We start from the raw sequence: 69,967 nt of genomic DNA on the forward strand, positions 1-69,967 counted from the left end.
TCCAGGAGGTTTCTGGAATCGACAGCTCTCCATGCCACAATACCCTCCATGGCTATTTAGGGAACACCCAGTGTGTGCCAGGCTCGGCTGGCCTGGGAGAGTGCACAGTGGACACTGGTCACCAGGAGGCACAGGGGGCCAGTCCACACCCTTCCGCAGTCGGGCCTGGGGAATGGGTTGGGTACTGACCTGGAGGAGGGAGGGACAGCAGGAAGGGCTGGCTGGGCCTCAGCTCTCTTGCTTACCTTCCACTCTCTCGATGGCCCTGGCTAGACACATGCTGGCTCGCCCAGGCCCTACTCATGTTTCGGCACAACGACCCTGCTCTGCCTCCGTCCCCAAGACCCTGGGCTGTGCAACCAGGGCCAGACCTGCTTCTTCAGCCGCACCAGGGCCTGGCTGTGACTCTGCCTGTCAGTGGCCAAGCCCTGAGCCTGGAGCCATCCAGAGCCGCATGGAACCCACAGCCTGCAGGGTGGGGCTAGACATGGCTCCTCCTGCCCGCCCGTGGGTCGTACACCACCTCATTAGAGCCAAAGCAGCATCGATTTTGTGAATGATGAGCATGTGTACGTGTTTTTGGAGCCCTGGTGTGATTTGGCGTGTGCAGCTGATGATTCAGGGGGGTCATGTGCAAACGACACGCCTTATAAATGTGAACCCACCAGAACGCCCCGTTACGGAGATTTACACCGATCCTTAAACATCGTAGATTAATTTTTGGAAAACATCTATAAAATAAGAGATTTATACCTAAAACAATACCCTATGCTGTGACAGGAAGGGATTAGAGTCAATTTATTCCTGTATTAGTCAAAAACTCAATTTCATATATTGTGTGGAAAAATTAAAACCTTTTCTACATTTTATGACAAATTATGCATACTCCATATATGGAGATAAATAATTGATAGCATTACAAATACTTAATCTAGAAAATATTTATTAGGAACAGACAACTCATTTTTCATGTGTTTTGTTGAGAACAATATTGCACACTTTAAAAAATTAATGATGACTCTTTGCAAAAATAAATGTCTACATCCTAATTCTTTTGTTTAACATTGTGTCCAAGCCAGACAGACGCAGCCGGGCAGTGGGCAGGTGGGCATGGAGCCGGGATGTCCACTCCCTGGCCCCTGGCTGTGGATGGGTCAGAGGGCTCATGTGCTGTGGCAGTTGGCCAGGGAAGGTGCATTTGGAGAGTGTCAACATACTGTTTGTCTTCTGCTGTGCAAACTCTCCTCGACTTGTAATTTAAAACTAAAAGTGTTTCCGACTTAATTTCTGAGAAAGCACCAAGTAATGGGATTTGTGGATGGACTTGAAGAGCCAAGAAATCAACACTGACTGCCTCTCGACCTGGAGAATTACGGAGCCCATGAATTCTCTGGGCCTCAGCTCTGGTCCCAGGCTCTGTGCACAAAGAGAGGTGGGCCTGGTGGGTAGTGCGGAGCTTGGCCTTGTACTTCGTGGCTGGCTCAGCCTGCCCTCCTGGGACAAGTGGCCCTGCCGGGTTCTCTGTGCCTCCTGGCATCTCTCTGAGGGGAGCTCCCAGCCTCTGCCTAGAATACCTGGGCAGCGTGGTCAGACCTGGGGCCCCCTGCACTATCACCCCATTCCAGGCTGGGAAGCTTGAGGACCCAGGCAGGGCAGCTTGAGGACCCAGGCAGGGCCCCAGTGTGCCACAGGGCTTGGCCACTGTGCAACTGCACTGCAGCTCTGGCCTCCGGCCGGGCCTTGCTTACTGACCTCTGCCCTCTGCCGTGTATCCTCCACCTTGGCCATGCACAGCGGGGGCTGGGCGGGCACATGGTGGAGGCTGCCAATGGTGCCCTGGCAAGTTCTCTTTGCCCTCGTGCCAGCCACTCCAGGGAGCACCAGGGATTGAATAAATAACTGCCATGTTTATTAAAAAATAAATTTGGTGCCTAACGGAAGTGCTGTTTCTATACATAGAAAAAAATGTTTAAAATAAAAACCAAAACAGTTCTCAAAGGCGCTGTGGCATTAATTATTCATCGCTTGCTAATGAAAACATGGCTTTGCAGGCGTGGCCCCCACCTCCCTCCAAATAAGACTAGGGCTCAGGGAAAGCCTGGCCTTAAGGGCAGGGAGCTGGTGACCCCTGAATAAAATGGGGGTGGCTGTGATATCCTCCATGGCTATTTAGGGAGCACCCAGTGTGTGCCAGGCTCGGCTGGCCTGGGGGAGTGCACAGTGGGCACTGGTCACCAGGCAGGCACAGGGGGCAGTCTGCACCCCTCCTTAGTCAGCCTGGGGAATGGCTTGGGGTCTGACCTGGAGGAGGGAGGGAGCAGCAGGAGGAGCTGGCTGGGCAGCAGAGCCACCTCTTGGAGGAGAGAAATGGGGACAGAGGCCACTCTGGCCAGCACCAGAGGACAGTGGCTACAAGTCTGGGCCAAACCCCCACAGGGTGGGTGGGTGAGGCCCTGTTCTAAGTCATTTGATGACCCAGCCACCCTCTCAGATGCTGCTGGATCCCAGACAGAGGGAGAGAGGGAGCCTGCAGGCCTTGCTGGAACCTAGGCATGCCATGCCCCAGCAGCCAGAACCAGCCACGTGGTGGTGCCACACCAGAAAGGGCCGGCCTGCCAGGCAGTCAGGGGCAGATGGGAGCAATTTGGGGAACAGCAGCAGGAGCCTCCACTCCCTCTGCCTCCACCTCTCCAGCAGACTATATGGCACACCCTGCCCAGCTGTGCGCAGCAGGGAAATTTGTGCCAGGCCTCGGGCACCTGAGCCCACACTGGGCATCGCTGTCTTGTCACTGATCCTGGGTGCTGAACAAAGCTCGGTCCAGGGCCCTGTGGACTGAGCTCCCCATCCTCAGGGCCCGGGAGCCCCTCCTCCTGCAGTCACCTGGGGCAGCCCTATCTCTGTGGGGAGGCCTGGAGCATTTGTTCTTTTGTTCATTCATTCGTTTATTTATCCATAAATGCCCCCGAGCTGGCTGCCTGGTCTCCTGGGAAGAAGGGATGCTGATCCCATCAGTCGCCTGCCTGACCAGGGGGTCTGGGAGGCTGAGAGGAAGCCTCTCTGAGCTGCTGTGGGTGCAGGTGGTATCCAGGGCGACAGCTCCTGGGCGGGAGATGAGCTGTGCCCTGAGGCGGTCAAGTGGAACCCCAGCAGGGGCCTTTGAAGCTCTGCCAGCCCCTGGGGCAGGTCAGGGACGGGGAAGAGGCTGCAGGGGGCGGCAGGAGAGTGAGGCTCCATCTCTGCTGGGTGGCTCCATCCTGGTTAGCAAGGTCTCTCGCGTCCTGGCCCCTGTGCTGGCTCCTGGGATGTGGAGTGGAACCTGCATCCCTACTGCCCATGTGTGAGGACCCGGGCTGCCAGGGCTCCAGCTGGGCCCCAGGCTCAGGGTTTGTGTGCTGGAGACCCGGCAAAGCTGGACAGAGCCTGGCGGGACCTGGCCCTGCGATGGCCCAGCTTGGGGTACTCAGAAGGCCTGATGGGAGCTGGCCTGGACACCTTGGCCTGATTTAAGCCTGGGAGCCGGTGAGGGGAGGCAGTAGGGCCTGCCGCTGAGCCGCCGCCCCGCTGCCCCCACTGGCCTCTCCCGCCGGTGGGCCTGACCTCGCTGGAAGCATCCCTCAGCCTGGTATGGATTTCCTGTCTTCACCGAGGCCGCAGCGCCAGCCGGGCGCAGGAGCCAAGCGGTGGTCAGGCCCGGGGATGGGTTTTTGTTTGTGGGGGCAGGGGCTGAGGGGACCCAAACCTTCCAGAGCTGGGGGGTTTTCTTCTCACCTGTCACTCCGTGGCTCCCTTTGGTGGCTCTTTGTCTGGCATGGGTACTGGGCCCACCCTGCGGTGTGGGCAGCTGTCCAGCCTAGAGCCTGCCTCTGACCCTGCCTCAGGGCCCCTTCCAGGGCTGGAGCAACAGGGACACAATTGCTGAGCTCAGCCTGTGTCAGGTGCAAAAGTGACCTCACTTGGGAGACAGTGCAACTGCAGTGGGCCTAGAGAGGGCTCTTCAGCTCCCAGTCACACAGCCAGGCCTGGAGAGGTACACACCCTGGTCCCTGATTCCCCCATCGGCACTGGGTGGACTGAGGAGTGGAGTGGGGACCCTGGGTTGGGGAGAGGAAGGAACTGGGCACAGGGGGAGAGCTGGGGACCAGAGGGCATCATGGAGATGAAAGGACAGGCAAGCCCAGGAGGGCACACACCATGGCACGGCAGGCAGACAGACATAGACATACATGCCCATATGGCAGCATGATCTCTCACACACACACATGCTCACATGGGCAGCACACTCACACACACGTGCATATGGACAGCACGCTCACACACACACGCACACATGGGCAGCACGCTCACACACACACATGGGCAGCAGGCTCACACACACGCACACATGGGCAGCACGCTCACACACATGCACACATGTGTAGCATGCTCACACACATGCACACATGGGCAGCATGCTCTCAGACACATGCACACATGAACATGGGCAGCACACACATGTACACATAAGCAGCATGCTCACACATGCACACATGGGCAGCACACTCACACACACTTGCACACGTGGGCAGCACACACACACGAGCAACACGCTCACACACATGCACATGGGCAGCACACACATGCACACAAGCAGCATGCTCACACATATGAACACATGGGCAGAACGCTCACACACACACGCACACATGAGCAGCATGCTCACACATATGCACACATGGGCAGCACTCACACACATTCACACATGGGCAGCATGCTCACACACACACGCACATAGGAGCAGCACGTTCATACACACATGCATACATAAGCAGCACACTCACATGCACACGTGTGCACATGGACAGCACACAGATACACATGCACATGTGGGCCACATTCTCACACACACATGCACACATGCATGCACATGGGAAGTATACTCACACACATGCATGCACACATGGGCAGCACATTCACAAGTGTACATATGTGCATACCTAGGCAGTATGCTCACACACACACACTCATGTGGGCAGCACACACACGCACACCTGGACAGCATATTTACACATGCCTGTGCAGCACACATACACGAGGCAGCATGCTCACAGACACACGTGCACACACACAAGCACACTCAGAACAAGCTGTGGGGCCTGCGGTGAGGACAGCGGGGGCGCCAGGCAGGCAAGGCGGCTGCTGCAGAAATAATTAGTCCCTGGTAGACAGGCCTGGCTCACCTTCTCCAAAGCCAAAGGGTGGCTACCAGCTCTGGGAACGGGCTCTGAGGCCCCGCCCCCACCTTGCAGTGGTTCCTGGGACCGGCAGGGAGCATCCCAAACAGGGGCCGTGGGGTGTGGGACTCTGCCATGTGATCCCTGAGGCTGGGCCTGGCCGGACGTGCCTTGGCCCCTGCAAACCGTGCACATCCCCAGGTCCCCCAGCACAGCAGCAGTGCGGGGAGTGGAGACGTGAAGATGGGGAAGAAGGAGGTTGGAGGTGCAGGGCCGCCCTGTGTTCTTGTTGGAGTGGGGGTGGGAGCACTCCAGGTCTGGTTGGGCCCTGTGAGGGTGTTGGGGACCCCAGGCCAGGCCTGGGTCGGATCCATCACTCCCTGGAGGAGGCATCTGAGTCCAGGGATGCCGGACAGGCTGGTCCCAGGTCCCCAGGCTGACTGGGCCTCAGGCATATGGGCATCTGCAGCTGTCTGGGGCCAGGCCCAGGCTGAGGGGCAGCTAGCAGGGTGCAGGAACTCCCAGGCCTTCAGCTTGCAGCGCAGAGAAGGGTAACTGCTCTGCTGTTAAAACAATTTATTTTGCTCTTCAAAAAGCTAACAGCTGTTTACAGTCAGCATGTGGGAGCTGCCCCCTGGGTGATGGATTCTGCCAATCCAGCCCTCCCTTGCCTTCCGGCGAGGAGGGGTCATCCCAGGCTTCGCGTCAGGATGGGCAGAGCAGACCACTGGGGGCCAGGCCATGATGTTCCTGGCCACTCCACGTCCCCTCGGCTGCCATCCTGTGTGCTGCCCTGGGAGAGTGCAAGGAAGGGTGGCTCCCTGAGGCTGATACGAAATGGCACGGTGATGTGAGGGGGTCAGGAGGGAGGACCACTGTGGGAGGCGTGAGGTGCAGTGAAAAGGTCAGGGAGGCCTTCTGAGAAGGCCAGCAGGGAGGGCTGCCCAGGGCCTGGAGAGCGTGCATAGCTGGGGGCAGGGTGGGGGCAGCCGGCAAGGGCAAAGCCCAGTGGGTGTGGCGATGCCCTGGGGGATGGGCCCCGATGCCCCTAAACTGGTTCAGCTCTCTAGACCAGACTAGTGTGCTATGTCGGGGCCGAGCAACAGTCCCCCTCAACTGTATGCATATACAGTAGGTGCTCAACAGACACTTGCTGGATTTGACAATAGCCCTGGACGGAGGACTGACGCCTGGGCTGCACACATTCTGGGCTCCTGCAAGCCCCTGGCATCCCTGAGCTGGTTTCTGAGTGCAGAGGGAGGAGCTGTCAAGGGTGGAACCCACACATGCCAAAGCCTGGAGGCCAGTGCAGGGGCAGGGCACCTGCTGCCTCAGGACAGCGCCGAGGTTCAAAGCCACCTGCTGGTTCCCACCTGCCTGGCACAGGACTCTGTGTCGGTGGGGGTGGCCAGATAGGGCAGCTCCTTGTCTCCCTGGAACCTGTACCCTCAGAGGTCCAGGATCCCTGGGGGAGGTTCCGGGGCTGGAGAGACGGCCCCTGTGGCAGGGCAGGGACAGACGGGCTGATTCTATCTAGGATGGGGGCACACAAAGACTTCCTGAGGGGTGCTTCAAGGCCACAGCAATCTAGGTGGGACAGGGACATCAGTCAGAGGTGCCCTGTGGAGACCCCCAGGTCCAGCTCCTGGTACTGTGTCTGAGAAGCCAGTTGTTCCCTCACAGGCCGCCAAGGCACCGCACAGTCCTGGCCTGAGTCGTTGAGGGGTCTTGGGGAGGAGGGTTCTCTGGAAGGACACCGAGCCTGGACTTTGGGGCAAGAGACCCAGAGCCCCTGGATGCTTGCGGCCTCAAGGCCCAACATGCAGCCAAGCAAAAGCTGGGGGCACAGGCGGGGGATACCCCTCCGGGGAGGATGCAGAAGCCAAGCCAGGCTGGGCCGAAGCTCCTTACCTGATCTGGTGTCCTCCTATGCGATGGTACAAGAGCCTCAGGGCACATCTGGTCTCTGTGACACCCCCCGAGACACCCGGGGAATGTTCCCAGTGACCACTGATGGGCCACTGCCTGACCACGTCACAGTTGCCCCTGCCAGGACTCAGGCAAAACCCAGCTGTCCCTGGCGCTGTCTCCCAACAGCCCCGCAGGGCCCAGTGCTGGACCAGGGCCTTGTCTCCAGCCTCTCCCCCATGGGACTCTGGGGCCTTTGGGGGCCCTTGGGGGCCTTCCTGCACCCTCACACCTACTCATCTCTGGACTCAGCCCCAGTGTGAATGCTCACCTCGGGCTGAGCCAACCCCTCCAGCCACGTTCTGCAGCTCGAGGAAGGAACTGCCCTTTGCAGCTGGGATCTGCCCGAGTTTCAGCAGCAGCCTTGAATTGTAATGCCGAGCGGCTGGCGAATAACACAGCACACAGCACACGAGAGCCCAGGTGAGCCCTAAGTGGGGCTGGGCTATGGGATCTCTGGCTTCTGGGCCCTTCTCAGAACAGACCCTCCAGGCCACTCTCCCCTGCATCCCCGGTTGCTGCACTGGGTGCAGGGGTCCGGAGCCAGGTCAGCTGCTGCCTAGGGAGAAGGCCAAGACTGCAGACCCCGCCAAGCCTGGGGGCAGCCTTCCTGACAACAGCACCATTTACTGCTTGGGATCAGCCAGGCCGGCTCCCCGCAGATGGGAGGGCTGTGAGGTGAGCACCAGCGAGCCCCTGGAAGTGCCAGAAAATGCCAGTGTGGGCACCAGGGGGCTTCCTTGGGCTGGCACGTCAGGGGAAGCCCACTGGGGCGGCTCAGTGCCCATGATGGAAGCTCAAGTCCCACGGTGCTACCCCAGGAGCTATACCCCAGTGAGGGTTGTTGGCTGGCGATGTGTCTGGCTGGCATGGGCTGCCTGGTGACGAGGGGGGCCCATGTGTGAGGAGCCTTAGGTAAGGATCCAGCTGGCACACCGAAGACCCCAGGCCAGGGGACACAGGCTGGGGGAGGGGGCTACAGAGACATGAACCCAAAAGAGAATGTCTGCTGACATCCCAACCCTGACAGATAACCAGCTGGGTGAGAGGTGGGGGTTGTGCTCAGATCACCCTCCTGTGTCCTGTGCACATGTGTGGGTGCATGGGAGTCCATGCGTGGCTCCTGGCTTGCCCCCTTCTCTCCTCGGCCCAGCTTGTGGTGCTGCGCTGTGCATGGAGCTCGGTTTCTTAGCAAGTTCATGCCATGAGCCTCCAGCTAGGCTGAGGAGGAGTGGGTCTGGGTGCCACTGGGACGGTCTGGGCTTCCCTCAGCTCCAGGGCTCTTGCCCTTGCTAGCATTGCTGTGATTCTCACCATTGCCCCCTGTTACAGAAGAGACAACTGAGGCATGGGGAGGTGATGGGACCCCCAGAGCCACCTGCAGGAGGTGGCCAGCCCAGTAGCCCTGCCCAGTCCCCCGCCGGCCTTGTGCTCCCATCTGGGCCCCTATCTGTAGTTTCCCCAGTTAACAAAATCACAACAGTCATTCCTGGTTGTTCTTGCTGAATTCTCTCCATTTGAGGAGCAGCATTTTGGGGTCTGTGTCCTAAATGGACCCAATCACAGGAGTCACCCAGGGCACTGGCTCAGCCCAAGACAACACCTTCCCCCATGTGGACACACACATGGGGGGAACAAAAACCTTGCCAACCCACCCTCTAGCAAAGGGGCCTGGACTCGCATTTTTAACAAGAACCAAGAGATCCCATGGAGGAGGTAGTCCACGGGGGGAAAAACACCCTTGAGTCTCAAGTCCCCCGTGGCTCCCCAGCTCTGACAGTGGCTGCATGGCAGGTGAGATGATGGTGGCTCTTGGGTCCCTCTGAGTCTTGCTGCCCAGGCTGGCACCGGCACATTTTGTCTTGGCCCCATGCTGTCGGGCCCTGAGCTGGGCACTGGGCTCCCTGAGTCTCGTGGGAGCTGTCTGGGTCCTGAACCAAGCGGTGGCCCGAGCACGGGAGGCCGTCCCCACCCTCGGGGACACTGTCTGCTCCGGCTGTGGGCTCTGGGGGCTGAGAGCTATTTCGGCTGCACTGGCCTCTCCACTCCTGCCAGGCTTCAGTGAGCTAAGATTGTGCCAAAGTCAACAGAACGGAAAAGAGAGGCTATGGCGCTCTGTCAGGGAGAAAGCCCAATTAGGAGGGGCTTGTGGGGGCAGGGTGGGAGTGCAGAGGGAGCCCCGGAACCTAGCCAGCCCGCTGTGATGACAGGGCCTTCGACAGCAGCCCAGCACTTGGACTGTGCAGAACTGGCGGGGATGGTGCTGTGAGCCTGGGGAGGGTGCCTTTCTCCCCAGGGGCCCGCACGGGGCCAAGTCTACCAGACTTCTGAGCCGGCATGTCTGGGTACAGGACCTGGCCCTGCAGAACTAGCCTGGGCATCAGAGCCCACCAGAGGTGACTGCCAGCGGCCAGGACCCACCACGGAGTCTCAGGGAGCAGCACACGGGTGGGGAGCGGGTGGAGGGCACACAGCGCTGGTGGGGCATGGGCCTGGGCACCTCTCCAGCTGGACACTGCACATGACACCCCAGGCCAGGCCAGGGTCCCCTGACTCACAGACCCCAGGCACAGGGACATGCTGTTTTCTTTTTAGTCCAAGTGTACGGGGTGAGGAGCTGCAGCCCCCACCCTGAGGGCCTGCTCTGTTTAGAGGGGTGCCAGGGTCCTGGGTCCCTCCCTCTGTTAGAGCTGTCTGGAAATCCTGAGTCGGGTAGGTGAGGTAGGAAAGGGAGACCTCCCCACCCACTGCCCTGCCTGAGCGGCTCCCACGGTCTAAACCCTGTCTTGGGGGTGGTTCCCAGGAGCAGGCAGCAGAGCCTGGTGAAAAGAGACCAGACAGTGTGGACCTCCCTGGCCCTGGGATCAACAGCCTCTCCTGGGCCCAGCTTCCCCAGGCCTGAGCTTGGGGTTGGAGGATCGGCAGGAGAGTGAGTCCATGAAGGCACCGTCCCCACCCCTCAGCACCCTTTCCCTCCATGTCATCTCGGCCACCCATCTCAGAGCCCAGCTCAGCACCCGGGCCCTACTGGGCCACCCTGTCAGCCCCTGAGTCCCCATGGAGGGTTTGGAGGCTGGAGGCCGGTCAGCTGGGGAGGGGAAGGGCAGAGAAGCAGGGTGAGCCACTTGGCTCAGGACTGAGGACCACTTGCACTCTGGCCACTGCAGAGGGTGTCCGGCTGGGGCAGGAGGGCTGTGGGAGAGAGATCACATCGTGTGTGGGAGGGGACAGTCCCCTCCTGCCCAGTCCCCTCCCCACAAGGCCTTAGGGAAGGGTGGGGGTGCCACACACCATGGGCTGGTGCCCCCATCCTGGCTTTGCCTACCTAAGGCTCTGGGATTGGCAGGCATGGAGTTCCCCAGCCCTGAGCGTGGCAGGGGCAGGATGACAGACCCACGGTCCCCTAAGCCCTCCCTCCTCCACTTACACCCTCGCCCGCCAGAGCCCAGTCATTCTCCTGCCCTCAGGGCCTGGATTCAGCCCCACCCCCAGCCTCCTTGTAAGCCTGGCCTTATTAGTGCTGCTTCACCCCGACTTTGCAAGTCAAATTCCGCATTACTGCGCTCCTGCTCTGTTTCCACCTTGATGCATGGAGAGCTGGAGAGCAGCTGGAGCAGAGAAGGCACTGCAATGAGGCGGCAGCCCGTGCTGGCCAGGGGCCCCGGGGCCCAGAGCCAGGTGGGGTGGACCCTGAGGCCCTGTCTTTCCACAGGTGTCCAGGGTCACTCCCACCCCACCCTTGGCCTCCTGCTGGCTCAGCACCACACCCCCACCAAAGGGCCAGGCTCCGGGTGAGTGATCCTCAGGGCCCCCGCACAGGCTGTTCCCTCTGCACACAGGCTATCCCTGCCTTCCTGTCCAGCCAGTGGGTGGGGAGAAGCGAGTCCCTCCTTTCAGGGATTCTCAGGAACCGAGTGGCTATCAGGGTATGCAGCTGTGATGCACATGGCAGGAGAAGACCTCAGACGCCACAGCCTAGCTCTCTGTGGGGCAAGTGTGTCTCAGCCTCTCTCTGAGGAGGAGAGAGCCCCTGGACTGGAGGGTGCCCTGCTCAGCTCTGCCTGGGTATTCTGTGGCTTGCAGGGTGGAAGGTGAAGGGCTGCAGGCGCTGGGTCCCTGGTGTACACTCTTGGCTCCTGGCCTGTGACCCTTCCAGCTCCTCTGGCCCCCCAGTTACCCTTCCCAGGCCCCCCACTGTCTGCCCAGCTTTTCCTTCTTTGGCAGCCCCAGTTCCTTCCTTGTACCCAGTGGGACAGCAGGGCCCAGCCCTAGGGGCCGCAGGAGACAGACATGCCCCAACTGAGACAGACAATGGCCAGCATGGCAGGTGGCCCAGTCTCGGCCACCAGGACGTCCTAGGAGGTACGGCCCCTCAGCTAAGCTGGCTGTCCTTAGTGGCCCAGCTCTGGCTCTGGCTGGTCCTGTGAACTCAAGATGGCAGACACTGTTCCTAGTCTCAGGCCGGGTCTTGGGTGAAGAAGGTTGGGTGTAAGACCCTGTACCTCTCCTCTTGGAACACCCCCAGTGGCTGGCGAGATCACTGAGGCTCCATCCAACGGGCAGCCTCCAGGGCAGCCCTCGCTCCTCCCTTGCCCTGGAGGTGGGCACGGGTCAGTGGAAGGATGGGACTGAGGGGCTGGGCCCTTCACTGACCCTGGAAGGTGGCTCCCTGTGGCCTTCCCTGCAGTTTCCTGGTCCACTGTGGTTCAGCCTAAGACACAGGTGAAGGCCTGGTTATCACTTGGCTGCTTTTGCCAAAAGAGTGGCTTCCAGTGAAATCCTTTGGCTGCTGAAAGGCAAAGTCACCCTCCCTCCCTGTGGCCCCAACACCTGCAGGGTTTGTCAGCAGAAGGTTTTCACAGTCCACTGGGCATTCGCGGGCCTTTGGCATCCTCGAGGGCCTGCCTTTGGTTAGCACACAGCCTTTGCTTGACCCAGAGGGTGCAGATGGCACTGGCTCCACGGCATGGCCTTGAGAATTGAGGCCGGCTTCGGCGAGGATGGTCCCACCTACTCTGGCCTTCAGGCCTTCACCAGGAGAGGTTCAGGCTGCTGGCCCAGCCAGTCTCTGCAGGGGCACCCCGGTGGGCCCAGGGAGGGACTGGGGTCAGCTGGGGCCCTGGACTCACAGGGGATCCCACTTCCCCCACGTCTTGCTTGGTTCTGGGCATAAGGGTCCTAGTTCTTGGGGCCTGGCCTGGCCCTCTCACTGCTCCCAGGAAACCTCGGGAAACATGGCAGGCTGTGTTCCCCATCCTCAGGCTCCCGAGTCGCTTCTGTCCAGCCCTCTGCTGGTATCTGTGACTCAGCACCATGACGGGGCCCTGTCCAGGGCATCCTGGGCAGAAGGCAGCTCCGAGTGCACAGCGGGCACCCCCATGGACAGGCTGCATCCATGTGCCACTCCTTGGCTGCCCTCTCTTCATCTGTAGTGATGACACAGTGACCCCCACCTGCAGGCCTGGTGGCACTGCTGTCACCAGGCACAGGGAGCCTGCCCCCAACCTGGGTGGTGTTGTGGGAGTGGCTGGGCAAGGAACGCTGCTATCCCTGCTGAGCTGGGTGGGCACTGATGGGCATGGGGACCTGGAGTGCTGACCCCTAGCCCTACTGTCGGCAGGCCACGCCTGCCCCTCTGGGGAACTGCTGTGTCCCCCTTGGCTGGCCTAGAAGTGCCTAGAAATGTCTTTTATGTGGGGAGTCGGTGGGTGAGGGCCCCACTGTCCCATCTCTTGAGGAAGGGAGGGCTCTGGGCAGGGTCTGCACCAATTCCCCAGTGCCCGCTGAGGCCTGTGGCTGCCTCAGGGACAGTGCCAGGCACCTCTTCACCCTGGCGTAGGTGTCCTATTTCCAGAGTGTAGTGCTGGATGCTTCTGTTTGACTGTGTTAATTGAGACCAGCTTTTACAGAATGAGCCTCATGGGGTGGGAAAATCTGCACAGCCTTGGTGTTTAGGGTAACCTGAAAGTGAGCTTGGGGTGCAGTCTCACTCCCCCATGCCCCTGGGCACAGCTACCCACAGGCCCACAGCAGGCAGGCAGGACTGATGCCATCCTCCAGATCCCCCGACCAGGCCCAGAGGTGGGGCCAGGAGAGATCTGGGGAGTTGGTGCCACCAGATTTCCCAACCATGACAGGATGTTGGGGGGTGGGGGGCAACAGCAGGACTGCCCCAGGCTGGGTCCCCACCCAAGCCAGGCTTGGTCGTGGCCTCATGCCAATTTGTCCCTCTGCGGATCTGGAGGGGTCCTCGGCTGTAGCAGGGGGCCCAGACGATCCTGACCTGGGGATGGGAAGGCCTCTGTCCGTGGTTCCCCTGCAGAGCGGGGCCTGTTGAGAGGAGCAGGGGGTGGTCTGTTGAAGGAGTGGGTGAACGGAGAGGCGTGCGGGGATGGATATGGACAGGGCGGGTGCTCAGACCCTACGGTCTGAGGTGGAGGGGTGGGGTTGGAGGCTGGAGTGGCCGCGGGGGAGCCTAGAGGGGTAGGGCTGTGGCTCCACCACTGTTGGCTAAGGGACCTCAGGGAGGGCTTCAGAGGCTGGGGCCCTGGCTCCCAAGGCCTCAAGACCCTCCTGCTCCCCCTGAAGGTAGCAGTGACCGCCTCCCAGAAACCCCTGGCATCCCTGGAGGCTGCAGTCCCCCGCCCCGCCTCCGTCTTTCTCTCTGCTCTGTCATTTTTCAAAAATAATTGTGCAGCAGCACCAGGCTGTCTCCGTGCCCCTCCTGTAGGTTGCCCTACCCCACCAGGTCCCTGGCTCGGTGTCCCCAGACTCTGCCAGGCTGGCCTCACCGCGTGTATCGAGGTGTTCTCCCTGCAAGGTCTTCATCATTCCCTAATTGCTCGCATTTATTTTTCTCCTTCCTTGGTGAGTGGCCCTGCCAGCCTCAGCCTTGTCTCTCCTTGGTGAGCGTCATTAATGCAGCTTCCGCGCCACGATCAGAGGGGGCTGCCCCCACCCTGCCGGCCCTGCCGCTGCTCCTCTGCCCGCCTCGAGATGGATGTTCATTTATTGCCCATAAATCTCTGCACAGCCCTTTGTAAAGACAAATCGGAGGCCTCCTGTTCCCCGGTGTTGGTTGGGCCGATCGGTGGTGGGTTTAATTGGCCCTTCCCGTGGAGGCTGCCTCTGCAGGAGAGGCTCGTTGTGGGCTGGGCCAGATGCACTGCATCTGCAGAAGGGGCCATTCTCTGCCCCTCATTTTGTCTAGCGTCTGAGGCTGGGCCATGTGCAGGAACAAAGTGTGGATCCTCCCTCAGGCTTCCAAAACATGGCCTCCCCGCATTCACGTGGCCTGGCAGCAGCCCAGGCCCAGGCAGGGCCCTCTCTCACCCAGGGGGTGATGCCTGCAGCTTCAACAGCAACCTCCAGGAAGGAGGCGCATGGGTTCGTTGAGGTGATACAGGAGTGGAAGAGCTTGGTCCCTTTAAATGAATGATAGGGAAAAGGGGAAGTGCTGCGTAGAGGAGGGTGTGGTCCCTGGCTGGGGCTCCATCCCACAGACCTAGGTGAGGACAGGCAATTTTGCATTTCCCAAGACCACCCTGGCCTGCCACACCCCCATCCTATGACTATAAAAACTCGCGAGATCCTAGCAGGCACGCACAAGCTGCTGGACGTGGAGAGGAGCGGATTGGCAGAGGAGCACTCAGGCAGCTGGACGTCGAGAGGAACGCACTGACGGGCGCCGGCACCCCGGCAGGCTACCAACCGGCAGCAGAATGACCTGGAGTTTGGCTGGGGCAGCCAGAGGAGAGCCCGGGCCCGACTCCAGGGGAAAACCTTCCCACTCCATCTCCTTCTGCCTTCCCCCATCTGCTACCTCCACTCAATAAAACCTTGCACTCATTCTCCGAGCCCACGTGTGGTCCAATTCTTACACCAAGGCAAGAACCTTGGGATGCAGAAAGCCATCTGTCCTTGCGATAAGGCAGGGCTCTAACTGGGGTTTAATTGAGCTGAGTAACAGAAGCCACCGACAGAGTTAAACTAAAACAGCAAAACTAAAAGAGCACCCTGTAACACGCTCACTGGGGCTTCAGCTATAAACATTCACCCCTAGACACTGCCGTGGGGTTGGAGCTCCACAGCCTGCCCGTCTGTATGTTCCCCTAGAGATTTGAGCAGCAGAGCACTGAAGCAAGCCACATCCCCATTGCATGTCCTGTGAGGGGAACAAGGGGACTTTTCCTGTTTCACCAGCACACAGCAGGTGCCTAATAAACGCACAGCGAACTGGTCAGAGAGAGAGGGACCCTCCACTGAGCCCAGCCACTGCACAGGCTGGGAGGGCAGGACTCCTGCTGAGCTTGGCACCCTTTCCTGCACCCTGGTGGCTGTGAGCCTGGCCCTGCCCCGGTCAGCAGGCCTGTGCTGACCCCACATGCAATCTGCTGTTGGTGCCAAGGAAGTGCTACCTGTGCAGCTCTCAGAATGTCAGGCTGGGTGCTCCTCCACTGAGGTCAGGGTCAGGAGTCCCTAGGCCAGCTCTGGGGGGCCCACAGGGCATGAGGGGGGTCCAGGCAGCCACCCCGGCCCAGCCTGGTTCCACTGCTTACTGTGTGGCTCTGGGGGGCTCCTTTGGCTTTCTGGGGCCTGGGGAACCAGGCGCGAGCTTGGTCCTGTGGTCTGAATCCAAGAAGACAGGTTGTGGGTGGGGACATTTGGAGGGAGGGACAGCCTCTGCCTCAGCTTTGGGACCGTGTGGCAGAAGCACCCTGTCTGGCCCTCTATGAGCTCCTCCAGGGCTGGGCCCAAGCAGGGACCTCTTCTTCCATGAGGGTTTACTCATTCCTCAAAACAGGCACAAAAGCAGAGGGCTGTTGAGGGGTAGTGACCTGCCCCTGGCTCTGGCCATGCGGGTCTGGGCACTGTGGATCCACTCCATGGCCACCTGGCTGGGTGAGGACCAGCCTGGAGGATCAGGGAGAGCTTCTTGGAGAAGGGAGTGGTGCCAGAACTGAATACTGAGCAAAGAGGAAGGACCAAGAAGAAGATCCTAAGGAGTTCTGGGGCTGGGGGCTGGGGATTGGGAGCGATAGGAGAGACGAGGCTGGACAGGTGCCTGTTCCTCCACCCACTGGCTCAGGACTCCAGGCTTGGCCAAGCAAGGGTCCCCTGCCCCTGGGAGCAGGACTCCCCTGCAGCAGACAGAGGTGGGTGGGGAGTGCGATGCACCTGGAAGGGGCTTCCAGAGAGGTGTGCCCTGGCAGAGCCCCACCTCCCCCAGGAAAAGACAGTAGCACCAGGCCCCAGCCCTGGAGAAGCCTGACCAACCAGAGAAGTCCCACGGCCTCCTCCATGGAGTTTGGGGCTCCGCCTCTAGACCTGGGATTGGCACTTTGGGGTCAGGCCAGCTGCTGGGGAGCCCTGGGCCCCGACACATGCACCCTCCCAACAGGAGTGGGGCTCCGGGGGTCACTGGGCTCATGCCCATCGCAGCCACTCTCCAAGGCCTTGGCATAATGGGATCCTTGAGCTGCTGTGCCTGGCGGAGGAGAGGGGGGATGGGCTGAGATACACCCTTTGCTGACAGTGGCTATTGCACTTTTCCCACCCAGGCCTCATGTGGGGAGCCCTGCCAAGCCCAGGCTGTGGTGTACACAGGGGCTGGGCTGCAGGGCAGGGCTCCGGAGCGGCCTAGCCCAGAGCAGGGTGGGAAAGGAGCCAGCTGGGGTCCAGGCAGAACCGAGGCCAAGGCCACCAGTGAGAAATCTGGGCATGAGGGTGGCCACCAGGCCGACACCGTGGGGGAAATTGAGTCGAGGGCTGGGCCTCCTCACCGTGGCTGGAGGCGGCCCAAAGGCCAGCTGACCAGACACAGAGCTGCCTCAGTCACAGAGGTGCCACAGCTCAGGGTGCCACCCCGAGTGACATCCCTAGGCCGACTGGCACAGTGGAGGGAATTGACACCCAGGGTCTTGTGATGTCCCCAGGCACTGGGATGGAGAAGCAGAGCAGCACTCTGGAGCACAAACACAGTTGGCAGCGAAGGGTCTGCTCCCGCGTGGCCTCGGGCCCAATCCTGCCTGACATGTTGCTTCATGTCTCTGGGCCTCCGTTTCCTCATCTGTGCCCTGGGGACATTAGCAGTGTCTTCCTGCGGGGATGTGAGTGTGAGGTGCCCTACCACCCCAGGGAGGCTGTGAGCTGCAGGCAGCCCGGCAGTGAGGAGCCCCCACCCCTGCCGCTGCCGCAGTGGCCCGCCCCAGGCCCCAGCTCACACCACAAACACTTGCCTCCCTCTCAACTTGTTTCCGGCATGTTCTCGGTCTCGCTGGATGTTAGTTTACCATCAGCTGCTGAACATTCGGCAGCTTCTATTATTTCAGAACTAATTTAAGGATTAAAAAGTAATTCTCCCAATTACTAGGCAAAGCCCTGGGCAGCCAGATAAACAGGGGGCAGGTGCTCCCATCCAAGGACAGGGCCGCTCCTGCAGCCCTGGGCAGACAGGTGTGCAGGGCAGCTCTGGTGCAGCTCAGCCCCCAGGGCTGCAGGGGTGGAGTCGGGGTGGTTGAGAGGAATCCCCAGGAGCAGCCCAGCCTGGGCCCGACATCTGAGGGTTGCTTGCCCCTATCCCCCACCCAGGTCGGCTACAGCCACCTAGTGGTGAGCCCAGCCCCAGCTGTCACCTCCACCAATTGTGCTGGGTGGTGCTGCCCTGGCTAGGCCTGCAACACAGGGACAGGCCCATGAGCTGTGAAGGATTCGGTCCACAGGGCGCCCTGGGGCTGGCCAGGCATCTTTGGACGGTGCCAGGAGAGTCTGTGGTAGATCAGCAGACCGCATGGGGTGGGGGCCAGGATTTGATACACTCAAGGCTGATTCACGCTGCTTTAATTAGCTTTCTGCACCTGCTCTAGGGTCTGGGTGATCAAGGCTGGACACCAGCTGCCACCCCCAACCCCTGCCTGGTCCAGCACCTGACCTCAGGGGCCCAGCCGGCCGGGGCTGGTCAGGCAGAGCTGGGGAGTGCCGGGGTCGGCGCAGGAAGGAGCTGAGTCCCTGGGCCCTGGCCCAACGCCCCGCCCACTCCGGGCCCCTCGTCAGCAGCGGCCGGCCGGTGAGCTCATCTCTTCCTGGGCTGTAAATATCACCCAAGTGCTCACGACTCCCAAATGTGTCCTCCAGCCGGGCCCCTCTGCTGAGCTCAGCCTGCACAGCCCACGCGACACCCCCGCCCAGATGTCTCCTGGGCCTCGACAAAGCGGCCGCTCCTCTCGGCGCCCCCACCTCAGGGACGGGCGCCCCGTGCCGGCTGCTCAGGGCGGACGCCTGGGAGCCCTGCCTGCCGCCTCCACCCCATGGGAGCGTCCATGCATCCTGCTGAGTCCAACTTAAAACTCGTCCACTTCCTTCCGGATCCTCTCACCCCGTCCTCAGGTCTGGTTGGACTGTGCCCAACTCCCCACCCCTGCCACTGCACAGGCCCCCACTGTGGCCTGGAGGGGAGGGTGCAGAGCCCTGAGGACAGCTGGTGGTGACAGTCAGCCCCGAAGCTGGCCTGAGGGCGGCAGGTGCTTGCTTCTTAGTTAGGAGTGGGCCCAGCAGAGGTAATGAACTCCTTGTCCTGGGAGGTGTGCAAGCTGAGGCGGGACCTGCTGTCCTTCCACAAGCCATTGAGGGCGCCAGCATCCACTGCAGTTGGGTCACTCAGGTGGGGCCCAAGGCTCTTTGGAAATGGGTGGCTTCAGTTTCCTGGCTCTGACTGCAAGGAGCCCCCAGCCTCAGCTGAGAGCCCTACCCCAGATCCAGCAGTTTAGCTGCCTCTTCTCAGGCATGACAGGGGCCACTTGGGAGAAAAACTGGATTAATGAAACCCTGCCTATGCCAGTGCCCAGGCACAGCCTGGCAGAATCCTGGGCCTGGCTGTGGGGTCACAGAGACTGGGGGTGCCAGGGGTGCTGATGGTGGGGCTCCAGGCACAGGACAGAGACTGCACAACATTTTGACATCAGGCCATCCACGGAGAGGCCTCTGCTGGGGCTGCCAAGGGTCTCCTGGGCCCAGAGGGGCTGCAGAGGGAGCCCTGGGCAAACAGCACCCCATCCCGGCAGGGCTGCCCTGCCTGAGCTGCCCCCAGCCTTGGGGCAAGGCTGCCGGCCCTGGAGCTCAGGTGAGCAGAGGGGCAAACTGCAGGTGGAGGTGTGCGCAGCCACATGGGGGGCCTCAGCACCTGTGGGCACAGGGTCTCTCAGGAGAGACAGTGCATGTGGGAGGACCCTGAGGAGGGTACAGGCCAGACAGGACCACTGCATCCTGGCTCTGCCCTGTGCTTGATGGGAGGGGTCTGAGCCTTGGGCCGCAGCACAGGCACAGAGAAGCGGGCGGAGGAGCTGGGGCCTTGGCTGCTAAGCGCGTCCTCCCCGCTTCTTCTCCCTCCTTCTCCTCCCCCCAGGCTTCTGGAGCCCTGGCCGCCCCCACGACCATCTGGCTTCACCAGCAACGCTCCCCCACACCCTCCCCCACGTCACTGTTTTTCTCCCTCTCCCCCTCCCCAGCCACTGCCCTGGCGGGGAGGGGGCCCTTTCCTGGGAAGGCTTCCTGGCCACGTGGCCCTTCCCTTTTGTTTCTGAGTCCTCTTCGGCCCAGGCCGTGGGAAAGCGTGCCTGTGCATATTTCTGCCTGTGCATATTTTTGCCTGGATGCGTGTGCTGCTCTCGAGCCCATGGTGCATGCATGTGTGTGGACATGTGTTCCCTGCCCTGCTGTGTGTGCATGCGTGTAGGCATACATGGGTGCAGGGACATGCAGACCCACCACGGCCTATGTTTGGGGTGTGGGCATGCTGTAAGTGGGGGTGCCCCGGACACGCATGTGGGGTCTAGTGTGACCACCAGCAGCGGTGTGAGGGTGCATACAGCCCCCACTGGGCCTTGAGGCCAGGCCTGACCCGCCCAACTCTCCTTCAGGGCCTTCCTCTCCTGCCACCCACCAGGGGTAGGAAAAGGATCCCTCATCCTCAGCCTCCTCCTGGGCTGCCCGGGCAGCCTGATTGGGGTGGGGGGCCTGAGAGCAACTGTCCCCACAGGGGCTGCTATGTCCAGACCCATAGACCTGGCATGTGCTCCATCAGCCAGGCTCAATGACGTCAGCCACCAAGCATGCTCCATCTGTGCGGCTGGCGGGGCAGGGGCACCTGACATTGGAGCTGCCCTTGGCCAAGGCTACCCCACCTGTGGTGCCAGGCAACTCCCTTCCTCTGGGGGCCTTGTGATGGGGGAGAGGCTGCCCGTCCAGCACCCACCCCTGCTTCTCACCGCCCACAGCACCCTAGCCCGAGAGGCCACAGCTTAAGAAAAGAGCTCTTTATTCCACGTCGTCCGATATTTTTACACAAGTAAAATAAAATGCATATCTCTATATACCGCGATCTGGGTGGGAGGCGGCGTTCTGGAACAAACGCTGCCGCCGAACCCTGTAAACATGATGGGGTGGAGATGGGGGTGGCGGGCGGCAGGCGTCCGTCAGGGAGGGCCTGGCCTGGCCTGCCCCACGGGTCGGCCGCCCGGCTGGCTTGGCGGCGTGGAGAGAGACCCCGTATGTACACACACCTGGCTGCTGAGCACGCTCTTGTGTCCGCTGGGGGTCAGCAGGGCCCAAGCACTGTCCACAGCACCAGCGCCAGGCCCAGGGGGGTGAGGCTGCAGGTGAGGCTGGGCAGGGCACCTGAGCCTTCTGAGTCACCAGTCCCGCCACCCCCGCTGCCTGCCTGGCCCAGACGGCAGTGGCTGCGGGTGCGGTTCTTGCGTGAACAGCCTGGCCTCCGGCGAGGGCCCGAGGTGGGGAACCCTGGTGGCTCGGAGCCCTCGGGCCGCACTGCAGTGAGCGGGGGCTCAGCAGAGCCAGGGAGAGTCCCAAAGGGGGAGTCATTGATGTGCCGTGGGCCAGAGCCGTTGCCCGGGGGGCTGTCACCGGGCGGCACGCGTCCCTTCAGCGCATTGCCTGCTGAAGCTGGTCTTCCAGGCTCCAGTACTGAGGCCTTGTCAGCGGCGTCTGGCTGGCAACACTTGGGAAGCCCCAGAGGCTCCTCATCGGTGGCCCTGCCGGTCCAGATGGGATGGTAAGGGCCGGTGGCCACAGCGCAGCCCTGCAGGTCATTGGCAGCTAGGCGTTTGAGGTCACGGCCAGCCAGGCGTTGCGGGAGGCTGCAGGGCACCTCGGAGGAGGAGCCGCGGAACTTCTGCAGCCAGGCCCAGAGTGGGCGTGCCCGGCAGTCACACACCCAGGGGTTGTCGTTGAGCCTCAGGTACTGCAGGGCACGCAGGGGCGCCAGGGCCTCAGTGGGCAGCGCTGATAGATTGTTGGCAAACAGATAGAGTGTCATGAGGCGGCCAAGGTCACGGAAGGCGTGCGGGTGCACATGGGCCACGCGGTTCTGGTGCAGTAGGAGACGGTCGAGGCTGTGCAGGCCACGGAAGGCGCGCTCGGGCACGCTGGAGATGCGGTTGCCGTGCAGGAAGAGGTGTGTGAGGTTGCCCAGGTCGCGGAAGGTGTCATCAGGCAGTGCCTGCAGCGCGTTGTCCTGCAGGTAGAGGTACTGCAGGGCAGCCAGGCCGCGGAACAGACCCGGGCCCAGCTCCTGCAGGCCGCAGCGGTCCAGGTGCAGCGTGTGTAGGCGGCCCAGGCCGTGGAATGTGGCAGGGTCCACAGACCGGAGCTGTGCATTATCGCTGAGGTCCAGCTGCTCCAGGAGGGCCAGGCCAGTGAAGGCAGCCGCGTCAATTCGGGCCAGCACATTCGAGTGCAGCCACAGGATGGTGAGGTTGCGGCAGGCGCGGAAGCTGGCAGCTGGCACATGCGAGATGCGGTTGCCGTGCAGGAAGATGCGCTGGCTGGCAGCAGGGATGCCCACGGGCACAGCCTGCAGGCCCTGCTGGGGGCAGCTTGTCGTCACCTTGGGCTCATTGTAGCATACACAGGCACCTGGGCATGGGGCTGCCACCTGCCAGGCCTGCAGCCACAGCACCCATGCCAGCAGCCGGCTCCCTGTAGGCAGAAGACAGAGTGGTTAGCAGGAAGGGCAGGGGTACTGGAGAAGCTGGAGGTTTTGCTAGAGCCAGGTGGGCCCTGGAGATTGGGTCTCAGGAGGACCTGGGGCTGGGTCCAAGATGTGGCCACCACCCCCGGGAATCGCAGTGGTAGGATCCCTGCTTCACAGGCCTCATGGACGATGCTGGGCTAGAACATGCCTTGGAGCCATGCACTCCACCCTGGAAGCCACATCTGCAGACTCCCCATACCACACCCGGGAGCAGCCCACTGGGTCACCAGGGGCACTCACTTGAAGGCCTCCTGGAATGGACACTGGTGACTGCAGGTACCTCCTCAGGACTCCAGTGAACACAGAGCCCGCATTGCAGGAGTCCCCGGGGGGTCCCAGTGGGGGTTCCACCCACAGGGCCTAGGAAACACTGCAATGGGGCTGGGGTCCCTCTGGGCACGTCTGCTATCTCAGAAACAGGCGCTTGGATGCCCGAGGGCGGGGGTGGAGGGCAAGTGTGTCCAGGGCTCAGGAGGAGTCGCGTCCCACAACCACCCAGGCAGGCTGCTCCCTCCTCCACACATCCTCCTTTCAAGCACTTCCTGACTTGGCAGGAACCCTCCTGAAGCCTCCGCCCCCTGGCCTCATTCTCTGCTCCATCTCCTCCCTGGGAGGAGTTCAATCCTCCCCAGCCAATCCCTGCAGTGCCAGCTGCCTGCACCCCTCCCACCCAGACGCCATCAGCAGGGATAGCCTCCCAGTGGGTTCTCCCCCAGCCCCAGGTGCCTGCAACCCCTCCTCCATTACAGGGCCAGATACACCTGGGGCTTCACCAAGGCCCTACATGGGCAGTAGTCCCTCCCGGGGTGCCGCATCCAGAGCTGGTCTCGCCAGCGGGGTCACCCACTCCGGAGTAAGCTTTCCTGCCTCTCATTCCACCATTGAGCCCCCACCCCTTTGGAATGCTGAAGATTCTTTCTGCCTTCAGGAGTGAGTCTATTAAAATGTGAATCCCCCTGAGAGGGTTATGGCTTATCAGCTAACACTTGAGTTATCAGCTAACACCTGCGTTGACAGCTAACACCTTCCACGGCAGCTGGCTAAGAGCAGGATTCTGCAGACATGAGGCCGGCTAAGTGCTGGGGTTGGAGCTGGGCAGGAGGAAGGCGTGGACCACAGGCCAGCTTCCCCAACCCAGAACTGTGACCCTGGGGCCCTCCTACCCACATGGGGCCCCTGCCCCACTGGGTCCTCTCTACTTGGGTGGACAGTGCAGTCACCCTAAATGCAGAGCCCAGCAAGCCCAGCATGCGCAGTGACCGCTGGGCATGTGCGTCCTCCCAGACTCAGGTTCATAGGTCCTCAGACCCCCTCCCCACAGCCTGGGGGCCTCCTCTGCCAAACCCCCTGCCCCAGGGCCATTTGTTGGCTACCAGGGAGATGGCAGCCCAGGGATGGGGGTCCGGAGGCCCCTCCCTGGATGGGCTGCGTGAGGAAAGCACCTGGCCTCGTGTTCTGTTTAAACTGCGGACACCCTCTCTGCTCTCTTTCTACACACTCTTCCTAGGAAGGTGGGGCCTGACCATGTCAGCTCCCCACTGCTGTCTCACCTGCTGTCACCAGAGGGAAAACTGTGCTATGTAAATGGTACTTCCTGTCCTGGGGCCAGGTGGGGTGGAGGCCCCACATGCTCATGGGGCAGGGTCAGGACTCACTGCCACATTATCGACCACACCACACCACTGACTGTGGGGGTCACCAACTGAGCCTTGTCACCAACCATACCATGCGGCTGACGGCACCCACCAAGACTAGCCACCCATGGTGGCCACGCCCGCCACATCACCACTGAGCCATACCACCATCCCACCACTGTCCTGTGGCTCCAGGCCCGAAGCTGTGGGCTGTGAGTCTGGCTGTGGTCAGGGCTCAGCTCACTCGCCTTGAACCGAGCCCTGTGCTCAGGGATCTCCCTCCCGAAGCAGCTGTGTGTCCACTCTAAACATGCCCCCAGTGAGGTGCCAGAACTGAGCCACACGGTGGTGCGGGGTCGGGGGAGACAGGGGAGGACATGGGGGAGTGGCCACGTGGCGCTCAGTTCTGCCAGGAAGTGGGTATTGGGCGCAAAGACACGGCTCGGTTTCTGCTGAGACAACTGCTTTTCGTAAACCAACTTCTGAGAGTCGGGTGAGGTGGGCTCCCTCCTCGCTGCAGCCACGGTAATTGGCTCCAGCCCGGCCCCCCTTGGGGCCTGCCCGCTGGTCTCCATGGCAACCCCTCTGCTGAGCGAGCAGGAGGGGGCATCTTTTTATGAGATAATCAAACCCAACTTTGCAGCATGGGTTTGTCTTCACAGCCGGGGCCCTGGGATGAGGGAGATGCAGCCAGGTGGGGGGAGGGTGTCCTCTGACCCCATCCCAGGGGCCAGACTGGTGACTCACCAGCCTCCTCCCTGGCCCCATGGTGGACTGCAGCCCCTCCCCACCCCAAAAGACCTCCCTGGCCCGTGGCCCCTGACCTGTCCCCTGGGCTCTGCAGCCTCAAGGCCACAAGGCCTCTCTGGCCCTCTCGCCCACCTTTCTCTCTCCTCTATCTGCCTGGCCAACTCTAATAGGATACTCTACTGTCCTTCTGGAGATAGCCTGGCCTCCCTGCCTGCCATCACCCCACTTTCCACTCTCACCCAGTCTCACCCTGGCCCCAGTTCTCACGGAGCCTCCAGTATGAGCTCTGTCCTTCCTGGCCCTTGCACACGGGGTGAGCAACCAGCCTTGCCATGGCCCCAGCTCTCACAGAGAAACCACGGATAGCGTGCCTGTCCACCATCCCCACTCAGGTTGGCCCTGCGGCCACCTGAGCCTGCGAGGGCCCCAGAGGGCTCTCCTCAGCCTCCAAGCTGCACACAAACTGGTACATCTGTGCCTCTCCCACCCTCCCAGGCCAATTAACATCTCTTCTTTCCTCCAGGGTCTCCTCCTGGGACCTCCCTGGAGGATGGCCCTGCTGGCTGTCAGGGCTGGGTCATAGCTAGGAGCTCCTGTCTCAGCCCAGGCCTGGCTCAGGAGCCACGGTCAGGGGAGGGCTGGCTCTCCTGCCTGGAAGGCTCTGAGCTTTCCCAGGGGGGACAGTGACCGGATACTGACCCAGAGCTTCTCCCTGCGGCAGCCAGACTGGGCAGGGTAGGACCCAGGATCACCAGGCTGAAGGCCCAGGAGGCTGGGCAGCAAACAGTCCAGGACGCATCCCCCTGACGGGAGCAACAGGCAGCCCAGGTGGGCACCTGCACCATCAGTTCCGGTGAGTGGAGGGCTGTTCACGTTCACTGCAGGAGGGAGTGTGGCGGGGGGAGGAGGAGGTGGGAGGAGAGCGAGGAGGGCAGGAGCAGAGGGGAGGGGTGGAGAAGGGGGATGGGGAGGTGGCGGTTGGAGGCTCTGGGGATATGCCCAGCCAGCGGGCAGGCAGGCGGCTGCTGAGGTCAGCAGCTCACCCCAGCAGCCCAGGGAGCTGAGCCGAGCCGAGCAGGGATGGCCTTCTTCATGTGGTCCCTTGCCCCCACTGTTCCTGGGGCCCCGCCCACCTCCGTGCCCTCCCAAGCTTGGGCTGAAGTTCCACAGGGATGCCTCTGCCTCTGCCCAGCGATGCCAGGAGGCAGCGCAGGGCAGGCAGCTGTGGAGGCCCCGAGCACCGGCTTTCATCCACGCACAGCTTGGTGCCCTCGGGCCCCAATGCCGCCCCTGGGCTGGGATCACCGGAGGGTCCCATCACCTGCTATAAAAAGTGAGACAGCAATACATTTACAGATTAGGGAACTGAGGCAGTGAGTGGTTAAGCCCTGCCCTGCTCCCACTCCAGACTACCCAGGTGGAGAGGTGGCCAAGGGAGACATTCACAGTGCTGCCCGGAGGCGCCACGAGGCATGTCCTGCCCAAGCACGAAGGCTGGCGGCCTGGCTAGTAATGGGGGAGGGTGTGGAGGGGCTGGGCTGCAGGCCACGTGCAGAGGGGCAGGCAGCGCCCTCCTGTGTCATGGGTGGCTGGGAGGGGAATCTCCAGGGAGGCTCTGAGCTGCTGCTTCCCAGGGCTGGGGTAAGAGGCTGCAGAGGGCTGGGGCTGGGGGTGGGGCCAGCTGTAGCACAGCCGGGACATCAGTCAGCTCAGGATCCTCTCGGACACCAGCCATGTCCCCGTGAGGCGGTCACGTCACAGACCACAGTTATGAGGCAGAACAGGAGGCCACAGCTCAGTGCACCAAGGCCAGAAATAGCTCCAGGCGGGGGTGGCGGGCCTATGTCATCCCCACACCACAGAGGGTCAGGGCACCCCTCCCACGCCTGCTCCCCACTCCTGGCCCTCCACCACTGACTCACTCCCCCCGCCCCCCACCCATCTGTCCCCCCATCCTCGCTTGCTTCTCACATGCACACCCACCCGCCATCCATCCTCAGGCCCACAGACACGTGCAGGGGCAGCCAGAATTCCCATGGTGTTTCCTGTGCCCTTCCAGGGCTCCCGGTGCTGGGGCAGGAGATTGGCAGCAGCTTCTGGTGGGGGCAGTCTGCCCTTGAGGGGTCCTGAATCTCCTAGGGAAGTGAGTACCAGCCCCTGATGCCCTGGCTCTGGCCCCTGCTCCTTGTTGATCTTGGCTGCAGGGGCAGGGTAGGCAGACCAGGTCAATAACAGGCAAGGACACCTGCCATGGTGAGAGGTCACTGGACCCAGACTGAAGCAGCTCCAGGCCTAGCTAGCTACATGCTGTGGGGGAAACTGAGGCCCAGTGTGGGCAGAGCCTTCAGGACTGGCCTCCTGAGTGTGCCTGGTGCTCCCTTAGCCCCCTCGCCTCCACTCTTTGCCCTGGCCGGCAGGGCTTGTCCCTGCCCCGTGATGCTGGGCTCACCAGAGACAACGAGATGTAGGTAGGTCCAGGGCCAGCAGGCCAGGCCAGAGGCTGGGCCCTTCAATCCAGCAAATTCTCTTGGAGGGGGTGTCAAGTTTATTGACCCATTTTACAGATGAGGAACATAGGAACTGGTGTGGGTATAATCAACAGCAAACACAATCCAAGGTCAAATCCAATCATATGCTACTTACAAGAAACATGCCTAAAAGTACACAAAATCTTGTAATTAAAGATATTATCAGAAAAATAATAACAAGTAAAGCAGGAGAAGCCACAGCCCCAGGGCTAGCGGGCTTCCCAGTCTCATGGCCCCACGGGTGTGAAAAGGTCTTGCTGGGCAGTAAAGGCTCAGCCACCCCCGCTCCTAACCTGAGCTCCACAGTCCTGTTTCCAGCCAGCAGGGCACCCTGAGAGGGTACACCTTTCAAGTCACAGATACTGAAGCTAGCAGAGGATGGCCTGGCCCAGGTGAGAGCTGGCAGCCCTGGATGGCACCCTCACCCCAAGGACACATCAACGTGAGCCACACTGTGCAGGATCATCCACTCCCTTGGCCCTCCTTCCATCCCTTGGCAAGGTGTGAAGTGGCCCCTGTCCCAGGTGCTGTGCTGAGTGCCGCCCACACAAGACCAGGCTGAGGAGCCGGGTCCCAGGCACTCACGGTCCAGGGCCAGCTGACCACGGGCAGCCACCCTGCTGCATGGCAGGTGCCCTATGGGAGAGTTAGGAGCCACAGAGGCCTGAGCCAGCCCCAGGCAGCATGAGGATGTTGGCAGGAGCCCAGGAGCCCACTACCAGCCAAAGGGTCTCGGCAGAGCCCCAAGTGGGCAGGATCCTTGGCCTAGCACCTAGGCCTCGAGGATTCATCTTTGGTCAAGGCTGGGCTGCCTGCGTGGAGGGCTCCAGAACCTTGCCCCATCCAGCCCACACACCCCTCACTGGAGGTGCACCCTCCTCGGCTCCCACCCCAGTGAGCCCCACACTGGGGGCCCCTGGAGGCTCTGCCCAGTGGAGGCCTCGCCCAGACCAGGGCACAGCCAGTGGCCCCTTGCCCCACAGGAGGCTTGAGCCCACCTGCTCCTCCATGCTCCACCAGGAGCCAACAAACACCCGCTGCCTAGTTATCTGGAGAATCCTGTCTCCACCAAGGGCTCATCTTGGTCCTGCAGCTAATTCAATCCAGCAGCCAGAGCAAGCTGAGTCCCCAGAGGACACTAATGAGCAAGTGACCGGTGGCCGGCCTGCTCCCACCCTGGGGATGCACTCTGAGTGCTGGGGATGCCTGGGCCCAGCACTGCCAAACACCTGCCTCCCATGCCCATCTGCCTGCCTGACCCTGCCCGGTACCTGGTGCCTAGCCCTGCAGGGCCCACATCCACTCCCATGGGCTAGCATCCAGACCTAAGCCCCAGCCCTCCCACACTCCCCCAGGACCCTGGATCTGCTGCACGCACAAGGCTGACCACTGCCTGTGAGCCCAGAGTGTCGGCCTTGACAGGGCAGGAGGAAGTACAAGAGCACATGCTCAGGGTGCACGAGCCAGGAGCACAGACTCAGTGCATGCAATGGGACCCCTGGGGGTGCACACGATAGGCGTGCATACCGGAAACACACAATAAGAGCCCCCAGGGCTGGTCAGGGCTCAGGCAGAGTCCACTGAGCAGTAGAGGGTTGCTGGGATGCGAGCCCCTCCCAGGAGCCAGGGCCCGGCTGGAGGGTCTGCACGCCACTGCGGCGGAGGAAGATGGGTAGGCACATCCCCATGTGTTCTCTTGCCCTCAGCATTTGTAAAACATGATCAACCAGGCAGGCGAGCGGCCTCTGTCCGAGCAGAATTTATTCTGCTGTGAAAAGACACGTGTGGGTCCTGAGGCTCTTGCCGGCTTGTTCTCAGCAGCCTTGGATCAGCCTCAGTCAGCAGAACAGCAGCTGGACAGGCTCCCATTGGAGCCATCCCAGGGACTGCCCAGCCCTTCACGTTAGAAACTGAGCTGGGGGCAGCAGCTGGCCCACAGCACATAAGCAGTGCCTGCTAAGACCACAGAGAAGCTCAGCCAGGCAGGGCCAGTGGGATCTAGCGCTCCCCAGGGGATGAGGAATCTAAGAGGCAGGAGAGGATCCTCCTCAGCCTGGGATGTTCCCATTGGAATTCCCCCAGCCAAGGCCAGAGCTCCGTGTCCGGGGGCCAGAGTGGAACCCTTGTCAGAGCCGACAGGCCTTGGCCTCCTATTCTACTGGCACCTGGCAAACTGGCTCAAGGGCTGGCTGCTGCTTCTGTAAAGGATGTGCTATTGGCAGCCAGCCACACCTATGTGTTCACGCATTGTCCATGGCTGCTTTCCCGCAACAACAGCAGAGCTGAGTTGTTATGACACACTGTGTGGCCCACAAAGCTGGAATTATTTAGTATCACACCATTCACACAAACAGTTTGCCGACCTGGTTTGTGAGCAAGCCGAGTGTGGGTGCTGCCACCTTCACCCTCACAATGGCCCCAGCAGTTCACTCAGACCCCCACTAATGAAAAGGAAACTAATGAAAAGGGTCAGAGAAGACCACGGTCCTGCTGAAGTCACATAGCCAGGTGAACAGAGCCCAGCAACCTCAGTGCAGGCTCAGCTCTGTGGAGACCTGGGCAAGGTCAGCATCTCACGGAGGCCTAGGGTGAGGGGTTCTAGGCAAGAAAGAGACTCAGAAATACTGAAATACTCTGCAGGTCAAAACAGAAATGATCATTTTTCTAAAGAGGCCGTCAGGAGTCTCACAGTCAAACATGCATAAAATAGGACAACCTAACACAAATATGTTGGGAGGGGTGGCTCACACCTCAGCCTCCTGAGTAGCTGGGATTACACACACACACATGCATGCACACACACACACACACACACACAAAGAGAACAAAATGGTTGTAAGGAGAGGGGGACAGCAGAGGAAGTGCTGAATGACACAGTCCGGCTTCGGAGGAAAGGACTTGGGTGGCACTTCAGAGGAGACAAATCCAGTGCAGGTAGTTTTGAAGAGGGCAGCCGTTTAACTGAGGTAGGGGGTCTCTGGGGACAGGGCCCCTCCATGCCAGTCCACCCACCTTGGAACCCTGCAGAGGCTGGGCCGAGGCCTCTCCCTGCACCTTGTATCAGGGACTCTGGCCAGGTCACACCAAGGTGGCTTATGACCCATTAACATCAAGCTGCCTCCCTGGGCTGGACAGGGCCTGGAAAGAGGTGACCTGGGCAGATCCGTGTCGATGTACTTCCCAGGACATCAGGATTCCAGCCTCTGCTAAAGGGATCTTCACAGTTAATAACAAAGAAATATTAAAGATGAGAACACTTGGTGCAGGAAACAAGAGAGGAAATGGAGTGCGGTCCCTCCTTGCAAACAGGATGCCCTGGACCACCCTCCACGGCCTCAGGCCTGGATGCTCCTGCAGACCCATAGCCAAGATTGTGAAGGAAAAGTAGGCTGTGGAGGCATTTTCTGTCCTTGTTATCATCATTGTAAACATACTCATCATCACCATCACCATCCTCATCACCATCATCACCACCACTATCACCACCATAATCATCAGCAGCAGCATCATCACCATCATCACCACCACTATCATCATTACCATCCTCATTACCATCACTATCACCACCATCATCATCACCATCCTCATCACCATCACCATCCTCAACACCATCATCACCATCACTATCACCATCACTATCATCATCACCATCACCATCCTCAACACCATCATCACCATCACTATCACCACCACTATCATCCTCATCACCATCCTCATCACCATCACCATCCTCAACACCATCATCACCATCACTATCACCACCACTATCATCCTTATCACCATCCTCATCACCATCACCATCCTCAATACCATCATCACCAACACTATCACCATCATTATCATCATCACCATCCTCATCACCCTCACCATCCTCATCACCATCATCACTATCACTATCACCACCATCATCATCATCACCATCATCACCATCCTCATCACCATCACCATCCTCAACATCATCATCACCATCACTATCACCATCACCATCCTCATCACCATCACCATGACCATCATCACCATTCTCATCACCATCATCACCATCATCTTTATCCTCATCACCATCACTATCACCATCACCATCCTCATCACCATCACCATGACCATCATCACCATTCTCATCACCATCATCTTTATCCTCATCACCATCACTATAACCATCATCACCATCCTCATCCTCATTATCCCCATCACCATCCTCATCACCATCACCATCAGCAACCTCATCACCATCACCATCAGCATCCTCGTCACTATCATCACCATTCTCATCACCATCACCATCATCATCATCCTCATCACCATCACCATCATCACCATCCTCATCACCATCATCACAATCACTATACCATCACTAGCATCATCATCATCACCATCCTCATCACCATCATCACATCACTATCATCACCATCATCATTATCACCACCAGTATCACCATCACTATCATCATCATCAGCACCATCCTCATCAACATCACCATCATCCTCATCACCATCATTACCATCACTATCATCATCACCATCCTTATCATCATCATCATTACCATCATCACCATCACTATCACCATCATCACCATCCTCATCACCATCATCACCATGACCATCATCACTATCCTCATCACCATCATCCTAATCCTCATCACCATCACTATAAACACCATCACCATCCCCATCATCCCCATCACCATCCTCATCACCATCAGCATCAGCATCCTCATCACTATCATCATCACCATCACCATCATCACCATCATCACATCACTATCACCATCCTCATCACCATCACCCCTATCACCATCAGTTATCACCATCACTATCATCACCATCCTCATCATCACCATCATCCTCATCACCATCATTACCATCACTATCATCATCACCATCCTCATCACTATCATCACCATTACCATCATCACCATCACTATCACCACCAGTATCATCATCATCACCATCACCATCATCACCATCCTCATCCTCATCACCATCATCACATCACTATCATCACCATCCTCATCACAATCACTATCATCACCATCACCATCCTCATCATCACCATCGTCCTCATCACCATCACCACCATCAGCATCCTCATCACTATCATCATCACCATCCTCATCCCTGTCACCATCATCGTCTTCATCATCACCATCATCATCACTATCATCACACCAGCTCTGTGCAAGGCCCTTAGATAGAGGGCAGCCTGGGGCTGACCTCACACAAGGATAGGAAGCCCCAGGTGAGCAGTGGGTCAGTACTGGGTGGACACCAGATATCCCTGGGCAGAGGCCCTGGCCCAAGGATGGGGAAAGGAAGAGGACAAGGGATGGGGAGTAAGAAATGAGGGCCCCTCGCCTCCCTGGGACAGCCCAAGGTGCAGCCTTTCCTCATTCCTGGAGGTTTCAGGACATCCCTGTGCTGCATCCTCCCATAGTACAGTGAGGGGGTGACTGTCAACCCACTCCTCAGATGAGGCACTGACTGAGGCAAGTGCCTTGCTGGCCACCTTGCAAGGCCAGGAGACAGTGCATACAATCTGGACTCCAAGATCTCTGCCCACCCCCATCTTCATCACCACTATCCTTATCACCATCATCATCCCCAGGTGACCAGAGCAGACCCTGAGCCCCAGGGATGACACAGCAGGGAGGGGCAGCCACTCTGGGCTCCCTAGTCCCCCATGGCACCTCAACCTCAGCCCAGGAGGCTGCCTTCCCAGGGATGGCTGAAGGTGGGCCCTGGGGTCTTGCAGCCCTGGGCTCAGATGTAGCCTCTGCACCCCCTCACAGAGTAGGCAGAGAATCTGCCAGCCCCCTCCAAATCTGTCCCCACACCAGTGATGTGAGGACAATGAGAGGCCAGCACCTACCTCCCCCCAGGACCCCAAAGAAACCCCACCCAGGCCCCCACCCAGCATCCTGCCTCCCCAGAGGCCTGCCAATGTGACCTGGGTCAGCCTCATCTCAGGTGAGGAGTCCAGGGAGGCAAGGTACAGCTCACAGCGTCCCAGAGCCACACGGACCCCTCTGCTCCAGCGGTCTTGCAAGGCCACTCTGGCCTGGCCTGGCAGTAGCCCTGCTTTATCGAGGAGATATGGCAGGCAGGATCCTGGCTGCATCTGGGCTGGAAGAGGGGGCAGCAGCCAGGCTGTGCTACAAACCCACCTGGAGCCACTTCCTCGCTGCTTCTGCCTATCTCAGCCTCAGCAGAGAAAGAAGGCTTGAGGACAGGCCTGGTGCAGCCTGACTCATCTCATGAGAGACCCGGCCTGTGCTCAGAGTCGAGTTGCTGTGGCTTCTCATGCAACACTGATGGTCCCCCTCCCCTGCTCACCCACCATGTGTTAGACACGGGGATCTGCATGAAAGACACGTGTTCCTCCCCTTCCAGAGACCCACCGAAATGAGGGTGATGCAGAGTGAGGAGTGGGGAGCACAGTGGCAGGCTGCTCCCCTGGAGAAACACCCAGAGAAAGGGGTTCCACCACTGGTATCCAGGAGCACCCAGGGCCGATGGGTAGAAGAAAAGCTCCATCTCAGCAGAGCAGCCAACCAGCTTCCCTCATAAAAGTGACCAGAAAACCAGTGACCACCAGGCATCCCGAAAACATATCAATGCAGAAAAAGAGGGAGAATGATGCTAGAGGAAGCCGACAGTGTGGGAAAAAGACAAAAATTAGGAGAAACATCTAATTTGTGTCTTCCTAGGCATAGATGGGGATTTAAAACAAGAACAGGCTGCTATGAACAAGGAGGCATCAGACAAAAAGAAAGAGTGCCTGGAAATTAAAAATAGAATCACTAAAATTAAAAAAAAATCAATACAAGTGTTAGAAAACAAGGTCAAAGAAATCTTCCAGAAAGAAAAACAAAGGAGAAAGACAAATGAATGAGATTTGGGAGACAAATATAGGTTGAACATCTAAGGGGAGTTCCAGAAGAGAAAACAAAAAACTGAGAAAAGCTAGCAAAGAAACAATACCAGAAAACTTCCCAAAGCTGAGTACCCAGTCCTCCACTGGGCATTCACAGTGCACTTTCAGGCCCCCAGGGGTCAAGAGAAGTCTGAAGCTCCAGGAGGAGAAGCTGGTCACAAAGAGGCAACATGAAGCCATGAGCAGCAGTGCATGCCGGTAATCCCAGCACTTTGGGAGACTGAGGTGGGAGGACTGCTTGAGGCCAGGAGTTTGAGACCAGCCTGGGTAACACAGTAAGACCCTGTCTCTACAAAAAATTAAAAAATTAGCCGGGTGTGGTGATGCATGCCTGTAATCCCAGCTACTTGGGAGGTTGAGGTGGAAGGATTGCTTGAGCCCAGAAGTTTGAGGCTGCAGTGAGCCATGATCATGCCACTGCACTCCAGCCTGGGTGACAGAGTGAGACTTTCCCCAAAAAAACACACAACAAAGAAGATGCACTATGGTACTGGCCTCCTTCATAGCACACTAGATGCCAGGAAACAACAACACTGCAACAGCTTCATAGCTCTGAGGGGAAACTAATTTCAACATGGAATTCTAGACCGAAACAATCCAGCTTGAACATACTTGTAAATACAGGAAGACTTCCGGAATGATTCTTCACTATATCTTCTTTAGAGAGTGAGTCAGGCTTATGTTTCAGCCAAAATGAGGTGCAAACCCAGAAAGAGGAAAACGTGGGGCCCAGGAAGCATTAACTGAAATTTCAACAGGTGGTAAAGGGAAGTTATGGGGCAGCAGGACAAGTGCTTGGGGTGAATCTTTATCCAGGGAAAAAAATGAGACCCCAATAGAAGCCCTGATGTGGGGAACAGTAAGCCCATGAGGGTGGTGGATGGGTAAAAAACATCAACTGTAAGCCCCAAGGAAAACAAAAGGCCATGAAAGAAAAGGAAGGTCACCCATCCCACGGCAGGATTGAGAAGAACATTTATGTGACCTGGGTTGGGAAACACTGGCTGTGAATTTAACTGATGGCAGTGAGACAGCCATGCTGGGGAGTGTGCTGGAGGAGACAGAGCTGGAGTAGAAGCTGAGGAAATGTGGCGGCAACCACTGGCAAAGCCAGGGAACAGAGGCGACAGTGGCTGCCTCCCAGGAGGACGCGGGGCAGGGGCAGATTGAGCCCATTCTCCAGACCAGCCTCCGAGGCTGGGTGCAGGTGTTAACTCTGCAATATGTTGTTGACCGAATGTTATTATTTTTTAAAACAACTGCATATGTGGCACTAAAATCTCAGAAAACAGATAAATAAAAAGAAAAAAAGAAAGTGTATCTTCCAGAAGGTGGAGACAAATGTAGGTTAGAAGCAGGTGTCTCCAAGGTGCAGGAGGAGAGAGAGGGACGGTAAGCGCTCAAGAGCACCTGGACATACAGCCCCAGGGCAGCTGGCATCTGGCCAGGGAGGATCCACATGCTGCTTTTTGGTCCCCTGCTCGGCCGAGGGTGGCTGAGGATACATCTGGGTCTCCCAGGACACTATGGGCTCTTGGCCCCAGAGACTCTGCAATCCAGACACCCGAAGGGGCAGCTTCTGGCCTAAAAGCCCAACTCTGTGCTTGGGCCTTCCCTGCAGGCCAGGCAGCTGCTTCCCTCGACCAGCCTCAGAGTTCCTGCCTGCCCACCCAGCCCAGCCCTCACACTGTGATGAAGCCCCACCCCTGGATTCCCCTTACCCCTGCCTGCTCCTGTCCCCTCCTTGTCACAGATCTGAGCCCCCCCACTCCAGGCTGGGGCCCCTCAGGAGCCGGGGGTACGGGTGTGCGGTCAACACCCAGCAGGGGTCGCCTAGCACTGGGGTGGGTGTGCAGCCCCCAGCCTCCTTTCTGACCTTGGCCGAGTGCACACGGGCTTCTCTCAACTGCTATGAGAGCCCCCAATGCGTCTCCACAACCAAACCGAGGCACGCACGCGGCGGCGACGTGAATAAGTAATTGCTCTTTTATTAACGAGTGATAAATTATTCCTATATGATTGTGTGTGATAACTCTTCCTTATTTGAAATCAATTTGGGATGGAAACTGTTGTCGGCTTCTCACCCACGAGGGTGGGAGGCCCAGGTGCCGCTGCCTCTTGGAAAACGAGGTCAGTGTATTTCAGCTACTTCCTGAGGCTGATGCGCCGCCCCACTGCGCAGGGCCAGTGGAAGGGGGTCAGCTGCCCTCCGGGAGGCGGGGCAGTCCGGCCTTATTTCCTCAGCATCTCTGTCTGGGACCCACGCCACCGAGCCCAGGGCACAGAGGGGTCCCTCAAGTCCAAGGCCACACTGGGCGTCACCACAGGGTCATCAGGGGTCAGGGGGCCATGCACAGGCCATACTGCATTCATCCCCCCATGTAAGCCCCAAAGACTGGGCAGCCTGACCTTTCATCCCACAGAGGACACTCCAGCACCCAGCTGGTCTCCTGGCCTGCCCGGGCCACCCCACGGTGGCTTCTCAAACCTGCAAAGGCATAAGCCATTCTCCTAAAATTGTCCTGATGATTTTACAACAGCCCTGGCCCCATCCCCTTTCCTTCCTCCCCCAGCCTCACAGAGGAGGGTTCAGGGACTCAGCATGTTCAGGGCAGCCCCTGGGCCAGCCCTCAGCACCTCTTCTGTTAATGCATATTTAAAACCTTGCAACCCACCGGGCAGCCAGCCAGCCGGTGCCTCCCTCCCAGGCCAGGCCTGCAGGAAGCCATGCCCTGTCCCGCTCACTCCTCCACTGGCTGCTTCTCCGACCCCGATCATGGCTGCAGCAGGCCTGGAGGCCCGGTCACCCCCAGGCCCAGTCACATGGCCCTACTCAGGCACCACCTGTGCTTCTTGGCTGGGTTTCTCATCTGAGAAATGGGAGGGCTGGGTCTGGGTGAGGCACTTCTGTGGGCCCACTCCCACGGTCTCCTTGACACCCCTCCACCTTCTGCCCACTGCCAGGGTGCCCATTCCACTCCGCACCTCGCTGGCCCACTTAGCAGGCTTCTGTGTAGCTTGTTTCTGTCGGTTGAGGCACCCTGGGCTTTGGGCTCCACAGGGACTAGTGACCTGCATACACGAGGTGCTCCATAAATGTTAGTCATGTGAATGCACTAAATGCACATCACTAAGGGCAAGTGGCAGGCTTTGTGCAGCTATAGAGACAGCATTCCCCAGGATGTCCAGCCCTGGGAGAGAGCCTTGGCCCACAGCCCATGAGGCAACGGATGTTCCTGGGTTGGGGGCATGGCTCCAGCACCCCAGTGCCAAGGGCACGGTCTCTAAGTAGCAACACGGATAGCTTTACTTCTGTTACAGCTCGATGTCTGCGTCTCCCCCAGATTCACGTGTCGAAGCCCTAACCCCCAGTGTGATGGTATTTGGAGGCGGGGCTTTTGGGAGGTGATTAGGGTTAGATAAGGTCACAAGGCTGGGGCCCTCACCATGGCATTAGTGGCCTGGAAGAGAAAGAGACCTCAGAGAGTACATGCCCTCCTCTCTCTCCACCCTTCCATCCCCCACCACGTGAGGGCACGGTAAGGAGGTGGCTACCTGCAAGCCAGGAAGGGAACTTCCACCAGAACCAGCCCATGCTGGCACCCTGATCTCAGACTTCCAGCCTCCAGAACTGTCAGGAAATGTGCTTCCGTTGTTTAGGACACCTTGTCTATCGTATTTTGTCATGGCAGCTTGATCAGACTAATACAACTTCTTTCTTAAAACTTTGGTGTATTTTTCCAGATTTTCTACAATGAACATGACCTCATAAAATCAAGAGTGTTTTTCGTTTGCTCTGTTTGGTCTTATGCTGACACTGGGCCAGGTGGAAGGTTGGGTGAGTCCGTCTTGCAGGTGGCAGGAGCCCCCTCCATGAGCCCCCACACCCCAGGGTCCCTGCCCATCGTGATTGGCCCTGCAGGGCAGTCCTGGAACCAGTTCAGGGTTTGGGGCCCTGGCTCTGCCTGGGGAGGTCTCAGGCAGGCCCCCCAACGTCTCAGAACTGGTTCCCTCAGTTGGAAATGGAGATAATAAGGCCCACCTCATGGTGGGGGGTAGAGGTGGCACATGGCTTATGGTGGGTGCACAGGAAATGCCTGATCCACCCACAAAGAATGGGGCAGCCTGCACCTGGCCTCTCCCTGGAGGACCTTCTCACATCACCCCTGGAGGGACCACCATTCCCACCCCACAGAGGAGAAAGCCCAGCTCCAAGGCCAAGTTGCAGCCAGGAAGTGCTCTGCTGGCATCCTACCTGGCCCTGACGCCAGGCCTGAAGCCAGCACCACCCGGGGCTCTGTTGCTCCAAGGCCATTGCCCCTGCTGGCGTTTGCTCAAGGAGCTCCCCCTCCAGAAGCCCTGCCCTATTCCCAGACACACTTCCTCTGGGGGGCTCTTCTCCCCCAGCCCCACCCCTGCCACCCCTAAGGAGGCTGGCCCCTTCCCAATCCCTTCCTCGTCTGCACCACTGCCTTGCCCAAGGTGTCCATCCTCAGACCCAATGGGGCCACCATGGGAGCCCAGCTGGGTAATGGCCCATAAGCTCCTGCCCATGGAGTACTCAGGCAGGGAGGGGCACCAGCTTGGCTGAGCACGAGTGACAGGCTGGGTGGGTCTCAACCTCACCCTGGGCCTGGGGTAGCCCCATGCAAGTGAGGATGTTGAACATGGTGGACCCCCAGGCAGAAAGTGAGCCACGGGGGGCTATGCAGGACTGCAGCCCTCCCCTCCCCTCAATTCACTGGAGAGTAGCCTGTTACTCCCCCAGCTCCCAGGGCAGGGCCCTCATCACCTCGAGACCCAGAGGCAGTGATGGAGACCGTCCTGCAACATCAAGCTCCCTGTGATCTGGGGGCCAGGGGATCCTGAGTACCCTGCCTCCTGGAGTGCTCTGCCTGCAGGGGGCAGTAGCAGCACCTTCAGGTGGGGTGGTTGGGGTGGCTTCCCGGAGGAAGTGATAACTCAGCTAGGAGGGGGGCGTGGGGGTGGTCCTGACATGTACCAAGGCTGGGGGTCAAGTGTGCACTGTCTCTCAGCCAGGAGGGTGGAGGCGCTGGACCAAGGCTGGGGGTCAAGTGTGCACTGTCTCTCAGCCAGGAGGGTAGAGGCACTGGACCACTGGGGCCTCAGGTGTCCAGGTCACTTGTCCCTGGAGTCCCTGGCTATGACAGAGGCCCTGGTGGGCAGCTTGGGGTTGGGGACAGGCCAAGGAATAGGGGAGGGCACAAAGAGAGGTTGGTGCCCCACCCATCACCCATCATCCGCCTCAGGCCACCCCAGGGGACCGGCCTCCGCTCCAGCAGCGGGTGAAGAATGGAGTCCATTAGGGCCGCCATCTGTCTCAGCCATGACGGGTCCTCGTGGTGACATCCGGGAGGTATGTAGACGGAATATCTTTATGGGGAGAGTTTTTCTTTTGCCAATTTTCAAATAGCAAGCCAGACACTTGTCACACCTGTCCCTGTGTCAGCCTCTGCCTGACATAAATTGGGGCCGAGGCAGGGAGATGAAAGACAGCCTGGACGCAGCCGGGTGTGCAGGGCCCATGTGTCAGGCTGAGGGAGCACCAGAGTTGCAGGCAGCCTCCTGCTGGGGCCAAGGGGAGCTCGCCCCGCAGTCCACCTCCGCAGCCTCTGCCCCTCCCTCCACTCCCCTCTGGACCCACAAGTTCTTCACCTGCCCTCCCCCAACCCAGAGCCCTCCAAGCATCTCACCCGGGCAGTGGCCTGTCCTGCAGCCACTGGGCTTCTGTTAGGGGACACTGGAGCCTCCTCAGCCCCCAGGCCAGCAGCTCCAGCTCCTCTTCCAGACCTGGGGCCAGTGTGGCTTTCATGAACGGTCAATGTGGGAGGCTCAGAGTCCTCAACCTCACCCCCGCTGCCACTCCTAGGGACCTTGTGGGCTTCAGCATGTCTCCCTGGAATCTGGGGGACTTGGGGGTAGAGCATGTCAAGAACCTCAAGGTCCCTGCCGCCCAGCACGGGACTGTCTTAGAACTGATGCGAGGAAGAATTTGCTAAGAGAATGGAGAAGCAAGTGACCCCTGTGGGCCTCCCCTGCATCGGGGACTGGACCAGGGCCCCCTGGGAGTGCATCTTGGTGCCCGAAACTGCACCAAGGATGAGGAGGGGAGGACCCTCCCCAGGGCACACTTGGGGTTCACCTGGCAGGCCACACTCAAGTCCACAGTCCCCCATGGCCCCAGCGGGTGGGGCGGGGGACACACCCAGCTGAGGGAACTGTGGCAGTCCTGCTGCTGTCTCACGTGGCCCTAGGGGGCTCATCTGTAGCCCCCACGGGAGCCCCGAGAAGCCAATCCCTGCTGGGCTCATGGGCTATCACCTCATACAGCCCCATCCCTCGGGAGGCCCTGAGGAGACCCTGGCGCTGGGCAGGGCGTGACCAGCCAGCTCCATGCTCCCTGACAAGGGGGCCTGCATGTCCAGGGAGAGCCAGGAGGGAAGCGGAGACTCAAGTGGAGAGTGTGTGGGAGGGAACGTTGCTGGGCTCCACAAAGGAGGGGGCACCAGGGCTGACTCCCAGGTTCCTGGTGGCATGCGTGGAGGCAGGTGGGGCCAGGAGCACCAGTGCAGCACATCCTGCGTGACCTTGGGCCAGCTCCTCAGCCCTCCCTCGACAGCCGTGCTGGTAGCTGGCCAGGCCCGGGTGAGTGAGTTCCCCAGGTAGGTGGAAGGGGCTTCTGGGGTAGGGGTCACGCCCGGGGGCAGGTGGCCTACCCTCCCAATACCCAGTCCCACCCACCCCTGCCACAACTGAGGACTCTGCCCAAGGACCAGTCAGGGACGAGGCATCCTCTCCAACTGCACTGCAAGGCCAGCACAAGTGAAGGGCGGGACAGAAGCCTCCACACAACAAAGGCAGAGGACCCCATACTTCCCTCTGAGTCAGCGCAGAGGTCCTGCGGCAGAGCTCCTGCTGGAACCCAAACTGCGCCATAGGCTCCTCACTGAGAACTAGGGACTTCTCCACATGCACCCAGCCTCCCCTCCGGACTCCACAGCTGCTAGCCCTGCCCGGACCCTGTGCACCCCACTCCCACCCCGTCATAGCCTCTCAGCCCCACTGTCATTTGGGCTCCCCTGGCATGAACTAACGTGTCTCTCAGGATGTCCTACGAGGACCCTCACGGCAGAAGGACCGATGGGGAGGAGTGGCCCCAGAAAGCAGTTCCTTCTCTGTACCCACCAGGGTTCAGCAGAGGCTCCTGCTCCAGGCAGTACAGTGGGGCCCACATGCCCATCCTCACTGGCCACATGGGCTGGCCAGAGTCCAGCCTGGATCCCCCCAGGGCAGGACAGGACAGGTAAGAAGGGCTGAAAACCTGGGAGGCCTCCAGGAGGTGAGGGCCCTGCCACCCCTTCCCACAAGGCCCTAAGGCCCCAATCACTAGTCTCGATTTCCACAGCTAGTTTAGTCCAGGCCAGGAAAGGGCGTGCAAGGGGCCTGGCCTGGAAGAAGGGGTCCCTGGAGCCAGGTGCACCAGGAGCCTCCAGCTTGCCCAAATCAAGCTGCCACTATGGCCGGGTCCTGTGGGCAGTGCTCACTCACCACCGCTCCAGCTTCACAATAGCCACGTGCGGACAGGGAGGCTCAGACGGTAGGTGGCTCCCCGGGGGGAAACAGAGCGACCCTTGTGCAGCTGTCTGTGCCAACTGATCTGCACCTAACAGCCAGCCTTGAAGGCCACCAACCCTGGGGTCTCCCGGAGCTGACCCAGGGACAGAAGGGCACCAGGCACTGCCCATGAAGGTGCAACGGATCCTCCTCACCGGTGCCTGGGCCCTCCCTCCCTGCCAGTGTGGCTGTCCCACCCTTCATGGCTTTCTGCATCCTCAAGCTAGGCCTGGGCTCTTCAAGTGGAGAGGGGGAGGCAGACACAGGTGCCAGGCACTGGGAACTAGGGACGGGGGCTTCCCTGGTGAGGATGGAAAAGAAGGTTCCTACATGAGACCCTCTAGCCCAGGCCCTGAGAACGAAGGGGCCAAAGCTTCACCTAGGGGCAGCCATGGGGGAGTTTAGGCAGGCAGCGCCTGGCTGGAAACATGTCTTAGGGAAGCACTTGAATCCCGGGGTGGGGAACAAGATGGTAGGCAGGGAGCCGGGGCCGGCTGTAGCCACAGGCTGGGGACAGAGGCCAGGTCTGAGGCTGGCCCTCAGTGAGGAGTAAAGGGGATGGACCGGGAGACAGGGTGCAGGTTTGACACTGATTTTGCCTTTGGGGATGGGTCGAGGGAAGAGGCTGAGACTCTGGGCTTGGACGTTGGGTACGGAGGATGTGACACTAGCAGACAGGCTGGATCTGGAGGCCCAAGGTATGCAGTGTGGGGAGCTGTGTGTGCAGGAGAGATGCGGGGCACTAGGGAGCCTGAACCCCTGCTCCAGTGCACAGGCCGGGCACACGGCAGGGAGGAGGCAGTCACCATTCCCTCACTTGCCGGGACCTGGGAGGCAGGGCAGAGCTGGTGATGGGCCAGGCTGGGGCCTTGGAATGACATCTGGCATGTGGCAGCGGAGGGGGGACATGTAACTGGGGACTGTGGACTCCCAGCTGGAATCCACCTCCACCTTCCACATCCACGCACTGCCTTTTGGTCTTTACTGAGCACCTGCTGTGTGCAGGGGCTGCTCTAGCCCCTGGGACCACCAAGGGCCAGCCCTCTGCAACCCCAGACCTGCACTCAGCCCCCACCCACTTCCTCCAGAGCCCCACACCCCACACACTGAGGACTCTAGGCATTTTCCCACTCTTGAAGACACTGAGCTGGGAACACCACCTCTGGCTACCAGCCGTGGACCGCAGATGAGGCCTACGGTGACCAGGAAGGGTGGAGCTGCCCAAGGTCACGCAGCAAGCCGGCACTGCACAAGCTTACCCATGGCTGCCCAGCCTTGGGGAATGGGGGACTTCTGGCATGTCCCCGAGCTGGGCCCTGGCAGAAGGCAAATAAAGGCAACATCTCAACAAGGTTGTGATAGCCGGGGATCCAGGCAAGCAAGGGATAATCCAGGAAGGCTCCCAGGAGGAGGTGAGGGGCCTGGAGCCCACCCTGGCCTGAGCCCCTCCTTGGCACTCCAGCCTGCCTAGCCCTACCCCCTTCCTTGACGGGCCCCTCACCCAGCCTCAGCCTTGGCCTGACATTTCCCGTGACATTTGCTGCAAAGAAATAGAGTCATAAATCCAAAGGTTAAATTTGCACATCGCCTCAAATTGCTGGGAGAAGCAGTGGTCCCTCCACCCACTGGGCGCCCCGTGGGTGCGGGGTTTGTGTGGCAGGGTCTACCCATCCTGGGGCCCTTGCTGGAGGCCCACAGGTCTCCTCCTCTGGTCCTCTGGGGCACTTCAACCACTGTTTCCCAAAACAGGTTCCTGGGCACACCAGGCCCTGAGGTACATCGCATAGGGGTGCCTCTCAGAGAAGGTGCTGCCCACCCCTCTCCAAAACAGGGCCCAAGACGCCCTGCGGGAAAGGAGCACCATCAGCACCATTTATTCCAGCAGGTCCCACATTTGACCACAAAGCCCTTATGTGATACCCCCAACATTCCAAAGAATTTCAACTCCATGGACCGTGACCCGTGACAGCCAGCTAAGAATGCCAGGGTGCCGACTGGAGAGCCAAGAGGCACCCGGGAGCCCAGGGCAGGCTGCTCTGAGTGAGGCTGGGTCAGCACCCGACACCCTACTCCCAGATCAGCCCGGTTCCATGTGCCAGGGCCCTGAATGGGGCTTACCGCCTGCCAGGCCTGTGTAGACCTACATGGGGACCCTGGCCTGTGCCCACTCAGCCCCTCCTAAGGCCACTCTCGAGGTGTGCCAACAGCCCTGCCTTTCTTCTCCACATCCTGGTCTGGCTGCCGTGGGTTGCCTCCATCGGACAGGACACAGCTGCGGAACAGTGTCAGCATCACCCCATGCCCCGCTGCCCCGCAGAAGAGGCCCCGCAGGCCATAGCAGGCAAGACCAGAGGCTGTGTGAAAGAGGCAGGGGAGAGGTGGCCCCAAGGCACCCACTGCACAAATAGCTGCCCAGACTCTACTCACTCACCATCACCCACCCGGCCAGCCCACGGTTGTCAAAGGCCTCAGCGGGCTAGGAGGGGCGGGATCTGGCCCTGCTGCCGAGTCCCCTGAAATCAGCCCAAGCATCAGGGGAGAGGAACATGACCAGCCCCCAGACCTGGTGGGTGCCAGCTGAGGACATGGTGGGGTGGGTGTGCAGAGCTGCATCTCCCAGTGTCCAGCTCCACGGCTGCAGGCAGTGCAGGAGGCCAGTGCAGGTTTGGATAAATAAATGATGGTGCATTCTCAGGAAGGGATTCCACACATACCAGAAAACCCATGATGCACAAGAATAGTTCCCGATGTGCAAAATGTTTAAAATACAGCGATAAAAGAAGAAACGGCAGCACAGAACACCTGGTGTGGGGGAACCCAGCTGGGCCCCAGGGACAGTGCAGGGAGATTTGCGGGGTGGGGTAGCATGCCCGCCACTCCGATCGGGCTTCCCTGGGCCACTCTGTGACCTCCTATCCTTTAAAGCATTTAATCCTAGAGATGCACGATGCCAAGGATTGCACCCCTTGATTTGCCTGGCTCAGAAGAGAATCTGACAGGCTAGGAACGAACAAGCAAATGAATGAACAAATGAGAAAGTGAATGGACGGTTGGGGAAAATGCAGCATCTGGGATCTGGCTTCGAGGAGGGTGCCTGTGACCTTGGCCTGGGTGCAGCCAGACCGCAGAGCAGGGACACTGAGAGGTGCAGAGAGGGCCCCGAGAGGGCATCTGCACAGCTACAGAGGCAGCAGGCGGCCAGGCCAGCTCCCGCAGACCCTGAGGCCCAGGCCCTGGGTGGCTGCAGAGGGTCAGGGAGGCCAGCCTGGGGGTCAGAGGTCAGGCTCACCAGAACGGGGGCGGGACGGCATGAACCTCATTGATCAGACAGTAGCCAAGTGTCAGGAGCCCTCACTAACCCTGTGCCAGGGCCGGGCGGGGCGTCTGGCTCACACACGCATTTGTTCATTTTCAGGTCATCCTGAAACTCCCCGTATGCTTCCTGCTCTTGACCCCTTTCCCAGGTGTACAGATCGAGGCTCCTGGTGAGAGGTTCCGGGCCACAGGCCCAGGACAGCAGGAGGGCTCCTCTGCCTCCCGCCCATCCTGTCCTCACCAGCTGGACCCTCCTGGTGCTGCACCGGCTGCACAGGGCCGTCCGTGCCACAAAGCATGAATTCAAGGCTGGGGCAGGGACGAGGAGAGGGCAATGCTACAAGGCTGCACTGTCCCTGGGCAGAGGGAGGGGGAGAGCACGGTCCCACACACCCTGGCCCTCACAGCCTGCCTGTCACTCACAGCAACAGCAAACAAACACTGGCCCCTCCACAGGCTGTGGGCCAGTCCCCAGCCTCCCAGGACAGCAGGACCTTCCCCCACCTTCCAGGGCCCCAGCCCCTGTGGGGGTGTCCTCCATAGACCCTCCACAAGCCCTGTGGCTTTCGGAGACCTGCTGGGCCAGGCCCTCCCTCAGCCTCTCCTCTGCTTCTCACTCCATGCAAACCTACGTTTCTGCCAGTCCCAGTGGAAGGACCCTGGCACAGGGAAACTGAGGCTCAGGGGTTCCACAGACCCCCAGGTGAGGAACAGGGGGAGGGCAGGGAGGGAGTGAAGGTACTGCAGGAGGGTCTCCCAAGCTGGGCAGCATCCCTGCCCTGTCCCCTCTCCACTCACCTGTGGCCTGAGTTGCCTGACTAGGGGCTTTTATTGTCCCTTCTGCAAATGGATGGGGTGAGGGGCCAGCTGGCAGTGCAAAGGTCTCAGGAGGACTCTGCTGAGTGGGGGTGTGGGGAGGTGTTCTGGGCATTCTGAGGCAGAAGCACCAGAGTCGGAACTCCACAGGGAAAGCCGGGCCAGTTCCGCCCAGCCTCAGCCTGGAAGTGCCCCGATAATCCCTGACCACTGGCCCATGGTACAGGTGAGGAAGACTGAGGCAGAGAGGTGACCTGTCACACCCAAGGTCACACCGCCAGCAGGTGGCTGAGCCAGGACCCAAATCCAGGTCACGGTTCTGCCACGGCAGGCCCTGCACGTGCCCCTCTGCCAGGTGGGGTCTAGGTGCTGATGGCCACCCATTCCCACCCCCAGCATGGGAGCTCACTTCCTCCTCACCTCAGTAGAGAAGAACAGGGAACAGTACCCCCTTTATAGATGGGAAGACTGAGGCTTAGAAAAAGAGACTGGCCAGCCCCACTGCTTCAGCTGCTCCTCTGCTAGTATGTTTCACCCTCACACAACCTACAAGGATAACCTGCTGGTCCCCACTCTATAGATGAGCCTCTGGTGGTGGCCAGGGGAGCAGGAGGTGTGGCCTGCCAATCCAAGCCCCAGCCCAGGGCCCTTGCCACAGTGCTAGTGGGCCACCCTTGCCCATCATGCAGCATGGCATCCATCTGCTCAGCACCCTACACAACACCAGAGGTAGGGGAGCCCACCACGGAACCCCTCACCAAGAAGGTCCTCACCATGGAGAAACTGAGGCACTGGAGGCGGGGCCTCTGCAGTCACGCTGGGTCACGTGCTCCAGTCAGCCAAGCTGCAGCGGCCACCAAGGGTGCCCAGGGTCTGGCCTGTTGGTCACAGTGTTGACCTCATGGCCTGAAATGGGTCTTCCCTGCCCAGGCAGGTTCCAGCCCACCATCATCTATCTGCCTCAGCCCTGGTGGGTAGGGAGTGGCTGGGAGACCCTGCCCCTCACACCTTGGGCTTTGCGGTATTCAACGAGCCCCCAACACACATTCCAGGGCCTCTGCTCCAGATTAGGCCACAGCCTATCTAGGCACACAAGGGGCACCCACACCCTGGAAGCAAAGAGACATATGCCTATGTGCCCACAGGCACACATGATCACGCGCACAGACACACGTGCAGATGCATACCAAGTTACACACACGCACACACGCCCGAGGCGGGGACCCCCAGGACATGGAGGCAGGCAGGCAGAGGTGGGGCCCAGGATGTCTTGCCCCTGTCTGTGGGCCTGGCCTCCCCACTCAACAGACGAGCATGTGGGTGCGGGAGTGGGTATTGCGAAAGGGGCCCCAGCATGTGCCACCCGTGGAGACCACAGCAGGCATGCCGCGTGCATGCATGTGTGGCCGTGGGCGTGCAGGCGGGGGCGAGGACACAGATATGCACCCTCAGAGTCCGTGTGTGCACCCAGTGTTTGTGCATGTGCACACTGGGGCGGCGTTGGCTTGCATGTGCACCAGAGGTGTGCAAGTGTGCAGTCCGTGTAGACATGTGCACGTGCAAGGAAACGTGTGTGCAGCCTGCGGCACCATGGACATCAGCAGGGCAGCCTGGGTGGGCACCTGGGGAGCACCCTGCAGGCAGGGCATGCCCAACTCACATGGAGCCCACCCTCCCTTGCCCGTGGTGCGGGACCTCACAGCCGGTGGGGCGGGGGAGTCCCACGAGGGCTGCTAGGGAGGGGTTGCTGATTGCCCCACCGCCCCTGATTCCCCCAGCCAAGCCTCTCAATGTCCCTCGGGCTGCAGATGGCGGGCGTTGCTGCCTCCTCTCACCGCCCGCCCTGGAGGCAGCGCTGGGACAACCCTGTGCCCCACGCCCTCTACTGCCGCCAACGCCCCCATTCATCCCACTGTGGACTGACCTCGGAGAAACGGGAGGTTCTGAGCCCAGACCGTGAGGCGGGGGTGGAGGCGGCCCGACACCCCCACTCACCCTCGGTACCCACGTTTCTGCAAAAACCCGCTCGTTAACCCCTTGGTGGCCGGGGCGCTCCGAGGCCGGGCCCCGCCCTTCCAGCCCACGGCCCCCGCCCCGGACTTGGCCCAGCATCGGGGACCCTCGGACCGCCACCCTCGGCCCTGCCGTCGACGTCAACTTTCCCGAGAAGCGGCAACTTTTCCTGCCGCCTCCGGCTCCGCCCTCCCGGGGCCGGGGCGCCAGCGGCCCCAGCCTGGCGCGGCACTGCGGTGGCTTTCCCTGCCACCCGGCTACGCTTCCCCCGCCTCGGCAGCCCGGGACGGGCCCTGCGGCTCCGGGGAGGGGGCGAGCCGCCCCCCTCCGCGCCCCGCCGCCGGCGGGGCTCGGGTGCAGCGCGGACACTCACCTCCAGCGGACGCCCTCTTCATCGTAGGGGTTGGGCGGGGCGCGTCGGGGACTGAAAGTCGTTTCGGGGCGGGCGCCCGTCTCCCCGCGGCCGGGTCCGCATCCAGGCGCCGCCGCTCCGGCCCGGCCCCGGCCCGGCCGCGGGACGAGGCTCGGCGCGCTCCGCTCCGGCCGGCTCTGGCTGGGCTCGGGCCGCGGGCGCGCAGGGCGCGCAGGGCGAGGGCGGCGGCGGCGCGGACTGGCGGGGCGCTCGCAGCGCGGGCCGCCGGGAGGATGAATGTTTTATGGGATCAGGTGGTTTGACGCGCGAGGAATCCGCCCGGTTCCCCCGCCGGCCGGGGCGGGGCGGGGGCGGGCCGGGGCGGAGCCTCGCGGCGGGCGGAGCGCTCACCTGGGCGCGGGCGCGGGCCCGGGCCCGGGCGGGGGCTGGGGGGCGCGGGCCGGGGTTGGGGCGTGGGCGGCGCGGCGGGCCGGGGCGCGCAGGCCGGGCCGCAGGAGGCGCTCAGCCCGCCCGGTGCACCGGCGCCGCGCGGTCCCAGACAAAGGCGGCGCATTCCTGAAGAGGCGGCGGCCCCTGCAGGCGGCGGAGGGGATGGCGGCCCGGGCAGGAGCGGGCCGGGGACGCGGGCCCGAGGGTGTGGCGGCCTAGGCTGGCCCGGTCCCCAAGCGGGCAAGGGCTTTGTCCCGAGGCCTGGGAATGGCCTCTGCCTGACCCACTCTCTTCCTGGCCTCACGAAACCCATGAATCCCCCGCCCCCTGCACAGAAGCCCCTTGCTGCAGCACGATCGTCCCCATTTTTCAGTAAGAAACAGGCTCAGGGCTTAAGAGAGTTCTGGGGGCCCTCCTGGGCCTTTGTGGCCCTCTCTGCACCACCAGACCTAGGCCTGATGTTACCCGTAACCCTGCAGTGGTCCCCCACCTCTTCCCTTCTGCGGAATGGGGGCTCCAAACCCAGAAGACGCTCTCCGAGGTCACCTGCTTAGTATCCCGCACTCTACCAAGCCAGCCCCCCACGGGCGGTGTGGGGCATGGGGCCAGAGAATCCAGTGACGCCCCTGCACACACCACACAGGGATGCAGGTGTCCCTTCTCAGTCTTCTGCTCGGGGCACCTACCGGGCCTCACCGATGAGCTCCTAAGTGCATCCCTGGGTCTTCAGACAACTGCCAGGCTGCCCCTGCACCTGGAGAAGTGCTGGGAGTCAGCTCAGCCGGGCTGGGTCCTCCCCAGGCCCACCCTGCATGAGAGGACCATGCAGATGAGGGTCTTGCAGGCCCACCTGGTGTCAGTCTGTAGGACCCTGACTCAAGGACGGAGTGGGCCAGCCTGATGCCTTGATGGCCCCCCTCAGAGCCCAGGTCCACTGATATGAAGCAGAGAGACCTGGTGACTGGGCAGCCCTGTACTCTCTGTCTGCCCCTGGCCATGGAGGTGGCCCTGAGGGAGATGAACAGGGCGCAGGGCTGGTGACCTGCCTGCCTTGTGCAGAGGAAGTGAGGACCTCCCAGAGCCCTGGTGCTCCCATCTGATCCCAGTGGCAGGCAGCTTCGTGGGGCGGAGCCATGCTGGGTGGGCCCTCTGCCTGGTGTGGAGGCTGCACTGCCCACATGCCTCTGGCTGCCGCTCTGTGGCCCTCATCACCTTGGCCTGCTTTATCCCTATCACCCTTGTCCCAGCCTAGGCTTATGAGGGCATTGTGGAGTGCATGCCATTCCCAGCCACACAGAAGGTGAGATGGGGCCCAGACACCCCCAGCCACTCTGTCCCCTGGCCTCCTGAAGGGGTGGGCTGTGCACACACTGCCACCTCCCCAGAGGGTGCTGGCTGCCGAGTGCCACCAGCTCAGCCCCTGAGGTGGCTCAACGGGTCCTCCCAGAGCCACACCAAGACGTCATCACTCATTGCACAGATAGGGAACCTCAGGCGAAGCTGACAGAGCCAGTGGGAGGCTGAGGCCTGACCCCCAAACAAGCATTCTTCTCCAGGGTCCCTGCACACAGCAGCCCCCAGGCTAGGAACTGAGCTCTCGCCACAGGGATGTATCAGACCCTAGATGAGTCATGTGGCACTGACCATCAGTCTGAGGACAGCGCTGGGGTGGACCAGGCTCCACTCTCGGGCTGCTCTGTGCTTGCAGAGAGGCCTTGAGAGGACACTTGCTTGCTTACTCCGCAGGTGGCTCTTCAATTACCAGTGACCCAGAGCAGCCCACTATAGCTGAAGATTGTGACCCCACGCCCTATCTCATAGGTTTAAAGCCCCTCCCACCCCTCCTGCAGCAGCCAAAGTGACCATTCTGGGGCAGGGGATGGGCATGGGGTGAAATGGGGAGCAGTGGTGGCCCTGGAGGCTTCTGGCACCAGCACCCTCTCCAGCCACCAAGCCTGGCTGTTCCCGGTTGCTCTGCGCTGGGACCTGGGCCTCCACCTCCCCACAGGTCTCTGCAGTGGGAGCAGGGCTGAGGCCTGCAGAGGGAGCACTGAGGGATGGGCTGGTTTCCTGTGTCCGCCACCTCGGTCAGCACATTGGCCAGCGCCCTCCCCACTGGAAGCTGGGCCCACTCCTGGGTGCTAGCTGGGATGGTTAGATGTCGGCCAGCGCTGATAGGGAGTTATGGGGGTGCAGAGGCAGAGTTGAGCAGGGCTAGGCAGCTGGTCGGTCTGCTACCAGCAAGGCGCAGCCCACTTCTCAGGCTGCGCATGTGGGAGGGTTTGATAAGCCACATTTTTCAGGGTGTAGCCGGGTGAGGGGTAGCATGGGGAGTGGTGTACTCTCTGGGCAGGCGACCACGGAGCCATCACCCCCCAGGGCCCAATGGGCAAGAGGGGGAGCAGCTGACGGCTGGTGAGGGGCTAGCAGGGAGGGCTTGACAAGGGCTGGAGCCCCTGGTCAAGGGGCACAGCCAGTTCTATCGGGTGACCTCATGGGAGGAGCCAGGGACCCTGTGGGCAGAGCCTGGCCGTCTGCTGCCCAGAGTCTACACCAATCAGTTCCTAGGAAGCCCCAGCAGGGGTGCTGGGAGGACAGGCCATCTGTGCCCAGCTGATGCAAGCTCCCAGGCTTTCTGGACACGTGGCCCTGGGGATCAGGAGTGAGCTGGAGACTGCAGACAGCTGTGCCCTCAGGGCCACACAGACCTGTCACACCCTGCCTGGACTGGGTCAGCAGGGCCACACGGGCATCTGCCTGAATCGTTCCCCACCTCACACCCACCATGTAGGGCACATCCTTTGCCAGCTTCCCCAGCCCACCACCCCCCTCCAGTGAGGCCAGGGGCTGCCTCACCTCCCACCCCCACCCCCAACCTGGGGCTCGGCCTCCACGACCAGCATGCCGGTCATGAGGGCCCTGCCCAGCTGTGTGACCTCGGCCCAGCCCCTTGGCCTCGCTGAGCTTGCACAGCATGTGGACGAGGCAGACGCTAATGCCTCAGGGCCTGGTCAGTTGGTCACCGTCCCTCCTTTGTTCACCCCTCCTGTCCCCTGAGAGGATCATGCAGGGTTTTCACTCAAAACTCCAGGCCTGCCCATAGAAGCCAGCTTGAGATGAGGGGAACTTTCACGGTGGCCTGTCTTGGGCTGACAGGGACACGGTTCAGCCTCCTTGGAAGGTCACTGCTTCCCAGGGCTTGGGAAGACTCATCTCCTGCCTGGAGAGATAGGCGTGCCATGGCTTTCCTTGGCATGCCTGTGCGGTACTCACGGACATCCAGGCCCTCGGTGTCTCCTGGGGAGGGATGGGGCAGCAAGAAAACTGGGACTTTGCTCCACGCATTCTGGGCCATTCCAGGCCAATGCAAGGAGAGACCAAGAAGGAAGCTAGAAGGTCATGTGGCAAGCACATGCCTGCTGCCCAAGCGTGTCAATGTGACTGACCTTCCCTGCACTCTGAGTGGGTGGCTGGGGATGTGGTCCCAGTGCCAGGGAGCTGGGGGGTGTCGGCCTGCCATCTGCTCTCACCATGGAGGGCGGCTGCATGCCCAAGGCCTAAGAGGACTCTGTGCCAGGCCTGCTGAGTGAGTCATCCCATTCAGTCCTACAGTGTAGACACTACTACCACCACCCATTTTCCAGACCAGAGAAAGGTCTGGGGAGCTTAGGTGGACCCACATCTTGGCAGCCCCTTTCTGCCCTCTCTTTGTCCACAGCCTCTGCCTCCTCCAGAAGCCTCTCACCATCCCCCATCCCCGGGGCTGCAGAGGGTGTCCTGGCCTTCCCCCATCAGTTCTGCACCCCTGAGGACTCCCATCCCTAGGAGTCCCTCTGCCCAACTTTGGTGCATGTTAAGCCATAATTAATCTGCTTCCTCATCTCTTATTCATCAAAGCCACAGCAGCAGCAAAGGGGGCTGGCACAAGGAAGGGACCAACAACCAAACCCTGGCAGTGGCCCCAAGAATCCCACTGGGCCTGCCCATCTCCAAATGCCTCTGACCCTTCACTAGCGAGGGCCTCCTCCCACAGAATGGCATCCTGGATTGTGCCACACTAGGCAGGCCCCCTGACGGACCATGCGCACCTCCCACCACCTGGAGGCTGCTGGGGACCGTCAATGGGACGTGTGCATTGCACAGTGATGGCCCTTACCTCTGCCTCCCCCAGCCCTGGACTGGATCCCTTGTGGCCCATCTCCAGGATGGGAGCCTGAACGGAGATGAAAGGACACTCGGCCAAGTGGGACATGCCGGGCTGGCACCTGGACCCCTGGTCCACCACTCTTCCTGGTGCCCAGAGGAAGGGGTGAGTCCTCAGGGCTCCTGGACCTTGAGATGAGCCTCGGGCCACTTGTGTTTGCCAGCAGATGGGCTCAGGGTCTTCTCTCAGTGGGCACAACCGAGTTGGTGGCCTCTCTCTGGGGAGGCCGGCTGGTGGGGGCTGGGGAGTAGGCGGCTTCTGGTCCCTGAAGGCCCAAATCTGGTGCAGGGGCAGAGCTCCGGAAGGCGGGGGTCCCTGGGCTGTGCCCAAGGCATCCGCTGTGGCTTCACGCCCCTCCCCCGCCCCTGTAGGGAGTGTGGATCCTTCTAGAGCCACCCACCTGGCAGTGACAGCTAAATTGGGAGCCGCTGTTCACACCAGGAGCCCAGCGGGCAGTCAAAACCGGGTCGGGGGGGAGGGGCACCCGCTGAAAACACCCACAAGCTCCCAGTGGGGCAGGGAAGGCAGGGAAGGCATGGCGATAGCTGTCAGCAGGAGTGGGTGGGGAGTGGAAGGCAGGGTAGACCGCCAAACCCATCTTGGGGCCACAGTGAGATGGTCCCTGGGATGCTTCAGCTGGCCAGTGCCCAGCCTTGCTCTTGTAGGAGCTCCCTGGGCCCCTGGGTTCCCCACTCTGGGCCACCACAATCCATGCAGCATGCAGTTTGTTCCGTTTCCCAGGTGGAGAGGCTGAGGGCTTACCACAGGGTTCCGTCAAGGACGCAAAAGGGCCAGCCTGACTCTGAGCTCAGTAGCCCCACCCTCCACAGCCTCCCTTGCTGCCTTCATCTGCTCACTTCCTCAGTCACTCAACAAACACTCTGGGAGGCAGACTGTAACACCCTGCATACCTCTGCTGGACCCCCATTCCACATATCCCCACTGGTTACAGGTGGGGAAACTGAGTGCCTGGGAGGCGGGCCTTGGCCTGAGTCCCCCAGTCAGTGATTCCAGGATAAAGGGCATAGTCATGCCGTGTGGTCACTTGAAGCCCACAGGGGTGACTGGAAAGAGCCCACCTAGCACCCCACATTCTGCCAGGGTGACTCAGACCAAGTCCTTGGGGCTCTGCCCCCCAGCCAGTGGCTCTGCCTCTGAGAGCCATGGGACAGGGAGCTGTGCAGGGTGGGGCCAGCAGAGCCTGTGCCCCTGCCCGAGCTGGTCCTGATGGGGCCTGCCCTGACCCCTTCCCAGGCTCATGGGTGCGGAGCAGGGTGGGGCCAGCCCTGGCCTTACAGTGAGATGGGGGCCTCTGTGGGCAGTCCTGGAGGCCAGGCCCTGGGGCTGGGACTCACTGGCACAGGGCCTAAGTTTCCTCCTGTGTCCGCAGGCCTTATTTCCTGCAAGGGAGGTGGAGGGGCACAGGGGCGGTGCCCAGCGTGAGGAGGGGGCTGTGAGGAGGCTGCAGCAGCCGGCGGGCCTCTGAGACTGGGATATTTTTAGCCAGGATTCCTGCTGACGGTCCAGGCTGGCCGGGGTTTGCTGCCAGCCTTAGAGGCGCTTCTCCTAGTCTGTGTCCGGACATCTGGGGTCTGCTGGCCCCACCCACCCTCTGCTCAATGCCCCCGCCCCACTGGCCCATCCAGCCAGGCGAGGGGCTCCCAGGAGGCCGGCCATGGTGGGAGCAGAGCCCGGGGCCCTCGGGGTGTGGCTGAGAAGAGGCCACATGGGCTGCTGGGGGCTGCCTTGGTCCTGGGTCTCCAGCTCCCAGCTGCCACTCTTAGCCGGCCCGCTTAAGGGGCAGGTTTCTGGAGGCTCCGGTTCATGCCCAGGCTCGAGTTCCGAACTGAGCATTCTCAGTCTGCTGCCTGCTGCCTGCTGGAATGGATGGCTCAGCAGAGCGGCCACAGCTTGGCTCCTTCCTGGGCACTCCTGCCTGCCCTTGCCGCTTAGGTGCTCTGGTCATCAGGCCTCTCTGGCTGGCTCTACCAAGGTGCATGTGTCCAGGGCCTGGGCTTGCAGGGCCTTGTGGCTCAGCCAGGACCACCTCCCTTCCCATGGGCAAGTGAGGACATCCAGAAAGAGGGTCCTCTGCCTCGGCCACTCCCTTGGGACACCCCTCCACCCCAAGGCCTTGCGTGGAAACAGAGTCCAGCACTCAGCGTCATGCCTATGCACTCCACCGGGAGGACTGGCTGAGTCCCGAGGAGCCAGGCCCCGGGGCACAGGCCAATGGGATGGAACCCAGATGAAAGCCCAGTGCTGGGACCCACGGCCCATTCTCTGGCCTGGCTGAAGCCTGACGGCTTGTTCCTTGAATGAATCAGGAGGCCCATCCAGAGCAATTGTGAAGTTCACATGAAAGAATGAGCATATGGAGAGAGATGGGCCATGTCGCATCCTGAAACGCCTTATATTCTAAGACCATGATAATTAACACAGACCCTGGACAGTCACACGATGGGAAAGAGTCCAGAAAGAGGCTCAGATGCAAATATGAGAAGAGGCAGGTCAAATCCAAGAGGAGAGATGGAATATTCAACAAATAATCCCACATATACAATCAACACTTGGCTTTAAGACAACGGAATTGACATATGGAGGAAACATTTGGATTCCTACCTCACTCCTTGACGCTAAAACAAGTTCCAAGTGGAACCAAGATTTAAAAAGTAAAAATGAAACCATAAAACTCCTAGAAGAAAGCATGCAATGCAAAAAACCAATCTTGAGTCACTCTAAGAATTACACAAAACCCAGAAGCCATGAAGTAAAAGATGGGTATATTCAACCTCGTGAAAATAAAAGGCAGATGCACCGAGAGAAAAAAACCACCATAAAATGATAACCAACAAAGGGTAAAAATATCGGCAACTCAGTTCACAAAGGCCGTTTTTGGTTCTCATACAAATCAGTAAGAAAAAGAGCAACAGCCCAAGAGAAAAATGGGCAAAGGCATGAAAGGAACCTCCCATCACCCCCTGCTGACCTTCACTCAGAGTGAGAAACATGCGGATCTAAGCTGCAGTGAGATGCTGCCCCTCACCCACAGGGATGGCAGCCGCATCAGGCTGGGGGTTCCCTAGGGGGGCTGCTTAGGGGCTCCCACAGGTCTGGCTGTTGGAGGGCAGGGAGAGGCCTGCAGGTCTGGTGGGGCCGGGGTGAGGCACTCACAGATATGTCTAGTGGGGGTGAGGAGGGGGACCGCCTGCAGGTACAGCTGGGGGTGTCAGGTCGCTGGGGATGGCGTGGAAGGAGAGGATACCCATTCAAAACAGGAAATTTATATATTTTAAAGTAAAACAGGCTAAGTGCAGTGACTCACACCTGTGATCCCAGCAGAGCGGGGAGAATCCCTTGAGGCTAGAAGTTCAGGACTAGCCTGGGGAACATAGTGAGTCCCAGTCTCTATAAAAATTAAAAAATAAAATTATCTGGCTGTTACGGTGCACACCTGTAGTCTCTGCTACTTGGGAGCTGAGGCAGGAGGATCACGTTAGCCCAGGAGTTCGAGGCTGCAGTGAGCCATGATTGTGCCACTGCACTTCAGCCTGGGCAACAGAGCAAGACCCTCTAGAAAAATAATTTAAAAAAATAAAAAAATAAAATATAAAATAAAATAAAAACCAGCTGACATCCATCCTCTCCTTGCCACCACTGACATGGCCGTGGGCCGAGTTCTCATGGCCGTCCCACCGCGAGTCCCCAAGCGCTCCTGATGCCTGCTCACCCTTCTTGTCTTTGTTAGCACCCCGTTAGCAGAGGCCTGCTTAACTTGTCTCTGGTCTTGCTTCTCAGGAGCCGTGTCACATTCAACAGTGGCAGCACAGAGGCCCTGCTCAGCCCCAGTCCCTTACCCTAGGCCTCCACTGCCAGGTGTGGTCCTGGTGGTCCTGCGGACTCAAGCCGTCCCCCCCTGCCCAACCTTCACAGGCCACCAGCAAGTCCCAGGCCTCCCACAGGCATGGCTCTGGGCAGTATCTTTACCTTCCCAGCCTCAGTTTCCGTGATGGTGAAACAGGGTGAGATCTACTTCCTAGCAGAGAATCCGCGGGAATGGAGGCCGTGGGAGGAAGAGGACTTGACGAAAGGAGCATTCCTGAGGGGTCCCAGAGCGGGCTGGGGCTGACAGGACTGAGTTTGCAGGGCCTGGGGACATTCCCTGGGGAGGTGCTAAGATGCCAGTCAGCTAGAGCAGCGGGGAGTGATCCAGGATGGCTGCCCGGAGGAGGGGCTGGGTCGCTGGTCCCTGAGTGCCAAGGTGGGCTGTCCATGTCTGCAGGAACACACCCACCCTGCTGCCTCCAGGAGGGGTGCTGGACAGGCCTGAGCTCCAGGATCATAGGAGGCAAGAGCCACTCTCACCAAAGAAGAGCAAGTGTTCCTCCCCTGCCAGTAATCTGTCCAGTCCAGCCCCTGCCCAGCTATCTGGGGAAAAGGCCACCTTTTCAGTGGAGGCTGAGCTCAGAGCAGGAAGAGGTTGAGAGGGGAGAAATAGAGGGAGTGAGCTGGAAGGTGAGAGGTGTGGGTGAGAGTGGTAGGTGAGAGGTAGGGGTGAGAGGTGGGGGTGAGAAGTGGTAGGTGAGAGCGGCAGGTGAGAGGTAGGGGTGTGAATTGGGGGTGAGAAGTGGTAGGTGAGAGCGGCAGGTGAGAGGTAGGGGTGAGAGGTGGGGGTGAGAAGTGGAGGTGGGCAGTCATGGTGATAGTTTGTGGGGTGAGAAGTGGAGGGTGAGAATTGGGGTGGGAGTTGGGGTGTCACCTCCCAAACCCTCTCACCCTCAGATTAAGAAGCCCCTCCTATGGCCCCTAGAGGAATGGGCCTTTGACCCACCCCAACCCCACTGGTGTCTTGGGCAGGGAGATCTCGAGGTGGGGGCCTCAGCTCCCCATAGGACCGTCCAGCCCTGGACCACCTGACCACAGCTGCAGTGGGACAAGGCCCCTGTTGCCTGTCTGTTGGGGGCTGAGCGTGGTGTGGAGGAGCCAGCAGCCCCGGCCTTCATCACAGAGGAGGAATCCGAGGCCCGGGAGGGTGTCTCTGGCACCCAACACGTGAGACCCTTTGAAAAGTCCCCCGAGTGCGTGGGGGGCTGGGATGAACATCTGGGGGCGGCAGCAGCAAGTGGCCCACCTGGCCAAACACACTCCTGTGTCCCCTTGTTTTTGGGAATTTCAATGACCAAAATCAGATCCTGGTATGGAGAAAAGGACATCGGTAAGGACGAAGGAAATGTGAACACTGTATGGACGATGGCTGATAATAGTGTGCCGCTATTGGCTCAGCAACTCTAACCTACCAATGCGAGATGCTCACAGCGGTGAAACTGGTGTGTGGTAGATGCGATCTCTCTGTACTGTCTTCTCAATTTTTCAGCAAAGATAAAACTGTTCTAAAGTTGAAAAGTTTATTTAAAAAAAAAAGAAAAAAGATGGGCTTATTAGCAAAAATCTGAGATAGAACCAAGCAGTAGGGCCCAGCCCACCCCCTGCTCAGGGTGCACCAGCAGCACCCCTCTCTCAGGGACATGGCCAGGCCTGGGCCACTCTGAAGAGCTCTCCCTGGTCCGGGGGGCCTGATGGGTTTATTCCACCTGTCAGTCTCACTGCAAAGTGTGGCAGTGGAGTCTGAGTTAGGCTGACTCTTACCCTGCCAAGGACACCCCTGCACTCAGGACCCAGCCCTGGCTCCCTTGCCCTGTGGGCTGGAGGCGACCCTGTGTGCAGATGGCAGATGGAGGGGCATGGTGCCATTGCTCTCAGGTCAGGGGCAGCAGCCTCAGCCCTGACCAGCCCTCTCCTGCGTGGCTGTGGCTGGGTCTCCCGGTCTCTGGCTTCCTTTCCATTCCATCCTGTAGAAAACAGTGTGGTGGGGGATGCTCGGCCTGCAGATCAGACAGGCCAGGGTCAAAGCCCCGAACTACCACCTGAACTAGTCCTGGCCGAGTGGCGCTGATGCTCTAGGCCGAGGGTCCCCTTGACAGAACAGCCATCATCTAGCTCCGCCGCAGGGCAGGGGAGGTAGCAGCGTGGGCTGCAGCCCTCGGCTGAAGCAGGGGCCAAGCGGGGCTCTGCCTGGTGCAGGGGGTTTCCTCTATGGGGCAGGGGCTCCCAAATTAGCCCTGGTGACATCTGGAGCTCACCTCTGGGGGCTCTGGGGGCTGAGAGAGCAGGCGGGGCCCAGTTCTATCAATCATCTGCCTTGTTCCTGGGGGATCGCGGTCAGTCCCAGCCTCCCCACAAGTCCTGGGGTGGGGCAGGCCTGCTGGAAACCCAAGATGCAGAGAAGAAGGCCAAGCACCTGAGACAGGGCTCCGAGCACGGAAGGCAAGGACGCCTCCCTCAGCCTCAGCTGGGGAGCCGGTGGCCCTGCATGCACTTTCTCCCGTCTGGGGAGCCTGAGCCCTGACCCAGTCCCGAGGCCCATGTGTGCACAAAAGCCTCCTGCTTTCTCACCCAGGACACTGGCGATCAGCACGTAGGCGAACCGGAGCCCAGCTGCTGTGCTCCCTTCCCTGCCGGGACCGGGCCAGCTGCATCCTCATGCCTGGGTTTCAGGGCTTCTCGGGGGATGTGATGGCACTGCCTGAGGATGTGGGATCCTTCCACTGAAAAGGGCCACACGGCTGTCCCCAGCACCCTTCCAGAAGGGACAACCCACTCCTGGGAGGTCTTAATGTAGACATCGAGGTCCCCCGAGCTTCCTCCATGGCCTGGCCACTTCACAACCATATTTCTTTATGTTCCACGCGCCTTGCCTGCTCCACGGCCAGGACCAGGGCCACCATCTGTGCAGCCTGTGAGGGGACAGCTGGGCTGCTGAGGCAGGACAGGGGTCCGGGCTAGGGAGGGGTGGATGGAGGCCAAGGGTGGGCCCCTTGGAGACAGCCTTGGGGTGCAGCCGGCTCTGCCACCTCTCCCTGGCTTCCTTCCCTCCAACCTGTGACTCCCGGGAAGTCCCTGATGGGCCAGCCACTTGGGGCCGGGAAGTAACCGTGCTGTGTGGTGGTCACCCTCACCAGAGTTCATGGGGTGGAGCAAGGGGGACAGAATCTCCCCCAAAATCAGGTGTCTTGTTCCCAGGCCCAGCACAGAGACCTGGCCCCCAGACATCTCTGGACATTTGTTAAGAGTGGACGACTGCTTCCATTACACAGGAGAGGAAACCGAGGCTCTAAGGGGTCCCAGACTTGCCTGGCTGCCACAGTGAGCAGGCAACAAATGCCAAGTGGCTGCCGCAGTGGGGTAGGTGGGAGGCAGTGGCTGAACCAGGAAGTGCTGCTGTCGATTCTGCTGGTTGCATGAGTCTTAGGAGATGATCAAAGGGCAGATTGTGGGGAGATAAAAAGTATGAGTGGGGAACAGGATTGGGGGGAGCGGAAGAGCCTCAAAGACCCTGCGACATTCTCAACGTCTCGACGGTGACTCAGAGATAGCTCCAACCCGCATGGCGGGCAGAGTGCGGAGGGGATGGCTTTGTGGCTGGATTAGTCAGCCCCGTGCAGCTCACCCCAAATCCCGGCTTCCAGCCCTGGGCCGTCCATGCTGGGATGGAGGAAGGGCAGCCTCTCTGCAGGGCCACGTCCTGGAGCCTGATGACGCTGGCCAGCACACAGCTGAAAGCAGCATGCTGTGCAAATGGTGCATGAGACAGGGAGTCGGCTCTGTGTTCCCCACGGTGGCCAAGGGACCAGCTGTGCCTCAGTTTCCCTTATTCTATCAAACTTTGAAGAAGGTCCCTGTAAAAGCGCATCTGTTTTCAGGGTAGGGGCCAGAGTCAGCCACCCACACCAGAGTGAGAATTGGTGGGTGCCCTAGCCCTGGCAGGATCTGGCATTTTGCTGGACGGAGAGAGGAGGCGGCACCCACTGGGGCTCGGGCAACCATCCCGGCTACCCCCGCCCCGGCCCGCCAGGAGAGGAGGGAAGCCTTGAAGTTGCCAGGCCTTTGAATCGCCCATCTCCATGGCAACGCGTGGGCACAAAGGGCCGGGCCGGCAAGCAGGCGGCGGCTGCGCAAGCTGGAAGGAGGAAGGGAATCTTTTATTTATGGGGAGGGAGAGTCGGGGAGCCAGGCTGCGCCCACGCTCAGGGCCAGGCCGCAGTCTTGAGGCTGGGCCCCCTGCCCCATAGCCAGGGCCTCTGAGCAGCACCTGCCCACACACCCGTGACCCTCCGTGCCCAGCTGGGTGGACGGAGCATGGGCAAATGGAGGGCAGAATGGAGTGAGTGTCCAGCATGCACCCAACCTGGAGATCGGCCCAGAGGGTCCCTGGGAGCCTGCCATCCTCCATACCCCAGTCTCTGTGATGCGGGCACCCGGGCAGATACCATGCTGAGAGCCAGCTGGGCCTGCAGTGAGGAAACGTAGCCCAAAGCGGACTGCAGAGCTGGAGCTCAGGTGGGGCTGCTGCCATAGGCTCTGAAGACAGGGCAGGAGACCGGGAGGGGCCACCAGTGCCAAGGCCCTGAGGCAAGCCGGAGCTGGGAGCATCTGAGGATGGGCATTAGCGTGGGGCTCCAGGGTACAGCCGGTCCACTGCAGGCAGCCTGGCCTCCCCAGAGACCCAGCCACGGCTCCTCACCTTGGACAGGGGACCCTGGGCCTTGGGCATCAAATGACCTGCCTGCCGTGGTGGAGGCTGCCATACCAGGAAGCCGGCCCATGGCCTCCAGCGGCCCATCCCCACCTTCCCAAGCCCCTCCCCTCATGGCTCACACCCTGTTCCCTGAGCCCCCAAACATGGGAAATGGCACCTATTGTGCCCCAGCGGGGGAATTCTGACCCCAGACCCTGGGGCCAGTGCAGAAACCACCACTGAATCAGATTTTATTTCATCTAAAAAATATCTGAGCCAGATTGAAAGCAGCGGGGAAAGGGTCCCATGGCTGCTTCCCCCAGCCCCACCCTCCACAGGCCCTGGCCCCTCCCAGCCCCCATTTCCTTTCCTTGAGAATGTCTAAAGTGGGGCAATATTTTGTGAAATTGGAGGCACCACGTTGGAAATTCCATACCCGTGTGTACGATGAGCTGCACACGCGTTTCGAACCTGCCCTGGTTTTGAGCTGAGGGAAGCAGAGGGTGCAGGAGTTGCCCACTCCAGAGGCCCTGGGTGTGCATGAGGAGCCCTGAGGCTGGGCCGAGAGCTGCTTGTGGGAGGCACTGTGCCCCCTGCCCCTGAGATCGGGGCCTGGGTGCCCAGGACACTACAGACCTTTTGGGGAGCCTGGGGGTTGGGAAGCCTAGAGCTGGAACCCACAGGCCAGAGTCTGAGCTTTCATCCCCCACCCCCGAAGACGCTCCCCCAGGCACTGTCTGCACATCAGGGGAGACAAGCTCCCCCCATGCCCACCTTGCCTCTAGCAGGGCTGTTCCTCCCCTCATCTGCTGGAATCAGTTTTTTCTTTAACTGAGCCCCATGCTGGGGAAGGAGAGCTCCAGGGGACCAGGCAGCAGAGAGGGGAGGCGAGAAGCCATCAAACAGGCTGGGGGCTGGGGGGCCATGCACTCAGCACAGAGCCCCACATGGCAGGAGGGGGCTGGGTGGCTGGCTTAGAGCCCATTCTCTCCTGGACACTGTTCTGGAATGGCCCCCGGCCCCTCTGTTCCAAAGACGGGACCCTCCGGCCCAGGGACCCCGTATGATGTCCCCCAAACCACCTCTCTTCCCAGACGTCATCAGTGGCAATGAATGGTGCATCCTGGCTGAGGCCGCCGCCCCTCACTGTGAGACTTCAGCCCAGACAAGCGCCCAGCCCCTCCTGGGGTCTCAGATACTCAGAATGAAAGGCTCACAGCTGCCATGCACTTCCACAGGACTTTGTGGTTCCTCCTCCACCCCCGGTGATGCTTTCATCCCACCCCAGCACCATTCCAGAGGCCAGAAAACCATGATGTTTGGGGTCAAACAGCTGGGAGAGGCAGTTGGAACTCAGGCCAGGCCCGTCTGACTGGACAGTGCAGAGACTGGGACCCTGCTCCCGTACAAGTGCTGTTAGTGCACCCTCGATGCCCTCCAGAGCTTGCCATGCCGCGACAGTCCCTTCATGGCCAAAGTGTTACCTGGCACAGGATACCCTGGGGTGCCATGTCTGCAAGAGCTCACACCCTTCTCTCCCCAGCTGCTGCTAACTGCTGCCAGAGGTGGGAGTGTGGAGGGCTTGGGGCCTCTTCACCCTCCCTGCACCAACTCAGCTCCAGAACATTCCCAGCAGTGAGGAGAGGGTGGCCACTGTGCTGCAGCCCCAAGGGATGGGCAAGGCCATGCCAGCTGGAGTCATCCATGTCCCCTCGGACATGGTGGCCTCATTCAGAGGGCAGCATGGAGGAGGGTGCAATGAGGGTGGCTACCAGGGACAGTGGAGATGAGGCGGTCAGGAAGCCCAGGGACAGGCCTGGAGGGGACACACGGCCAGCCTGGGACAGGGCATGAGGGCTTTGTTCTGCGTGCTGTGGCATATGGTGTTGGCTCTGGCCCTGGCCCATCTTTTGTTAGTGGTAGGAGGGTGCTCCTTTAATCAGCCAACTCTTTTGTTTCAAATTGCCCCTGTCCTTGAAAACACTGCTTCAGGGAAGAGTGAGACAAAGCCAGTTCAGTGGGGTGCCTACCTGGCCAGCAGCCCTCATCTGCAGGGGCTGCTCCTGGGGCATGTGCCGGAATCAGACAGCCCCACCGTCATGCAGGTGCCGGGGCCTTCAGTCAGCAGGACCAGGCAGCCCATGTCCTGGGGACCCTCGGGGAGCTGTGGGCATTTGCTGAGTTGGGCTGTCATTTGCTAGACAGGCGCTTGGCAAAGGGGCCCTTTCGTGCATGGATGCCCTGGGCAGGTGTCAGTCCTGAGTCCTGGAGAGGAAGGCAAGCTTTGGAGTTGATGCTGGGTCCTAGGAGGGAGCGTGTGGTTTCGCCAGTTTCTCAAAAGTCACCTGAGACCCTGCCAAGGGACCTCCAGACATTCAGTGCAGGCTCCTGGAGGCTGGACAGAGGGCACCAAAGGGCGACGGGCCCCGAGGACAGAGGTGTGCAGCCAGGTGGGGCCATGGCCAGGCTGGGACCTGCTGGAGCTCTTGTGTGTGAGCCTGGAGGAGCTGCCAGGCTGGGGGAGATCGGGGCTGGGGCTGGGGGCAGGGCTGGGTGTCAGCAGGGTCTGCAGCTCCCATCTTCCCAGCTTATAGACCTGAATATCCAGGTTGAGAATAAACCATTCTCCCAGGGCACCATAGCCTCCAGGAAGCACCTCCTCCTTCCACCATCCGCCTTTCAGGAGGGGCCTCCCTGGGGGGCTGTCTCTGGGACTGCAGGGGCTGCTTGGTGTATCTGGGGCTCTGACACGAGTGAGATTGTTCCAGGGCCTGTGCTGCCCAGCCTCTTCCCCAACAGCTTCCTCTGGAGGCAAGGGGCCTGGCAGGAGCTGCAGGGAGCCAATTATCCCTGAGGCAAGCTGGCTGCAGATAATTGGGAAGACAGGCTTTTCACCGGCAGCCAAGCTCTGGGGCGCACTCGCCACACCAGGACTTGGGACTTGAGGACCAAGAGGTCTGCCAAACCCCACGCCTGATTGGGAGCCCCATGTGCTGCCATCTACCAGGGGAGGTGGCATTTTCTTGGCAACTGAGGGGGGAAGCCAGGTGCTGAGGTGTGGCCCACGGGACGCCTCGCCTGGGGACCTCCCAGCCCTTCGCCTCTGCCTCCCAGGGGCCTCCTCTCCTTACACATGAAAACCTCCAATGTCTAGCCCAGGGCTCCAGATTAGGGGTCAGTGCCGCCCCCAGCCCAACTTCCTCTGGGAAGTGTGAGGTTCTCCCCGGGGCACTCGGGCCTCTTTCTTACAGGGCTTCCCAAGGGGAGGCATCCAGAGGAAGGCAAAGGCTGTGATCAGGTAGAACCCGCTGGGCGCCCCCACCATCTCCCTCCATCAACATCAAAAGACAAGCTGACCACCCCCAATGCAAGGTGGACATTAGGGTTAAACCCTGAGTGACCAGCACTCAGCTCCCAGCCTGGCCGGGATGCAGTGGGGTGGGGTGTGGTGGGCTCATGGAGCTGGTGAGAGCCCGGTGGGGTGGGTTTCAGGTGCTGCTTGTCCAGGGCTCAGCTCTGTTCCTTGGGGCTCCCTCAGCCCAAGGGCCCACCTCCCCTCTGGGCAGCCCCGATCGGCGTGTTCTGCCTCGGCCAGCTGTCAGCCACCTGCAGCTCCTCCCTCATTGCACCACCCTGGAGCATCATGGTGCCCAGGGCAGGCCGTGGAGACCTGGCTAGCCCATGGTCTGCTCAGTCCTCACCAGCTGTTGTGACAGAAACAAGTCTGTGCTGATGAGCCGAGCCGACCAGGCTGCAGCCCTCACTTCAGGAGAGGGTCAGGCCCAGCCAGGCCTGGTGAGCAGGTGTGGGGAAGGATGGGTGCTCATGTGCGGGAGGTTTCTCAAGAGTGGTGGAAGGAGGATGGACAATGAGGGCCCAGTGGATAGGGCGGGGAGGCAGGAAGAGGGGACGGAGAGGGGACCAGTGAAGGAGAGTGGAGGGTACTGCCCCCGTGGGGCAGGATGGGGTGGGTCTGGTGTTAGCTGGGTTGGGTGTGTGGGTCTGGCAGGGAGCCGGGCATGGGAGTGGGTCCCGAGGAATGCTAGGTTGGAGCCAGGACCATGGGCCTCACCAGTCATAGAAGCCTCACCTCAGGGCAGAGGGGGCTGACAGACTGGGTTGACGGGAAGGGGGGCTTCCTGTCAGCAGAGAACATAAAGGGACCACTAGTGGCCTGGGCCATGAGGCTCTGTGGCCCTCAAGGTGCTGAGCTCGAGGTGGGCCCAGCCCATGGCTGCCTTTGTGGGGACCCCACAGGGAGATGCTGGCCTCTGAGGATGCTCAGACCTGGTTCAGCATGGCCAGGCCCTGGCCCAGCCCAAGGTCAGCACTGGCCGCTACCCTGGGGGCTGAGTCTCCATCTTGCCCTGTGCCATGGTGCCCACACTATGAGCCAGTGTCAACCCTTTGCCCATACACCGGGAGACTTGTGTGTCCATACTCATGGCTGAGGGCCTGTTTGGGGGTCTCTGTGTTGGGGGAGGTGGGTCCAGGGTGCGTGGCCCCTGGGATTGTCCATCATGAGTGCCACCTGGAAGGTGCTGGAGCCTCACCCGTCCTCCAGAGTGTTTTGGGGAGATCCTGTGCTGGCATCTTGGCTGGGCCAGGATGGTGTCTAGGAGGGACCCTTGGGAGGGAAGCAGGGGCATCAGGGGGCCTGGTGCTGGGGTGGGTGGCAGGAGAGGCCTGGAGGGCGGCGGCCCAAGCCAGTGGCTGGGCAGGTGTCAGGAGGGAGAGGGGTGAGGCCTGGCCTCCCTGCCGCAGCTGAGCCAGGGCCTGGGGTGTCTTGGGGTGGGACAAGGCCCAGGGCAGAGGCAGGGCTGCTTGCATGCAGGGTGGCCACATCCCGGCCTGGTGAGCGCCGGCCACTCAGTTCTGTGGCCCTCTGCTGCCCTCTGCCGGCCGCCTCTGTCCCTGCAGGCCCAGCCATCTACCTGCAGGTCTGGACAGACCCTCAGACCCCAGGCTGGGAGGTCTCAGGGGTCAAGACGGGGTTGAATCCCATTTGAGGGCATCTGAAGGCGTGAGAGCCTATGTCAAGCCCCTGCCCAGCCTTGCCTTGGCCAGCAGCTCCCAGGGGACTCTGGTGGGCAGTGGCTAAAGATGACAGAGGGGCTCAGAGAGGCTGAGCTACTGTGTAAGGTCGCACAGTGAGCAGGGGCCGAGTGGCCTTGGGAGAGGCAACAGCAGGAGGGTCCTCGTCATGGCCACAGCCCGGGGACAGGAAACCCCTGCTGGGTTCCCCCACCAAGTAGCTCCCATTCCCAGCCCTTAGGGTGTCTCAGGAGAGGTTCCAGGGAGGGTCCCACCTGCCTCCTGCCTTCTCCCCCAAACACACCCTAAATGGGTCCCAGCTCCCCAGCCCCTCCCACAAGGGCTCACCCGCCAGAGCTCAGGGAGAGGCCCTTCAGGGTGGCTGTTTCTCCGTGTGCTGCAGTCCTCTGGACACTGAAAGCCAATCGCATCCATCTTAATGGCATTTAATATGCACAGTGAAAGTCAGCAGCCACAGCCACGGGCGTGTGCTCAGGGCAAGGTTTACACGAAGATGCAACCAGGCTTGGCCCACGAGTGGCCTCCTGGGTCCCAGGAGACCTGTGGGGTGGGGGTGCAGCTGGGTGGGCCATGGTAGCAGAGACCTGGGGAGGGGATGTGGGAGGTAGGAACTGAGCTAGGCAGGGACTCAGGGGAGGCTGAGGCCTGGAACAGGGAGACTGAGACCTCAAGGAGGCTGGGACATTGGGAGTCAAGACTTGGGGAAGCTGGAACATGGGCAGGCCGAGACGCAGGGGTTTAAGAATGAGGGTCTGGTGCAGACCTGAGTTGGAGCCCAGCCACTGCTGGCCCCACGTAGCTGGAGAGTGTGCTGACCCCATGGTGGCTAGAGAATGTGCTGTTGTTATGGAAGGCAAGTGCTGGGAAGGGAAAAGTGTGGTCCATTTAAATGATACGGAAGTGGGGAAGGGAAGTGCTGGGTAGAGGAGGGCGTGGTCCCTGACTAGGGCTCCAACCCCACGGACCTAGGTGAGAACAGGCACTTCCTACCCAAATGTTGCATTTCTCACGACCACCCTGGCCTGCCATGCCCCCATCCTGTGCTTATAAAATCCCCCGAGACCTTAGCAGGCAGACACAGGCAGCTGGATGTGGAGAGGAGCACATCAGCGGAGACACACACGGGCGGCTGGATGTCGAGATGAACGCACTGATAGGCACCGGCATGCTGGCAGGCCACTGACTGGCAGAACCACACAGAGTTTGGCTGGGGCAGTTGGAGGACAGCCCGGGTGCACAGCGGCCCCACTCCAGGGGAAAACCTCCCCACTCCACCCCCTTCTAGCTTCCCCTATCTGCTGGGAGCCACCTCCCCTCAATAAAACCTTGCACTCATTCTTCAAGTCCACGTGTGATCTGACTCTTCTGGTACACAAAGGCAAGAACCCCAGGATCCAGAAAGCCCTCTGACTAACACAAGCCACCCTACAGATGACAAACTAAAAAAGCCCCCGTAACACACGCCCACTGGGGTTTCAGCTGTAAACCTTCACCCCTAGACACTGCTGCGGGGTCGGAGCCCCACAGCCTGCCCGTCTGTAAGCTCCCCTAGAGGTTTGGGCAGTGGAGCATGAAGAAGCGAGCCACTCCCCTTCTCACACACCCTGCTAGGGCAACAAGGGAACTTTTTCCGTTTCACTGGCCCAAGGTGGCTGGACAGTGTGCTGGCCCCACGGTAGCTGGAGAGTGTGCCGCACTCCCTGGCTTTCCTCCTGATGTATAAAATGAGTTAGCGGGTCCTGGGGGCTGTTCCCACAGTGACGTGGTGGAGGCTGACCCTGACACCCACCCCTGCTGAATGCTTAGTGAATGGTGGTCACTGTCAGGAAGCATCATTGCTGTCCTCCATCAGTGTCTGTGGGGCTGGGTGACTCTTGGAGGATGCTTCCAGCAGCGTTGCACTGCCAAGACAGAGGCCGTCCATCTGCCTCTGGGCTTCCTGGTGTGAACAGATGGATGGATGGGTGGGCCTGCTGCGTGCAGGGAGCTGAGGCTGGGTCTTCACCTATGGGCAGGAGGCTACGCAGGGCTCAGGGAGAGACAGTACTGTGGCTGGGACAGAGCCCATGTGATGAGATGCCCTCGATGCCCCAGGCCTCCCTCCTCGCTCCTGCCCCTCTGGAACATCACCCAGAGCCCCCCTTGCTCTTTTGGGGGATGTTTGGGTGTCTGCGTTTGCTGTCACTTCTTGATCCCACCCACCCCTGCAGGTTGCTGGCAGGACAAGTGCAGAAGTCATCTCATGGCTTTCCCTGGGATCTCTGTACCCGCTGAGAGCCGGGAGCTGCACACAGCCTGTCCACCATCCTGGGAACTCACCCTGTTGCTGCCGCTTGTCCTAGGTCATCCTGGGGCTCACTCCTTGCCATTCAGACCCCTGTGAGGAGAGCACTGGCTGTGAGTTGCTCTGTGGCTAGTGATGGCAAGGCAGGGCCTGGAGTAGATCCATCACGAATAGTTCTTTTTTTTTTTTTTTTGAGATGGAGTTTCGCTCTGTCACCAGGCTGGAGTGTGCGATCTCGGCTCACTGCAACCTCCGACTCCCTGGTTCAAGCAATTCTCCTGCCTCAGCCTCCTGAGTAGCTGGGATTAAAGGCACATGTCCCTATGCCCAGCTAATTTTTGTATTTTTAGTAGAGATGGGGTTTCACCGTGTTGGCCAGGACGGTTTCGATCTCCTGACCTCGTGATCCACCTGCCTCGGCCTCCCAAAGTGCTGGGATTATAGGTGTGAGCCACGGTGCCCAGCTGAGAATTCTTAATGAAATGGGAACATGCCTCCCAGGAAATGCACAGGGGCCTGCAGTGATAGAGCGGCCTCAGGTATGTGCACAGGTGTGAACATGCCTTCCACAGAGGGCAGTGGACATGCACATGACTCACACACACTGCGGAGCAGGGCAAGTGTCCCACATGTGTTCATGCTTGTGCACACGTCAGTGGGTTGGATGTGTGTGTGCACACCTGTGTCATGCCTGCAGAGAAGACAACAGAGAGAAATACACCCAAATCTCCCCTCTGGGTCCCTGCCCTGGGTGCTGGGATGTCAGAACAAGTTGATGTCCTTTTATCCTTCCCCATATCCACCACGCTGTCTACCAAAGCACGCCTTAGTTTTATAATCAGAAATGAAATGCACGGTTTCAAGAAAGCCATGGGCCAGCACTTCTGTGCCCTGCTGTTGGCGGGGGCAGAGGGGCGGGATGTGTAGGGGGAGATTAGCCTCATGCAGCCGTGGGGCCAGGGAGGCCAAGGTCAGCTTGCTTAGCACCTGGAGGTACAGCGAGTACCAACAACACAGCCTAGCTTGACCGCGGAAGGAAAATCAATGCTGGGTGCAAGGAGTGACTGCAGACTCACTGGGAACACTGTCCACCGACGTCAGAGCTGCTGACAGGGCACCGGGAGCTTGCCAGGGAGCCCGGCTGCCTGTGTTTGGAACAACCCTGGTGGGCGAGCACGGGCCCCTCACCTGACTCCACT

The 69,967-nt window shown here is 60.4% G+C and overlaps 1 protein-coding gene and 1 non-coding gene across 2 annotated transcripts; both read right to left on the reverse strand.

Annotated features, from left to right (window-relative positions):
- Nucleotides 1–20,476: 20,476 nt before the first annotated feature.
- Nucleotides 20,477–48,581, reverse strand: RTN4R (reticulon 4 receptor). The gene is made up of 2 exons (XM_031005559.3): nucleotides 48,222–48,581; nucleotides 20,477–22,172 (listed from the first exon to the last, which is right to left on the reverse strand). The coding sequence occupies exons 1-2, from the start codon at nucleotides 48,241–48,243 to the stop codon at nucleotides 20,773–20,775; spliced, it is 1,422 nt and encodes a 473-aa protein (XP_030861419.1). The 5' UTR covers nucleotides 48,244–48,581; the 3' UTR covers nucleotides 20,477–20,772.
- MIR1286 (microRNA mir-1286) lies at nucleotides 28,191–28,301 on the reverse strand. Its single transcript, NR_106504.1, has one exon. It is a non-coding gene; the product is annotated as a microRNA mir-1286 (primary transcript).
- Nucleotides 48,582–69,967: the final 21,386 nt, after the last annotated feature.

This window comes from Gorilla gorilla, chromosome 23 (genome assembly GCF_029281585.2).
Source record: "Gorilla gorilla gorilla isolate KB3781 chromosome 23, NHGRI_mGorGor1-v2.1_pri, whole genome shotgun sequence".
NCBI lineage: Eukaryota > Metazoa > Chordata > Mammalia > Primates > Hominidae > Gorilla > Gorilla gorilla.

Coding starts and splice junctions, on each gene's coding strand:
- RTN4R (XM_031005559.3), bottom strand. CDS start 48,243: ATGAAGAGGGCGTCCGCTGGAG. Junction 22,173..48,221: donor GAAGAGGGCGTCCGCTGGAG/GTGAGTGTCCGC, acceptor TTCTGCCTACAG/GGAGCCGGCTGCTGGCATGG.